Here is a 72,089-nt window from a genome sequence, read left to right on the forward strand (position 1 = left end):
GAAAAGGATGGTACGGCCGTGCCGCTTTTTTGCTCGACTTGGTGGGGGCACTGCCGTGCCCCCAGATAAATCGCCGCGAGTACTAAACACAACTCTGGAAACAGCGTATAAAAAATTGTGATGATTGGATAATTTGTTGGCATATGTGTATCGATTCTAAAAGAGCATACTTTGTAGGTAATAAAATAAATTTGGATGAATAACAAACATTTTGTGTTATTGATCCAGTCTCGATACTTTTTACACAGAGTAGTATATCGATGAATTGAAGGCCGGACGATATCCGTTAGTATTTGAAGCACCCGACTTTGAAATATTAATGTTTCATGCTCATTCAAAGATTGAAGAGTAGGTTATATCCCCTTGAAAAATTTATTAATTAATAAAAAAAATACACATCATAAATATATTTAATATTATCATATTTAATAAATTTTATGTTGGTGTGGTAGCCCGGTCGTCGTCCCGCCCCAGCACACATATATTCCTCGGTGGCCGAGGACAAGCTCAGAGTCGAGGGCAACTGAATGCCCAGGCCCCCGAGGCCCAACCATTCGCCCGCACTCGACCCCGAGTACTTAAATCACTCACGATTTTAAAATATTAGGTCGGTTTTCGATTTTTTATCGGCGGAGCGCGCGTTTGCCTGACAAGAAAGATGGCTGACCTGGAGTTGAATCTTTTTTTTCTGATTGTACTCAGTTTTCACATTTCATTAATTTTAATAGAGAAAAAAATCGTTTGACGCATGCATTCGAAAAAGCAACACAGGTAAAAGCCAGATAATCTTTTTTAAATTTGGAAATATTGGAGTACCGGTTAAATACTTTTAACCGGTACAACGTTTTGAGACAAATCTAATTCGTTATGGAAGGCATGTTTTTTCCATTCCTTTTCAACATCATCTTTTATGTTCGGGAATCTGTGCATCACGCTGGATAAATCTTTCATTTCAAATTTTTTGAGCTATGTAAGCTATGTTAGGTTCAAGGACTACTCCAATGCCGTACAGTGGGTCAGAAATCGTAAGCATTGAGCAATCGTAATTTGTTTTATTAGTTCTATGTAAAACATTAAATAGATTCTTTTGAAGTCAGTGATTTCGGTTTTCGGTTCGGGAATTTATTTTGATAATTCTTCAATTGATGACTGCGCAGCTACCCCTAAATATATTTTCTCAAGGGGCCGAAAAAAATTTGGATTTGCGTATTCTATACATATAGTTATATGCAAGTAGTTGCTGCCTATTGCTTTAATAATTTTTTCTTTTTTTAATTTTTCCTTTTTTAATCACAGTTTTTAGTTGGTGGAGCAATGGTTCATGAGACTGAAACAGGCTGAGACTCGGGTATCGGGTTGTAAATATTAGATTGTAGTCCTAAGGTGCAAAGTAAGCTGAACTATATAGCGTGATAGGTATACATTGTAATGTCGTCCCTAAATCATAGCTCCCCTTTTTGAAAAAAATACGTCAATTTTTTTGGTACGGATTTATAAATGACCTGTAATACTAATAAATTTTATACACACAAGTTACCGTCATGGTCGCACACGTGAGTCAAAATACTTGAAGTCGTTGAAGATTTAAAAAAATAATTTTATTTATAAAAGTACTCTTACAAACACTTTACTTATTTTAAACTTCTTAACTAGACTTAAGCTACTAGTCGAATGACCACGGGCTGTAGACGACGGCTGCTTTTATACTTGTGTTATCTCAAACACTCTATTGTTCGACCTTTCGTTCTTGGAAGTCCACGGCGTGATCACAATGTGACTCGTTGTACCGCTTATCGGTAGCCTGACCATTATTGGATTATTAATGGGCTGATTGTCTTCCATCTCAATGTCATTGCATATTGCACCTTGTCGTATCAGTTGACTGTCCCCTCCAGAATTCGAAGTCCATGGTTTCTTACAAACCTTGGATCTGAGGAATTTAAACATCATTATTATCATCATAAACAATGTCAGCGTTATTAACCATCCATACTGTGCCAAATTGTGTGTTTCTTGAGTTTGTAATTGTTCTATGGCTTTCAACTGGTTTAGTTTCCTGCTAATTTTTGAAGGGTCATAGTTTAGTTCCATTTCTTTCACACTTTCAGTGTTATCAATGTCCAGTTTGATGATTATGATCTTTTCTTCAGATTCTCTTGTAGTTAGTCTTTTAATTCCTGAAATATAAATATCACAAATTTCACCATTTAATAAATATGAACCTTTTATCCATGAGGTTTCACCATGTTTTCCACATTTTATTTTGACTTCTGTGGTTTTATTGAAGTACATATATATTGCTCTTGGTGATATTTCAAGGATCTCTTCCTGTGGACATTTTATGGGAACAACACTGCATGAACTAGCGTTTTTATTTCTTAAAATTTCCTTTTCACAGCTGTCAGTTTGTAGAATGCTCTTCTTGCATATAAGTACGTCGAGTTCCGTGCAGTCACTAACTTCGTACGTTTCTTCGTCGGAGTAAGCCATTGTCACTGTTCGCATTATGGGATAGGTACAGGATGCGATACTTTGGATTACAGGTACAATCTTCCTAGTTTTATAAATTTGGGATTTTACCAGTGGTATTTCTATCATAAAGTATACAATGTTATCTATTATTTTGCTGTTTACATTTATAAATCTTTCTAAATTGTTAATGTTATCGGAAATAATTACATTATTGTTTATTAAATTCATCGTATCTTGTAATAAATGAGACTGAATTATACTATAATGATACATGTGATGTTCGCCAAAGGTTATTACAGTACTTAACCTTTCAGCAATATCTTGTAAAGTTTCTGCATGAAATAATATACTTAATGCTATTCTCATTTGCATTTTACTTTTACTAATATTAACAAATTGGTAATCAATAGTATTTTGTATTTCTGTTATCTTTTTAATTTGTTTATTATAGTCTTCCAAAGAATCGTCTACAATAGATATCTGCTGGTTATAAGCTATTAAAGTCTTAAAGTCTCTAAATCTTTTTGAATGTTATGTAAATCATCTTGATCTAAATTTCCAGTTATAGCTTTAATTATTGATCCTAACCCGTTAATGAATCCTCTCTTACTTCTACTTTGAGTATATAAATGATTACATATTTCTTCTAAATGTGCTATAATAACATTAATTCTATAGTAAATATGTTTAACTTCTATTACATTTGATTGGGGATATACTTTCTTAACAGTTACTCTTAACCATTCTTTATTTTCTAATATTGGCTTAATATCTAACTTATTAATAATTGTCCATCTTCCTTCTATAATTCTGGTATTTTTCATTTCAACCATTACTAAATGCTCATCGGCACTGAGTGGTCGGAACTTGTATCCAATGACAACGACCCTGTAACAATGAGTTCTTCTATGTGATAGGTTCTGCCGTTGTTTAATGTGTACTTGTTATTCTCCTCGCAATGTGTTATTGTAAACGGACCTAAGTATCGGGCTTTAGTTTTATGTCTGTCGGCCATACTGTTTTTCAAGAATACACTGTGTCTCCTATGTTAAACTTATCGGGTGGTCTAATGGTTTTATTTATACGTTCGTTACGTTTTTTCTTTTGGTCTTGTAATAATTGGTGGACATTTTTATTTAAATTATCAGCAAATTCCTTTTGTTGTATGGTATATCTTTGAATGGCTACTTTTAAATTGTCAAAACTTCGGAGTTTAGGCTTTCTACTAAAATGTACTTCGAATGGAGTTTTATTTGTCATACTATGATTAGTATTATTATAAGCATGAGTTATAAAGTTTATCTTTTGGTCGTTATCCAATTCAGATTCGCGTTGTAATTTTAACAGTTCTTGTATTGTGCTATGTAATCTTTCTACATCAGAATTTGAATTATGATGTTGTGGTGACGTGGTGTGATTTTGAATTCGATATGTTTGTAATAGTTCATTAAATGATTCACTACAGAATGATTGCTCTCCGTCATGGATGATTTTGTTCGGAGCTCCTATCATAGCAAATATTTCAGATAAAGTGTCGAAGACTTTACTTTTTACTGTTGCTTTTATTATTGCGTATTTTGAGAATTTATCTATTATCGTAAGGTACCATTGTTTATCAAGAGACATAAAATCAATATGCCATATTTCCATTGGTTCATTTGGTGTTTCTGTTTCCATAGATAACGTAGTATAAGGATGTCTATTGTATTTTTCCTTTTTACATGGTTCACATTTTAGAATATAATTCTTTATTTGTTTTCTCATATTTTCTTAATAATATTTTTCTCGCAATTGTTTATATACACTTTCTATTCCGTGGTGTCTGTTCTCTTGTAAATGACACTCTTTTATTATTTTTAATTGTTCCTCTTTCTCTTCTACTTCAATTAATGATTTAGTATATCTAACAGGTTTGAATTTTGTGTGATCAAAGTATTTTCTATAAACTTCTGATACTTTACAATACAACTCGTCATTAGGTATAATGAAAGCATATTTTTCTTTTGATAAGTATTCTAACATAAATTCATTAATTGTTTCTTCTTCATTTTCAGGTGGGATATAAAAATACCAAATGCCAGCTACTCGCTTAGCTTCTTTATAAGGAGCAGTTTCGAAGATAACTCTTCTTAATCGCTTTGGGGGATATCTATCTATCTATTATAGGAATGCCTTCATCACTATCCTGCTGGTTAGAATGAACTGTGGAATGCATGCTCGAAGAAGCACTTACCATTTCTGCATCCTGGTTTGAATTTGAAGCTAACTCACTCTGTTGACTATTATTTTCACAATTACGAGGGCGGGTCAATAAGTCCGTGACTTTTATAATTTCCCGCCACTTAACTGAAAGAACAACACTGCTCCTGTCAACAAGCATCTGTCAGTAGACATCTGTCAAAATTTGCACAAGTTACGTCACTTGGTTTGTGTTTTACACCCGTTCTTAGCAACAACCGCGTGATTTAAAAACATAATGGAAAAAACTGAATTTCGTGTGCTCACTAAGCATGATTTTTTTACGGAAAAAAACCATCACTGAAACCAAGGCTAAGCTTGATAAAGATTATGGGGACTCTGCACCATCAATATCTATGGTTAAAAGTGGTTTACTGAATTCCGTTGTGGCCGTACAAGTACGGAAGATGCCGGACGTCCATGGCACCCAGTTGAGGTCTCTACACCTGAAATGATTGAAAAAATTCACGACATGGTGTTGGCCGATCGGAGATTGAAAGTGAAAGGGATAGTGGAAGCCACAGGGATATCACGTGGCTCACTGGTTTCAATTTTGAATGATCACTTGGGTATGAAAAAGCTTTCCGCAAGATGGCTGCCGCGTTTGCTCACAAACGCAATCGAATGACAACTTCGCAGAGGAGTGTTTGGCGTGGATGAAACGTGGATCCACCACAACACACCAGAGACCAAAAATCAGTCTAAACGGTGGGTTTCTCGGGGTGAATCGGCGCCAAAGAAGGCCAAGGTGGGTATTTTGATGACCTCGAGAAACCTCATTTTTTGGAAGGGATAAAAAAATTGCAGAAACTTTGCACAAAGTGTATAGAGCTCAAAGGAGACTACGTTGAAAAATAAATAAAAAAAATATCCAAAAACCAATATTTTGTTCAAAAAGTCACGGACTTATTGACCCGCCCTCGTAACTTCTAATGAATCACCGTCCGTGTGGTATATCTCAACACGACTGAGCGCGTCCGCGACATGATTGTCTTTGCCCTTCACATGTTCGATATTGAAGTCATAATCTTGTAATTTGAGTTTCGAACGAGTGAGGCGTTGATTAGGTTCTTTCAATTTCGATAACCAAATAAGTATTAATAATAAGCCTTATGATCAGTTCGCAAAGCGAACTTTCTGCCATAAACATAAGGTCTAAAATGAGTTACTGCCCATAGAATTCCAAGTAGTTCTTTCTCTGTCGTATTATATTTCAGTTCCGCACTTGACAATGTTCTAGAAGGATAAGCAATGGGGTGATTGTTCTGACTAAGTACTGCGCTGGTAGCGATATCTGATGCGTCCGTTGTTATAACAAAGGTCTTATTGAAGTCGGGGAATGCTAGTATCGGAGCTTTCGTCAATTGGTGCTTACATGTCTCTATTGCTTCCAGGTATTGTTTATTGTTAATGTCAATGGTGGCATTCTTTTGGTGGTTTCCGTTAGAGGTTTAACTATCTTGCTCAATCCTGGTACGAATTTTCTGTAATAACCGATTAGTCCTAAGAATCCTCGAATTTCCTTTAATGTTTTTGGTATAGGGAATTTCCTAATGGCATCTATTTTCTTTTGATTTGGTTTTAATCCATTTTTGTTTAAAATGTGTCCTAAGAATTCAATTTCTTCCTCCATGAAAACACATTTATTCTTATTTACTTTTAGGTTTGCGCGTCTGAGTGCTTCGAATACTTGTTGTAATTTATTTATGTGAATCTGTTTATTTTCGCTATAGATTATAATGTCTGTTGGTTTTTGGGTAAATAAGACCAGGATTACTTCGATTTACGGCAATATTTATTTTTCCAAAGTAAAACACAAGTAAGCTTCACAAGAGGTTAGAGAGCAAGTGACATTGACAACTGTCAAAAAACTAACGTCATCTGTCATCAGACAAAATAGTGGTCTGTGCTTTTGTTTACATTCTAACACCTACCCTTAAACAAAACACCTACCCTTAAACAATACTTCAAGTATCTACCTACCTAGTATGTCTAACAAAATCTAAAATACTTTGCAAGTATAAGCATTATAATTATAACATAAAATTATACAAGGTTCATATAGAATTAATTACAAAACAAACAAGTTATACCTACTTAGAAAAACAAAGAGATCAGTTTTTCATGTTTTTCCTTTGACAATGATTTAGTTAGCACATCCGCAAACATATCTACAGTAGGTACATAGTTTAAAACAGTGTTTTTCAACCTTTTTCATGATGCGACCCCCCTGGGAGGAAAAAAATTTTCGCGACCCCCTTGACCCTTCGGTTTTTTTTATCATGTAAGTAAGTATACAGGGTTATTGGTAAGTATACCTGATCCTTTCAGGAGGCGATAGAGGAAGGCATTTCCAGTCGATTGAACCCTATATTGCATTATCCGAAACTTAACAATTTCTAAAACTAATACTTTTATTTTAATTTTCGCTTAAAAAAGCTAGCTATATTTCAATAACTTTTTTGTTTTACATGTAAGTAAAACCTTAATAATCAAATTAAAAGTGCATTATTCGACTTAAATTAGACACAATACTTACCTCAAAATAGTTAGTAATAGTCAAAACGTAAAAACAAATAAGTTAAATTAAAAAAAGAATGTCATTCTGCACTACAGCTTAAAAACATTGTCAACTTACTTATAAGAGGAATTATAAAAATTTATAACAACAGATGAAAATGTTATGTTTTTATTTTTAGGTGTTGTAATATATTTTGAGTAATTGAAATAACACCGCTATAATCTATAGTTATTAAAATCTATTGTGTAATTACGGTATTATTAGTACTTACTTAATAAAATGAAAAAATGTGACTGTTAGTATGAATTAATTTCTGTTTTGTTACCATTCTTGGGGTTTAAATAATTAATTAAACTTTAGGTATTCTTTCAATTTAACGTATTTAAAGGAAAGCCACAGTCTTCTTAAATGACATTATCAAGGGAAAAAAGTCGTATATTCTTTAGAAATCAGTTAAAAATTCAATAATGTCTCAGTTTTGTTACCACAGTCAACAAATCAAGAATTATTTTTAATGCCTGAGGCGTAATTTAAACAACAACACATTAATAACTTTTACATAGGTTGGGGAATAACTAATATTTAATAATTAGAACCAAATAAATTATAAAAGTAAAGAGTTTTAAACAAAATAGTACAAAATCTTCGAACAAAATGCAGGGACAGCTACAAAACGGACGGTAACAAAATTGTTGGGCTTGATTTACATGGCACCAGCACAAAATTTGAACATGATGAATCTTAAACATGGGCCCAATTTTACATGAAATTCACTTCAAACATCTTCATAATAGGTTTAACTCTAAATTGGGTTATATCGCTCGAAAAAACACATTTATAACAAAAAAAAAACAATAAATAAACAGTCATAGCAATCCGACTTCCGTTATTAAAGTCGCCATGTAAACCTGTCGATTTTGTTACTTTTTCGTTCCATCTATATGTTACCGTACCTTCAGTAACAAAACCGAAGTAACAAAACACGCCCACCTAACCTTTGAAAAAATATATTAGCCGTTCAGTTACTAGCAGTGGTAAACCAAATACCACACTTTGTTTAGCATTAACCATGCCTTTTTATATTAATTTATCGAAAGAAATGTGCTAATAAATAATTGATTACGGTAGTAACAAACCTGACGACAAATTTGGTCACAGTTTGACCGGTAATAAAGACAGTCTCACTGAGCAACCCACGGAGGCCTTTTTCAATTTTTTAAGCCGGCAATCTCTAATATATTAGTATTGCCATATTTTAAAACCGAAAAATAAGCATTTAGTAAATTTTCTTTTCGAAAAAGTGCGGTAACAAAACCGACATTTCCGGAGGTATCAAAATCAGGGCTACAATAGTTTTCGATTTAAAAATATAAAACTGCTATTATTCGCACTTTTAATGATGTCAAACGATAATTATTTAGTAGATCTTCCGTAAAAACCACTCCAAGAGTTCAGCTACGTAGTAAAATTTTGAATAAATTGAGCTTAAAGTTGCATTTTATGCTGGGGACAGGGCAAAATCGTGGGTCACGACTTGTTAAAATATTTTTGTAAAATTCAGTTTAAGTAGGATTTAATTACATTTTAGTTTTAAATATAGTCAATAAGTTATATTTTCAGTTAAAATTCATTTTTTACCAATATAAGGAAAGAAATCCCTGCAAATAAATAAAGAAGTTGAGGGACATGCCAAAATGGCCGTTGTTATAAATTTTTATAATTCCTCATAAGCTTTCAAATAAGATATTTCAATATCAAATCAATTTAGGTATCACCAAAATATGGCCAAAACAACCAGAGAAGGCGGAAAAAAAAACTAATTTGAGGTATTGTGTCTAATAAAATTTAAGTCGAACAATGCACATGCATTTCATTATTTTAATCAGTTTATTAAGGTGTTAATTATGCAAAACAACCAAGAAGTAATTGAAAAATGGGTAGTTTTTAAATTTTTGCGGTATTAAGCTTAAAGTTTTGGAGAAAATTTAAATATTTAAATTAAATATCATAGAAATGGTTTAGTTTCAGATAATTAATTATTGGGATCAATCGACTGGAAATGCCTTACTCTATAACCTCCTGAAAGCATCAGGTCTATTTTTGAATAACCCTACAGGGTGTATATGTGAATGTTACAGTATTATTTTTTATGGTGTCCATGATTAATTAAAAAATATTCATTGTCTTTATTAATATTTTTTACTTAAGTTGGTACCCAGTTTTTTCGACTTCTGGCGACCCCCCTACAGAGGCTTCGCGACCCCCCAGGGGGTCGCGACCCACAGGTTGAAAAACACTGGTTTAAAATAACAATTTTTGAACCAACTAAATCTTTAACAAAATGGTGCCTCACATCTATATGCTTAGACCTTGCATGATAAGTTGCACTTGTACATAGTTTCTGTGCAGACTGGTTATCATTATTTAAATTAATGTTATAATATTTACCAGTACATTCATACAAAAATGTACGCAAAAATAAACCTTCCTTGGAGGCGTCAGAAATTGCCATGTATTCAGCTTCTGTACTAGACAGAGCAACGGTTCTTTGTTTTCGACTTTCCCATGATACAACAGATTTTCCTAAAGTGAAAACATACCCTGTGTAGGAACGTCGATCGACCTCATCTGCAGCCCAATCAGCATCTGCGTACCCAGTTATTTTCATGTCACCTTTTTCAAAAATAAGACAATAATTATACGTACCCTTTAAATATCTGAGCACCCTCTTAGCAGCTTTCCAATGATAGCAGATTTCCAGTAACAATTGTTAAATTGACTGAGGTAACTAACAGTATAAGCAATATCAGGTCTCGAACAAACTGCCAAATACATCAAACATCCAATGAGATTCCTATAGTCATAATTACAGTTAGAGTTTTCTTCCTTATGCAATTTCAACCCACTTTCCATAGGAGTAGATACAGGCTTACAATCAGTCATATTAAACCTTTCTAAAATCCTTTTTATGTAGGCTGTCTGATCCAATGTGATCTTCCCATCTTTATTGATAATTCTCATACCTAGAACTTGACTTGCTGGACCTAAATCCTTCATCTCAAACTCATTCATGAGTTGCTTCTTTATATCATCCTTCTTAAGCTGAGAGGCCTTCGATGAAAAAAGGATAATATCATCAACGTACAAAGCTATGATGATTAACTCATGCTCCTGACCATGAATAAATACACAAGGCTCCGATGATAGTTTTCTGAATGCTAACTTGTCCGTTAACACCTTGTTTATTTTTTCATACCAGGATTTAGCTGCCTGTTTAAGCCCATAAACAGCTTTATTTAATTTACAAACCTTATTTTCATTTTCTTTTGAAACAAATTGCTCCGGCTGTTCCATGAACACAGTCTCCGACAGATCACCATTGAGAAATGCCGTTTTTACATCTAAATGCTCTATGCTCATGTCAAACTGAGCAGCCAGTGCTAATAATACTCTAATCGACGAGTACCTCACTACTGGGGAGAAAGTTTCTGTATAATCAATACCGTACTTTTGAGTGTATCCTTTTGCCACAAGTCTGGCTTTATATTTAATTAATTCTCCATTAAGCCCTCTTTTCTTAGTAAACACCCATTTACACTTTACAGTCTTTTTCCCCTCAGGTAAGTCAACAAGGCTCCAGCATTGATTATCCAGAAACGAATTGTACTCATCTATCATTGCTGCCTTCCATTGATCACCTTCACTGCCCTCCAAAGCCTCTTGTACTGTCTCAGGAACATCAGCATCTTTGTTCATTACCCCTGCCAGCTGAGCACATTCGGCAGACTGCATACCTTCAGTTGCCTCGCCTTGTGAGTCTTCAGAATCATAGTCGGAGGAGCCTGGAACATAAGTTTCATCGGACGAATTTCCTGTTCTATAATCCTCAGAAGAGTCTGGTGACTCAGTTAAATCAAATATCGTTAATCGACGACGATTTGTTGGTCTACACTTTTCAGGGGATGTTACTGGTTCAGAGTCTTTGGTAGCATCACAGTCATTAGACTGACTTACAGAAAATATAGTAGTGTTATTTTCTTTATTATCATCATGTGACATACCCTTTTTAGAAAATGAATCTTCTAAGAAGATCACATGCTTTGCCTTTATGCATTTTTGAGGACACAGAGGATCCACTAATCGATATCCTTTAGTATTTTCGCAGTATCCAACAAAAATATACTTTTCACTCTTTGGATCTAACTTCTGACGGTTTGTTACTAAAGCATAGGCCTCACATCCAAATATTCTAAGATGTTTTATATCTACCTTTTTGTTTGACCATTTCTCCTCAGGAACTGCTCCCATAACTGCCTGTGTTGGTGAGCGATTCTTAAGGTAGACCGCCGTGTTGACTGCTTCCGCCCAGTACTTTTTACCCAAGCCAGAATCTTCAAGCATGCAACGAGCCTTCTCCATGATTGTACGGTTAGCCCGTTCAGCAACGCCATTCTGGGGGCTACAGTATGGCACTGTAGTCTGGTGTTTGATCCCACAAGTCGTCAGATAATCCTGGAAAGAATGATTAATGAATTCTCCACCATTATCACTCCTTAAAACCTTAATCTTTTGGCTTGTTTCATTTTCAACTAATGCCTTGAATAACTTAAACTTCTCAAAAACTTCATCTTTCCGTTTCAGAAAATAAATGTAAGGTTTTCTCGAACAGTCATCAATGAAAGTTACGAAGTACCGAGCACCACTATGTGAAGATTCCTCCATTGGTCCACATACATCCGCGTGTACTAGGCCTAAAATTTCCTGTGACCTATTCATACACTTCTTCGGAAACGGTAGCCTCGCTTGCTTACCCCTTATGCATGCAACACAGTTACTAAATACAGTATTAGAATAATTCATACCTGTAACCATTCCATTCTTCATGAGATTCATGCTTCTTGCATTGAGGTGACCGAGTCGCTTATGCCATACCTGTTGTGTCACTGCTGGGGCCGCAGTTGCAGACACATCAACTGCACTCTCACATTCCGCATCCTGGAACTCATGAGGGGTACTTAACCCTGTACTTGAACCTGTACAAGACAAATTCATGGCAATTTCTGACTCCTCCCTACTAAACATGAACTTCTCATTGGTATCAAGTCGATAAATACCATTTGAATATGATGCTGTAGCTAACACTTCACTACCATCATAAATTTTACAACATTTCAAGTCAAAAGTAACAGTGTAACCTTTTCTTGCGAGTTCACTAACTGATAATAGATTTGTAGTTAGATTGGGCACAAAAAATACATTGCTTATTGTCCTTACTATAGAGTTCTTTAAACCAATCTTTATATTACCGCACCCTTTGGTAAAAAGTTTATCACCATTTGCCACATTTATTTCCCGAGGATTGTCCATGACTAATTCACTCATTAATTCACTGTTGTTACACATATGGTTTGTGGCTCCGGAATCAATATACCAAGAATTATCCTGCACTTTCACTGATAGAGCGGTCAATAAAGCTTTGTCCTTGCAATATGACCCACTACTCGCTTGTGACGTTTTCCCCGAAGTATTCTTAGGACAATCCTTCTTAAAATGTCCTGGCTTCTTGCACTTAAAACATTTATACACCTTTCTTGCGACTAAGGCAGTGACCTCAGAATGCTCTGACTTGTCATCACGCCTTTGATTTTCTTGTAATAGCTTTGCCTTCACAGTTTCTGAAGATAATTTTCCACTTGTGTTCTCCAAGGCCATGATCAGAGGGTCGTAATCACATGTGAGACCACTCAACATGATTATTGCTATAAATTCATCGTCCAAGGGTGAATCAATGTCCTTTAATTGCTGTGCAAGTTCTGTGATTCGTGAAATGTAGCTCTCCATACCACCCACCTCCTTCAACTTGACTCCAAACAGAGATCTTAACAGACCCAGCCGTCTGCTCAGACCTTTGTCCTCATAGGCCTTCTGTAAATTAGTCCATGCTTGGTATGGCGTTTCCGCATTCCGAACGTGGTTCAATGCAGATGAACTTACTGAGAGACATATTTTGGCTAAAGCCTTTTTGTTCTTCTTGTCATCTTTGCATCCAGATTCTGATTCTACGCACTCATACATATCTTCATGCAACAATAACATGCGCATCATGAACTTCCAATTATTATAGTCTTCCATGCCTTTGAGCTTATCAATTGGAATCCCAACATTGTTAGCGGAGCCGGCCATGTTTTACCTTTTGAGGTTACCTTATATGCCGGTTATACAAATATCTGAAAATAAATCCTATTCGCACGAAATATTTACTTATTAATGCGCGGAAACTGTCCTGGGCCCATAACCTGTTGGTTTTTGGGTAAATAAGACCAGGATTACTTCGATTTACGGCAATATTTATTTTTCCAAAGTAAAACACAAGTAAGCTTCACAAGAGGTTAGAGAGCAAGTGACATTGACAACTGTCAAAAAACTAACGTCATCTGTCATCAGACAAAATAGTGGTCTGTGCTTTTGTTTACATTCTAACAATGTCATCTAAATATACTAAACATACATTTTTTGCAATTTCTTCCTTTAAGACGTTATTCATCATTCTTTGGAATGTAGCGGTTGCGTTTTTTAATCCAATCGGCATGCGAAGGAATTCGTAATGTCCATCGGGTGTACTAAATGCTGTGGCTTCAATTGATGAATCGTCCATTAAGATCTTTTGATAACCAGATGTTAAATCTAATGTGGAGAAGTAATTATTTCCTTGTAATTTGGAAAAAAGTTCTTCTATATTTGGCAAAGGGAATTTATCGGATTTTGTCATCTCATTAAGTCTGCGATAATCTCCATACGCCACTTTTGAACTCCTGACTGATCTAATTTCTTTTTAATAATGTGAACTGGTGATGCCCATGGAGATTCAGATGGTCTTATAATGTTTTCGTTCAATAGTTTATCAACTTTTTTTATTATTTCTTCTTGTTGTACTTGTGGTAATCTAAATGGCCGCTGATAAATTGGCTCATTATTGATTAAATTAATTTTATGTTTGACATTTGTTGTTGCACTGTTCGTGACGTCTCCGGTAAAGAGGTCATTATACGTATTACAAAGATCTTGTATGTTCAGATTATCGTCATCTGTCATGTGGAATATTAATGTTCCTTATCGGGCATGGAAAGTTTCCTTTCTTTTAAGTCTATTTTTGCGTTGATTTGTTCAATCATCTCTATCCCCATCAGTACGTCATACTTGTCACTAAAGTCATAAATATAAAATTTCATTGTTCCATTGTCTGGGCCAAAGTACTTACATCAATATGGAGTCTCAATTACACCATTGTGTGTGGTAATACCATGCGACGTCCTGACTACAAATTTTTCTGGCTTGTAATATTTTTCAAAGAATTGTTTTTGCGCCTTTTCTGTAATGAATGATCGCTGACTTCCTGTATCTATTAGAATCTTTAATTTTGGATTATTTGTTTCGAAATAAGGAAGATATGATTTTACATGATTGAATTCTATGACTCGTCTATTTGATCGCGACTTTCGTGAAAATTTTGGTATTCTTGTGGAGTAGATGGTATGTCATTATAATATTCTGAATCTTGGTACTCTGGAGCATATTCTAAATATTCCTGTTGATATTCTGGCTCTTCTTGATGATGGAACAGTTATTTATTTATTTTATTTATTTATACCAAACTTTGTGTAACATTGTTATTTTATTGAAGTTTACGTGCCATTAAACCTGAAGGGTTTGTCTTGACACTAAATACAATCGTGGTCGACAAATCAGTAACATGAATATAACAATAGGTATTAATTATACATAGGTATTAACATTACTTATTTAGATACTCATACAATTTCATTTCTAAGGTAACATACATAGGTTAACATTATTTGTGGACAGTGCGGATTAAAAAGATGCTAAAAGTACATACTAGGTGTCATTCAGAACGCGTCATCTACGCGTTTCGTACAGAGGCTAGCTTGTCCATACAAGTATAGGTATTGTCACGAAGTAATAATTAGTTTGACAACATATCACCACAGCACAGGCATCGCTCGCCGCGCCGGGCGGCCGCGAAACCGGTTCGCTCCCTACTCCCCGCAAAAAATATGCGACGCACTATACAGGATGTTTAATGTAGTGGTAATGAGTATGGTGATAAGCATTTAGTTTTATTGCAACTTAATGCCTTTTACCGTAGAAAAGTACCTATAGTTTTGTGGTTGTTAGTAAATAAAATATTTATAAATAAATAAAGTATACTCATATGATATAATCGTAAATACATATATTGTAAATAATTGTTGTAGGTTGGTATTGAGTGGGTATATAATTTAGGTAAGTATATTATGTACCTAAGTATTATTTTGTTTTATTAATTTTGTTACGAAAGTATGTTTTTAATGTATTTTTACAGTTCGTTATATTAAGGTTCTCACGTAGTGTAATTGGGATTGTATTATATATTCTTGGAAAAATATAGTCTGTGGTTCTGCGTCCATAGTTATTTGTTACGCGTTTTAATTTTATGTTGTACGGGTTTAAGATGATCTAGCTTTCCCAGAAGCAGTTGTTCTACTAGTATATCTAAGTATACTTGTTCGTTTATAGGCAATATTTTGCAGTATTCGAACAAATTGTGATATTCGCCACGGTAGCTTTGCTTTACTTTAGTGGGTACAATTACTTTAAGCAGTCTTATTTGCAGTGTGTATATCTTTTCAAGGTGAGTCTTATATGTCCTACCGTAACTAGTGATGCCATATGAGATAATGGATGCCGCTAGAGCTTTGTACATGTTTAGTAGTATTCTGTAGGGAACTTTATGTTTAATTATGTTGAATTTAGCCAATAATGCACGTAACTTGTCACATATTTTCTCAATATGTGGACCCCAGTTTAATCTGTTATCTATTATAAGACCTAGGTAGGTTGCTTGACGTACTTGTTCAATAGGCACGCAGTTAGTACAGTTATTAACTGGTGAGTGTAGGCACTGATGACAGTGTGAAAGTAGGTTAACCGAAGCTGTGTCAGAAGTGTTGTGGCTAGATTTTATATGCATCATTACGGTTTTTTGCGCATTGAGAACTAATCCAGCATCGTGTGACCACTTGCATATTGCCGTAAAGTCTTCCTGCAGCTTTTTCATTGCATTCGATAAGTTGTTGTCAGCCACGATAAGGCAGGTATCGTCTGCGTATTGGTAAAGTGAACAGTGTTGAACGACATTTGTTACGTCATTAACATATACCAAATAATGCAAAGGCCCAAGAACTGATCCTTGTGCAGTACCTATTGTAACGTTGACGTTGTCACTGTAAGAATTTCCTATTTTTACTTTGTAATTTCTTTTATGAAGGTAATCTTTGCACCACTTAAGCATAGGGCCTCTTATTCCAGAATCATTTAATTTTACTATAAGGTCATCATGTCTTAAAGTATCAAATGCCTTGCTGTAGTCGATGAGAACTAGTACTACGTGTTTTTTTTGGTCTAGATACATGTTTACCTCATCTGTAAACTCGGAAAGCAGCAGAGTTGTGCTTTTGTTGCGTCTAAAGCCAAATTGCCTATTTGTAAGTACATTGTTATTTTCAAAGAACTGGTGTATTATTCCAGCTATATACTTTTCAAATATTTTATCAAGTATAGGCAGTATTGTTATGGGTCTATAATTTGAACAACAATCATATTTTCCTTTTTTGTATATAGGCCGAACTACACCAATTTTTAATTCATTGGGGTATATCCCTGATGTGATACTTTTATTAATTAGATTAGTAATCGCAGTTACTAGTTTGCGACCCACATTTTTTATATCAACTGGCCTGATACAATCTTGACCTGGAGCTTTACGTTCACTAATATTATTGACTATTTTTAAGATTTTTTCCTCTGAGGCTTTCTTATAGAACATAGATTTATTTATTGGTTTTTGTATATCGTTTTTGTTCAGAATAGTTATATTACAGTTTGGAACAATATTTTGTACATCACTTCCAAATTGAATGGCAAATTGGTTCGCTATTGATTTTTCATTGTGCTGATCTATATTGAAAGCTTTATTTAAAACTTCGTCTACCGATTTCACAATCCTACCTGACAAGTTGTTAAGGATTTGCCACAATTTCCTCGGATTATTTTTATTTTCATTTATTTTATTTTTATAGTAGGTATTTCTGGAGTTTTCTATAAGTTTGTTTGTTTTATTTCTATGTTTATGATATTCGTATCTTATTATTCTATTAGTGGGGTCTTTTTTTAATTGTATAAACAATGTATCTCTTTTTTCACATTCAGTATTTATTTTTCTATTTATCCATTTTTCTTTATTCCTTTTAGAATTTCCGATTTTTTTATTGTACATTGCCTGTTTATATGCAGTATCAAAGCTATTTTTAATGAAATTATAGATTTGGTTTGGGCATTGAAATCCGTTAGTTATATCCCAGTCGACCTCATTTAATTTATCGAGTAGTACTTTCTGATCAATTAAAGTTATAGTTTTGGGAACACTCTGTATCTGCGATGCTCCGACCGCCGTGAACACAGTCATGCGGTGGTCGGCCAGAACTGTACCAAGCGCTGCGGAGAAGAGGTCCTCTGTGCAGTTACGGATAAATATATGGTCGATACAGGATTTAGAGATTATACCTTTTCTTTCTTCAATCCGTGTATAATCCGATATTCCGCATAGAAGGCCTCTTTCCGATAGCATATCTACGTAGTGTTGTTTTAGAATGCTTTCAGATCGTAAGTCGATATTAATATCACCTAAAAGTATAATGGTTTTAGTAGTGCATTTGCTATCTATTAGTTGTGATAGTTCTTTTAGAAAAAAGTGTTTACTATTATCGGGCGGTCTGTATAGTGCACACAAAGTCGCGCAGTGATTTTTAGAGGTAGTAATTTTTCCTAATAAGGATTCTGAGTGTAGTGTGTTACATTTTAAAATTTCGAATTTATGTTTTTTGTGGACATAAACGATTATACCTCCACCTTTACGATTATTTCGCAGTTTTGTGTGCATTTCATATCCGTCTATATTATATAGGTGACTTAGACATTCTCTGATGTTAGCTTCTGTTAGTACTATTACGTCTAATAGGGATTTATATCCGTCGATACACTGGAGTAGCTTTGAGAAGTTTTTTATAGTAGATCGAATATTAATTTGTACGAATGTTAGTTTGTTAGGTGTTTTAGGGATTTTAGATAGATAATTTTGAATATTAGGGCAGTCGAAAAATTCAGTTATATAATGTTGATTAGCCATTTTAGAGTATTTATTATTTATAGTAATTAGTTAAATGAGATATTATATTACCTTCATTTCAGAAGGTTTTTTATATCATCTTGGAACCGGATAGACAGAATTTTGCTGTTTTCACTTTTACGGGCCAATATTTTGCCTTCATAATTACACCATATAAATTTGTATGCTTCCTTCAGTTCTTTCTTGGCTTGATACAGCAGTGTCTTGTTGTAAGGTGTAAGGGCACGTCTGACGTAGATTCTAGATTTGCTTTCTTCTCCTGTGTAGGTAGGTAGCACATCGGACACCACCAGGTTCGCGGTACGCGCCGTCTGCGTCCAGGATGTTGCATCGCATTCTTCTTTCATTTCTATGTGAAGAATTCCTTCTGTGTTCTCTCCCTTACCTTTTATTCTTTTTACTGATTTTATCGTCGAGCTGTCCACGTTCAGTTTCGTAGCAATATTTTTAGTAATTAGTTGTAGGTTTTCTTCTTGTTTATAGGGTACTCCGGCTACTTCTATCTTGTTACTCAGGTTTTTCTGTTCCGTTTCATTGAATCTTTGCTCTAATGCCATTATCTTTGTCTCTAGGTGTTTATTTTCATTTATAAGGTTTTCATTTTTCTTTTCCAATGATTTCATCCTCACCTTCATGCTCTCAACATCCTCGTCCACTTCATCCATCTTATCGGTGCAGAATTGCACAGCCTGCTGCAGCTCTCCAAGTTGTTTTTTAACCGTTTTTTCGACATCTCTTGCAATATCTTGAAGAAGTTTCTTGATATCGATAGATGCAGCGGTTTTCAAACGTTCTTTTGGGGTGCTATTTTCTTCTTCTCCTTCATCCAACTCTTCTTCTTCTTCCGGTATGATAAATGACTTCTTCCGTGGAGTAGTAAGATGGCATTCCTCACAGTTCCATTCCAGGCTGTCATTGGCACGTAGTGCAGCTATTTGCTTGGCCGATAGACCAGCGCATTGGTTGCTGGCGTGTACGATCAGATCGCACTTATTGCATTCCAGGCCTGGTGATTTCTTCGTGATTGCCTTCTTGCACTTATCACACTTGGGGAGTTTCGTTGGTGGCATTTTGAGGGTAGTTAGGAAATAACGATAGTTCGCGAGTATACAACTGTATCGTACTGTTGTCGACCGACGAATGAGTTCTTCAGCTACCATACCTCGCCCTAAGTTAATCTGACCGGGTTGTAATGGTGGAGCGCTTCTCATAGAAACATCTTTATTTTGATTACTCTCCTGTGGCTTGTTATTTATTTTTGGGTATTGATTTTGTGCATATGGATATCTCGGTTGAAACGGTTGGTATCGCGGTTGGAATGGAATGAATGGTTTTTGTGGGGGAAATCTCTGGTTCATTAGGGACCTTTGTGTAGGTGGGTACACATGACGTTGGTTTAAGTTATTTGGTTTTGAGTTTTGTGGTTGAGGATAACCCATTTGGTTTATTACTCTAGGTGGTGGTAATATGTTGGAGAATTTCTGTTTTATATTATCAAATCTACCTTCTGCTTCGAGCTGTAATATCTTTGCGGCTGTATCCGTGAAGTTACAGTTACTCACATCAATTTGATCATGATAAGGTAAACTGTTTCGTAATGTGTTCTGAGCGGTACTGATGTATGGCTATTTTCATTAATTGACGAGAGAGTGAGATTATGGCGATATTTTTATATTTGTCATGTAATTTACTTTTTATAAAGAATAATTTTTGTTTTAATTCAAAAATTAAATCTTTGTAATTTCCTTTTCTTTTAACGTTTGATAATTCTACTAATAGAGTGTTTAATTCTCTATTGTCTCCACACTCCGTCTTTAAGGTCGATTCTATGTTCGCCCATATAAATTTATGATCTATCATTGATACTATTAACGCGGCTTTTCCGGTTAACTTACTTAGTAACAACATAATGTTATATCAACGATCTTAGTAGATTGTATGTTAGTAATTAAGAAGTGAAGATTTGTAATTGGCTTAAAGTTATCTATATAAGTCACATTTACATTCATTTATTGTGCTGTATATCTTCCAAATAAAATAAAATAAAAAAATAAAATAAATAAATAACATTTTGAGGAGAATCTCCTCCTGCATGGTCTAACCATTGTTGTGCACTATTTAAATAGTTATATATTGTGACAGGTTCACCGTCATATGTCGGTACAAAGCCGATTAATTTAGTAGGATTGTTATGAAAAGGAATGAGAAGTGAAGGGAGGAAAACTGACCTTGCAGGAACGGCTGTCCGGCTGGGCAAATGTGTTTTGACCTCTTCGGTTTCCCAATCGTTCTCCAACAGGTTGATGTGCTGAGGATCCTTGGCGCGGCGTAGGGCTACGATACGGTGTAGTACGCGGCGAATATGGTGCTTCTAAGAACGCGGGAGATGGAGATGATGAAAGTGGAGATGGATTGGGCACACTGTACGGAGAGGAGCTACGAATGCCGCAACTATAGCCTTTGACTGGAGGCCACCAAATGGCAAGCGCTCCCAGGGACGCCCTGTCCAAACATGGCGCCGAAGCGTCGAAAACGAGCTGCGAGCCGCTGGACTAAGCTGGAGTGAGGCCAAAAGTACAGCCGAAGATAGGCGGAAGTGGCGGACGTTAGTGGAGACCCTCTGCACCTCTGGGGTGCCATAGGACTGCAACAAGAACGCGGGAGTGACGGGACAAGTGCGTGTGTCGACCGACTCGTTACGTGGCCATAGTAGAAGTGGACGAGGGGGGTTGACCGTTGAGGTTTGGCAGATGACACCAGCTAGTTGTTCATCTACCGGCAGTTTCCTTTTAGGATAGGGAAGGTGGGAGGGAGTTACAATCATCTGTGTACCTGTCTGTCAGCTGTTTGCAAGTGTTCCTTGACCCTTGATGCCCATGGCCCCAACATAAACCGCCCCCCAAATATTAATAATATAATAATAATATTTCCCTCTCTATGGGTGTTTTTGGGAATTTAATATATTTTTCCAAAAGTGCACGCTGATTTAATGCCTCTGTCACCTCTTGTATGGAATAGGAGACCATTGCCTGCGAGAGGCCTAGGTGGTAGTAGGCCCCAACATTTTTTTGGTACATCCCATTCCCATAAAAGGCGACAGCGGCAAGTATCTAAAAAAACAAAGATTATTAAGATAAATATGTTAAACAGGGTTGGCCGATATTAAAACCTTCTTCAAACGCTTTTTAAGTTCTATGAATACGGGGGTAAAACTTGCCAAACATATACGCACCTTTAAATCAGCTGCCACTGCTGAGAGTCTTGTACGTTGAGCCATAAGAGGTACGATTTCATCGCATAACCTGCTGAATTGTACACGGGTGAGCCTAAAATTTTTTCGGAACTCCTCGTCCGGTAGTTTCAGTGGCTCACTCCGTGCCCTTAAAATTCGCCTATTTATTGCTAACTCTCTTTTTAGCCTTTCGTTTTCCTCCAACGCAATTAATAATATATGCGCCATCACAAATACAATCCAAACAAATAATAAAAATGTTTGTTATAAGTAGGTACTTTGAAAGAAGTCGGTAAAGAGTAACTTCCTTCAAAGGCAGAAATCGAAGGAATTAATTCTTTCAAATCCATGGACAGAATTGTTACGTGATACGAATTACTGTCAAAAACCGAAAATCGTTCATTCTTTTCAATGCTGGCTTTCCGTATTCTGGCTATGCATTGGACATCATGTTATACCCCATTTACACTCTCGCACGAGTGGCGAGGCGAGCGACAAGGCGAGGGGCGAGGCGCGAGTGTGAACAGACGCTCGTGGCTCGCCTCCTCGCTCGCCTCGCCACTCGCGGCGCTCGCGTCCGGAGCGGTTTTTGGGGCACGAGTCAAAGGAGCTCGCGTCGAGCTCGCGTCGCACGCGAGCGGGTGTTTACACTCTCGCGTCCGCTTCATTCTGGCTTCTACATCGTGCCGCGCAGGTTGTGTTCGTCGTCGTATAATTATAACGTAGTGTTTTTTCCTCAGTTGTATAATGGATTGGTCGCAAGACGAAACATTTAATTTCATATAAGTAAATATTTCAATAAAATAATAATAATAAAAAAACACTAAAACGTAAGAAATAAAAGCAGTACTTACTTAGTACTGTCACATAGAATAGGTCTAAACCATGTCTAAACCTTAAATTATTTCTTACGTTTTAGTGGTTTTTTGAAGTCGTTTTTTTATCATTATTTTATTTTATTACTTATTTATACTTAGTTTATTTGCAATAATTGACAATCAAAATTAAGAAGCACATGATACCTATAAGTCCTACTAGTCAGTAGTAAACACGAAGTAGTTGCTATATACCTACCGTTGAGGAGTTCCCTTGACTACCTTCCGTTTCCATCATCAGATCAGCTCAAGGTCACCATCATATTTTTTTTTAATGTTAAAAATATAGGTAAGTACCTATGTACTTTCTAAATTTCATTAACTACAATCGGTTAATAGGTACCCAAAATGGAAATTCATAGCCTGTTTTTAACCCTTTACCCGCCCTTGGAGGTGGAATCAAAATTTGAAAAAAATGGGACCACATGGGATCTCAACCCAATACATAAAAAAAAGAATTTTCAAAATCGGTCCATAAACGGCGAAGTAATCGGCGATCATACATAAATTCTTTATTGTTGCGGATAAAACTTCGACGTCCTCCATCGTTGCTAGCTCAAAGACAACTGAACTCTGCACGAGAGTGTAAACACCCACTCGCGTCACACGCGAGTGGGTGTTTACATTCGCACCTCCGCACGAGTGACGAGGCGAGCGAGGAGGCGAGGGCCGAGGCGAGAGTGTAAATGGGGTATTACATGATACCAAATTGACAGTTGAAAGGTAGAATTGCCTTCAAGGCAAGGGCAGTGAAGTTACGTGATAGCCATGCCGGTTTACGAAGGACCAGGAAATGTTATGAAAAGGAATGAGAAGTGAAGGGAGGAAAACTGACCTTGCAGGAACGGCTGTCCGGCTGGGCAAATGTGTTTTGACCTCTTCGGTTTCCCAATCGTTCTCCAACAGGTTGATGTGCTGAGGATCCTTGGCGCGGCGTAGGGCTACGATTCGGTGTAGTACGCGGCGAATATGGTGCTTCTAAGAACGCGGGAGTGACGGGACAAGTACGTGTGTCGACCGACTCGTTACGTGGCGATAGTAGAAGTGGACGAGGGGGGTTGACCGTTGAGGTTTGGCAGATGACACCAACTACTTGTTCATCTACCGGCAGTTTCCTTTTAGGATAGGGAAGGTGGGAGGGAGTTACAATCATCTGTGTACCTGTCTGTCAGTTGTTTGCAAGTGTACCCTCAGAGTTCCTTGACCCTTGATGCCCATGGCCCCAACAAGGATCCATTTGATATATCAAGGTTCCTTGATTTCCACTCGGTACATTAGTTGTAGGAGCAGTTTGCATACCCTCAGTATTATACAAGGAAGGGTCGGTCATCCCGCTAGGCTTAAATACTTAAGTTGCAGGTTAGGATAGGAATCTTGAAGGTTTGGGAAATAATGCGACAGTGTTTTCACTTAAAGCACGTTGAACCAAACGAAGACTCGTAGCATTTCCTTTCTTCTTTCTTCGACTTATTTGTTTGTTGGGATGCCCAGATTTGAAGACTTGAGAGTCACGCAGCAGTAGCCTGCAGCTCGCCTGGATTTATGGATAAAATTATGTCATAAATCTAATAACTCACACTAAAACATTTTACTAAGAATATACATTAAAAAATTAAACTTAAATTAAAAATAAAGTAACTAATTTTATTTTCCCTTTTATTTGATACATTTTCTAACTTAATTAGTCCCATGGAAGTAATAATACAACAGGAATGCGCACTGCACCAAAAAAACGAGCCGACAGAGATAGTCAGCACGGAGCCCTCCATCTCTTTCTATTTTTGGTGACCATAATTTTAGGTAATTCATGAGACATCACTTCTAATCTATCATGTCGCGAATAGGTGTCGATGGTCTCAAAGTCACGAATAATTCGATTGCAATGTAGTTACGAATGTATTTTGGTGATATGACAATTGAGTAAACCAATTGGGTGAAGGTAAAATTTGTATAGATGTGTTGTTGCAGCGCAAACTGCAATGTAATATTGATATGTAAAGTTTAAGTAAATAAAATTAAGTTGGGTGTAGTGTTGACAAGAAAGTGTCAAAACAGGTTAACATTAAACGCAACTATGTACCTAAAACGTGTTTACTCTGTGGGTGTTCCGTTTACATAGTCTAGTTGATGAAAATCATAAGATTTCAAAAATATCTCAACCTAAGTGCTTCCGCCGGTTTTAAGCTTGATAAATTATCTTATAATACTCATATCTATCACCAAAAAAATCAACAGCTCATAACTCTTTCAGCACATAACTCAGCCTTATAAGATAACAGCCACAATAATACCTAATGATACTTAGGTATAAAATAAAACAAAAAGTTGAATGAAAAACAGGTCCTAATTAATGGAAAGTGATTCAAAAGTACGAATGAATGGTCACCCTAACCATAACGTCTCTCAAAACAGTATAAACGTCATCCGTCATCTTGACAACTTCAGTCTTGTAAAGTATTCAGAAAAACTACCAATATTTTTTATCAAATTATTATTCATACAAATACCAAATATTTCATTAAAATTACATGTTTATAATGATTTATTATAAATTTGTTTTTGAAAATGATATGATATACAGTAGTATATGAATTAATTTAATATTTTTTTTGCATAGCTCTTTTCGTACAAAATCTACTAAAGTTTACACAACTAAATCCTGGCAATTGTTAGAAAGAGAGGAAGGGCTCTGTGGTAACCCTCTCTATCGGCTCGCGGCCTGTTTCACTTCCAATATAAATCTTAAGGTGAATTCGTTAGGTCTATTTTTGTTTGCATCATTTTGGATAGTGCGCATTCCTGTTGTATTATTACTTCCATGATTAGTCCTTAGTAATGACATAACAGGAATATTTCAACTTTCTGAAACAATTTACTAATTGGGTAATTTCCACCCAGGTACCTTTGGAGGCTTTTTTCTGCAAATAATACCCCATTAAGCAATAGTTTATTTTTATTTTTATGTAATTTTGGAACAGTGCGTAGTTTTTAAAATTAATAAGGGACCATGAGAATATCTTTTTCAATTTTTTATTTCAAGTTGAAAATTCAGAGCAGTCTAGCTCGATCGTAAAATTCGAACTTTCGATAATAAAATAACTAACTTACATTTAGGGAATACAATCCCGGCCTTTATTTGGAATCCCGGGATTTCGGGACTGGATGAAGACAATCCCGGGATCCCGGGATAGTCCCGGGATCAGGGTCACAAACAAAAACACGTCTATCGAATCAAAGTTTTTAGGTTTATTGGAGACACAGTTTTTATAATTTAACTTTCTCAGACCATACTAAGTTGAAAAAAAAATATACTTCTAAAAAAAAGATAAACAATTACTTAAAATTATTCATTTTGTTAATCATCTTACACAAAACAAAATGTATTATAATTACTTACTTACTTATAGTCCTGTTACTCCCCTGTGGAGCTTAGGGCTACAGACATTCTTCGCCACGCTTCCCTATCTTGAGCCGCCTCCTTCACTTGGGCCCACGATAGACCTGCCCTCTTCATTTCCGCCTCCACGGACCTTCTCCAGCTCTGTACGGGTCTACCTGGTCTCCGTCTTCCACTAGGCTGCCACTCGAAAGCAACTTGAGCATGGTTACAGTCGTGTCTTCTCATTGTATGGCCGATCCATCTCCAGCGCCTCATTGCGATTTCTTTCCTCAGTGTGGTTTGGTTGCATTTTTTCCATAGGTCCACATTAGAAATCGTGTCCGGCCAGTATATGCGGAGAATCGAACGGAGGCACCTGTTGACGGTAACTTGGAGCTTGTGATGTAGCAGCTTTGTAGTCCTCCAAGTTTCACAGCCATAGAGAAGGACCGACTTTACATTGCTTTCGAATATAGACAGCTTTAGACGAAGGGGCATTATGTGCGACTTCCAGACTGTATTATATATTATAATTATCTTAAAATAAATATAGAAACTTCTATGTTTGCAATTCAAACTGCTTTATATCTAGTATACACAAAACAATGTATTTATTTATTTTAATTTAAATGTCACTTATTCTAAAAAAAACAAAAATAGGAACTTCTTTTAACTTAACCATTAATAACAAAAATAAACAGTCATATTTCTCAACCTCTCTATTAACTTTCATTTGTTGCGAAAGTATGATCTTAGGAACAATAAGGCGTCCAAAGTTTCGTCGCCAAGCCTTGTTAAACTTGCCAAACTTTTATTGTTAAAGAACAACTTATGAGGATGACACAAAAATAAAAAATACTTTAAAAAAGTTATCCAAAAAATTTTATTATTTTAACATACATAATTAATCCACTGAGGTCGATTTTCGTAGAAAATTAGGAAAAAAAATCATAACTCCTAAACTACTAAAAATTGCTGAACATACATGGGGGTGATTTGGCTACCCCTTGACCTAAGAAATCAAACATTTTCCTTTGGACGTCACTCTTTGGGCCACCCTGTATATAGTGCTAAGTCATCGGCGTACTGGAGCTCAATTCCGGAGGTTCAGGGATAAATCTCAGAACCGAGATATATCTCAGTTTGAAATCTACCCTAACATGTCAGCTTCAAATCTCGGAACTAGGCTCAAACCGTATTCTCGCGGTACAAGGAGATACATTCACGACCTAGATAGAACTTCATACCCGAAAAGACGTTCGGTTTCCATCGATTCAATTTTATATAATCGATAAATATATTATTTATTCTTTTCGTTAAAATAACGGCAGTTTTCAATAAAAAAATATCCAAAACCAATAACGCTAATGAAAAGCAGTCAAAACAAACAAGGATTTTAATGTAATCGATAGTTTTATGCTTTTATACTTTACATTTACATCATGATAGTTTAGAAAAAAGAAACGCAATTGACACGACTTACTTAGTATTTTTTACTCTGTGGTCAAGACCGGTAGAGAGTATAGTATTCTGTGAACAAGACTGTCAAATAGACTTGCGAAAAATGCATCACTGAAAAGAAAAGAAAGATACATTTCTTTTCACACAAAGATTCACATCCCTCTTTGTTATCTTCTTATCTTTGTGCATCAATTCGTGAAACAAGGTATAATACATATAACTTAAAATAATTGTAATTTGTTAGCCAAATAAATACTAATAAATAGGTATGTTTCTCATTAAGAATTTTTTGAAAATAAAATACAAAGTAGGTTTAGGTAAGTAAATAAATTTATTCGTGATTGCAGCTAACAAATAGCAGCTGTGACAATTTTTTTGATGTCAGCCGCGACCTTTTGTCCGTCAGCGTTATCCCGGCTTTTGAGAATATCCGTTCGCATGGAACGGACGTTGCTACAAGGTTTAGCCTTTTCAGGCAGTACTGGTACAGCAGAGGGTATATGAGCCGCCTTTCATGCCACCAAGTAAACGGGTTCTTGGTGCGATGAAGAAGCGGCTCTTGCATGTACTTGTCTACTTCTACAATCCCTGCCGCTGTAGAATTTTCCGGAGTTTGGCTTGCTACCTCATTATCTAAATCCTCCCACAAAGAGGAGGTCGAAGGCTGAACCGCTTGCTCTGGTTGGACATGGACTGGGATTGTCGCAGTCTGCTGGCGTAAAATACCTGCAATGAAAACGAAAACTAAATTTTTTATTCAGTACCTACCTATTTAAAAACATTGAGATACTATACATAGAGGTGGTCATAACGGCTATATCCTAATAATGAATTATACGTTACATTACAATTTTATAATCGTTATCTTAAGCTGCTGTTGTTATAACAGTATAATGAACGTTTAAGATATATCGAAGGACTAATCATTATAAATATATTTTCAAACTATCACTATAACGTAAAATAAGAAAATATCATACAACAGTTTAAATATAGGATATGAAGTAAAATTATAATTTACTCATAAAATGTACATATATTATAAGTGTATGTGTAGTTTTACATAATTATGTTCTGTTGCAAAAATATCGATGTTTTAGTTGCGTTTATTTTGTATTGTTGGTATTAAAATTATAATGATATTTATATGACAATATTCACAATCAATGGACCACCCTTCGTACTTAATTAATAGGTAAATGTTTTATGTTTACCTACACAGGCTTAGGACTGTCTGAATGATATTTTGGCAAAAAAAAGATTTTCATGTATGTATGTCCTTACTTATTTAATTTTATTTCATTCAGGCGTACTTAGAAGTTCATTGATCATATATACAATCTGTTTGTTTATGTACACTTTGGTTATTTACATTTTACAATATTTCTGTACATTTGCGGTCTGTAATCAAATCAGTACCTGCTCGAAATTGTTATTATTTACATTGGTTCAAGAACATAATCTGTGTCACTTTTGAGGATGTGAGTCGTGTTCTTCTGTCAGAAATGACATATCCAGCCTTCGAAAATGCACGCTCGCATGGCACAGACGTAACAACTATATTACATTTATTTATAAATAGTTTGTACAATGCCGGGTAAATCGTTTTATGTTGTCGCCACCACTGCAGAGGACATGATGATCTTTTTATCACAGCTTCTTTTTCATACATTTCTATTTCTTCAACGGCTTTTTCAGCGGCTGATTTTGGTGTACGAATATTATGAATTTTGCTGTCAAACTCCATCCAGATTGATAATGAATCTAGATTCGTTTCTTCTTCGGGTTGAATAGGTAGTACTTCGTCATCCTCGAGTAATTCAGTAACCTTTTCAATTAGTTCGCATTTTAATGTAGCGAGGGCATCTTTATCCCTAAATGCGTGGTCCTTGAATCTTGGATCCAAATATGTACACAGTCCGATGGGTTGATTCGTTTCTATGTCACCAAATCGAGACTTTAAGCTTTTTTGTAGACACAAAACTAGTGATTTTATTGGTGGGTAGAAATCTTCCAGCATCAGCCTATCGAAGACAGCGTGTATCCCTTGCATCATCACAAATGCTTTACTAGCAGTGAGGTAGTTTTCTGCGCTCATAATCATTGTGGCTTCGTAAAACGGTTTCAGCACTTTTATAATTTGTGCAATGTACGTCCACTCTTCAGCTGGTATTATCGGTAAATCCACAGGTAAATTTGGTGTAGTCGCCCGTATTGCTTCCTGCAACTGTATAAATCGCTCGAGCATTATATATGTCGAGTTCCAGCGTGTAGGTACCGACAAAAGCAAAGTTCGTGCACTGCCGTGAGGGATATTCTGCACCGTGGTCTGGTATTTAATTAGTTTCTCCTTAGCAAGGGTACTGCGCTTAAAATGTGACACTGTTTTTTGGACCTTACTGACAGTTGATGCTATAGAAGGAAGGCCCAAACCATCTTGCACTATCAAATTTAATTTATGCACGTAGCAGCCGTAATATTCCCAGCCTAAAATATTTGCAGCAGACTGCATGTTTGACGCATTGTCAGTTACTAGAAAATTCACCTTGTCTTTTATGGCCCAGTCCTCCGTGATTTTAAGTAACTCCTGGGCAATTTTTGACCCCGTATGTGAGCCTTCCAGAGCGCTACACTGTATCAATACGGACCTGTACTCTAAAGTATCCGTCTTTATGAAATGCCCCGTTACTGCTATATACGCGGTCATATTTCTTGACGTCCAGCAGTCCACAGTCAAGGAAATCGTTTGGCAATGCTCGTTTACCAGCGCTTTTATATCCTGCAGTTGGCTAGCATACTCCGCCGGTAATAATTTATTTGCAAGTACCTTTCTCGACGGTATTTCATATCCGGGGTTTAATGCGTGTACAAAAGCTTTAAAACCTTCATTTTCTACCACATTGAAGGGCTGAAAGTCTTTCGTTACCATTTTTAGTAAATACTTGTCAATCGTATCTTTTTCTGACGATTTCAACTTTTTTGGAATATACGACGACATAGTTTGTTGCGATGTATGTGGTCGCACCCTTGACCCTTGGTTAGTTTCATTCCGCATGCAAGATGATGAAGTAGAGGGAACCGTTACGGGGTTAGACATGCTGTTAGTGTTAATTTCGCCGCAAGTAATGTTAGTGTTAGTATCAGCATTACCTTGAACAATATTCTGGGTAGATTGGGTAGATTGACCCGTACCCGTCGTACCCGTACCCGTACCCGTACTCGTACCCGTAACTCCAACAGCAACATCAGCTCTAGATCCAGATCTAGACAAGAAGGCAGCTTCTTCCACACAAAATTGTCCGTACACACCAATATGCTTTTGTTTTAAATGCAACTTTAAGTTCGTAATCGTACTTTTGTATGAAAGAATGTTTTTACAGTATTTACACTCCGCTTTTTTCGTGTCTCTATCACTCACTTCAAAATGGTCCCAAATTAGGGAAATTTTTGCCCTGTTTCTTGGAACAGGCGGCATTTTAAAACTAATTCTTATTACGTAGGTATATACAAAGGTCCTTATTAACTAAATATTAACACTTTAAACTAAATAATATAAACACTAAGCACACTGATTTATTCACATTTAACTCTAAAGCCGAGCAATTATACTTATTTACTTATACAATAATTCACGCGCGACGATATTGCAAAACGAACGACAACCTGCATGAACACAATCAATATAGGTTATGTTATGATTACAATATAACACTTTAAGACAACAGTCAACGACAACAATGCATGCAGGTCACGTTCCGGTCATTGAAAATATATTTATAATGAAAAAAAGCACGAATCAAAATAGACTCTAACACAATTACACAGAGATCATAATTCATTATACTCATTTCAATATTGGATTTGTTGGCTAATCCAGAGACATCTTTTGACGCTTTTAGTAACTAATTAGACTTGTGAGAGTTGAGACACTATAATTTGATCGTGTTTGCCAGTCGCTAGATAGATTCAGTCATTTAGTAGTACGTGAGACCGCCGTAAGATGGCATTGTCACGTTTTTTTTTTTTACGGAAAATAATTATATTTATAACAGTCTTTCTTTTATTTTAATAATGATTATGAAATTATAAAAATATAATGTAATATATTTGTTGTTGTGTGTTATAACTGCCACCTCTAACTATACAGTACTTCAGTACTACACAGGTTTAATTAAAATAATATATGTTCTTACCACTCCTGCCAACCTTTAACTTCAGAGAAGCTAAAGCCTTAGCGCAGTTTCGTTCGTCACGGAAACCTTTTGTCTTGAATCGGGGATCCAAAATTATGGCTTCCGCGTAGCACTCGCTAAGCTCTATTGTTGCGAACCTCCGTTCCAAGTCCCTCTCCAACTCTTTAATGAGGGACTGGACTTCTGGTAGATCAGACTGACGGCTCCGTAAGCTGCTCAACATGATTCTTACTAGTGGAATTACTTTCGTCAGTGTGACATTCTTTTCTGCGCTTAGTTCGGTGGTCACGTCGTAAAACAGCTTTAAAATTGGTATGGCCGATTCGACTACACACCAATCATATTCGGTTAGCGCTAAATCGCTGCGTGTTAGCGCTACCGTGGTGATAACTGCGTCTTTTACTATGAGCATTCTTTGAAGCATGTCTTAGGTGGAATTCCACCGGGTCACCACGTCTTGCTTCAGTTTCAGCTGTGGGAGATTTTGCTGTTTTTGTGTCTCTACCAATTTATGCTGGGCCTGAGAGCTACGTTTAAAATACTCCACTATTTGTTTGCATTTCACCACCGTGCCTGAGATGTTCTGAAGCGCTCCTGGGTGAAATAGAATTAACATACTTAAGTATTTATATATGTATATGCAGAACAAAAATAAAAATACCTACAATACTTAAAAGAAATGATGTAAGTACTTAAGTAGGTAAGTATGGTTACAGAGTGGAATGAGGATCAGTCACGATTTTTGTTAACTATGTAGATCGATGGCAGTAAAATGACCATGACTTATGGTGAAAGAAATATCCAAATCGGACAAGAAATGACGAAGATACAGCGATTTAACTGTAGCAGTTCAAAAAACGCTTGCCAGTACCAGCCGCGACCGCGTGACGTCATAGGAGACTGAATCCGTGCGAGATTTTCGACCTTACGTACTGTGAATGCGAACGCGCGCGGAATCGCGGATTCAGTCATAAATCCGGATAAAATTATAAATAACTTTTTTAGCAAACTCGGCATTATAAAACTTTTACAAACCTTGCACACATAAATTAATAGTGTGGGCAAAACATGGAATATGTCTGCAATCCGTCAGCCTAATGGCAGCTGAAATATTTGCAGCGTTATCGCTAGCAATAGCTGTGGTCTTATAATTTAGACTCCATTCTGCCATGATGGTTTTAAGAAACTCAGCCAGGTTTGTGCTGGTGTGGCGATCATTATATTCTATGCATCCAATCATACTGGATGTTAACACAGTGTTTTGATCACTGGTCAATATATAATGTGCAGTTATTGCGATATAACTGACATTATTAATTGAAGTCCATCCATCCGTTGATAGACAAACGGCCTTAGCTGCTTCCAATTTCATTTTCGTTGCTTCCAAACACCTAAAATAGAGATAATAATGTAATACAATAATGTAATACAAATATTAGGTACTTAAATATTAAATTTACAACAACGCAATGTCGCCGGTGGCGGTGGCGGCGGTGGCGGCAGCGGCGGCGCGGTGGCGGCGGCCGCGCCTGACCCAATACCTCGGTGCACTGTGCTTACATAGGATACTTAGATAGTCTAGGTACTTACCTCGTGTATAATTTTGAGAGCATCCCTTCCGACAATGTTTTGCGTGTCGGTAGGCTGTAGCCAGAGAGAGGGCGCCACCGTCGCTCAATACAGACCAGTTACAGAGATTGAATTTTTAAAACTTAATTAAAAATAGAAATACAAAAAAATGGTGATTAAAAAGGTCACCAACATTTTCATGTAGTCATAATACATCGACCAAAGTGTTATCAAAGTGATTTAACTACTAATAATAAAAAACAAAAGATCACAACAATTCAAAGCAAAACTGTTTACAATGAAGAAAAATAGTGCTTAATAAAGTTATCAGGGCAAACAGGCTCATAACTAAGTGTCTGTGTCAGTGATATTAAGTGATTTTAGTGAAATAATTGTTATTTACTAACAATCTATTTACTTGTGTAATATCCACCTGTCCAAAGTTCACCAACGGCTAATTTGCACCAAATACATGCAAAACTAGAATAAGATCAATTATTTCAACAACAAATCTTAAGCAACTGTAGTCTAGTCGGATAAGACTCTGGACTCTGTAGCACTATCTCGCCGAGAGCGGGTTCGATTCCACCGCAGTGCATATAATCTTTTGTAATTTATTTCCTCATACTGTGATTTATGGTAAAAAGATACTAAAGATAAAATATAAAACATGAGTTTCTTAGATACCATCACGTTTCGTAGACGGCCGCGAACACAATCAGAAACACAAATGACGGAAGATGAAGCTAATAGCACAAAAAACGCACTAGATGGCACTTCAAACAGTATGCCATCCTTCTCTGAGGACGAAGACGAGGTGGTTAAAGATCTTAAGTCTCAGATCGAACATCTTCAAATTGAATTAAAAGCCGCACACGACGAAATCGGTAATCTTAGTCTAGAAAATGCGGAACTTAAAAATAGCATCAAGGTAATACAAAAAGAAAACGATATGTACAAAAAAGTCACAAATAGTTTGAAAAATGACTTAGCCACTCCTAAAAAAAAGAAAGAAAACATTTCGGCTATGTTGACAAAGACTCCTAGAATTATAACTGAAAAATACGTAGACAATAAAATTGATACGACTAAGGAATCTACAAAACAAAAAACACAAGTAAAACCAAATCATAATAATGACACAAGCAAGCTACACAGACTTACGACACCAAAGGCAAGAGATAGTAACAGAAACTCTTCCACGATGACAAACCAACCTAGGACACAAAACAAGTTACTCATTGTCAGTAGCAATAAAACCAATAACATTTTAGAGATAACTAGAACTACATTTCATAGCGACTACAACTCATGTCATGATTTGACACCAAATGTTGGAATAAAGCAACTTCTTTGGGGAATTGAAGCAAAACTGAAGAACTTCACGAAAGATGATTTCTGTGTGATTTTAATCGGAGAGAGTGACTTTAAAACGACGAATAACTACTTCGATTTAGTTTTTTATTTATTTATTTATTTATTTATTTAATAACTTAAAACCTATCATTACAGCTACTCCAATGCGATAGGCAAGCAAACAGTTTTTAGTTAAAGTTGTGTACATACGAGAAATTCTGCAGCCATTACATCACACAAACATTTTAATATGCCTTCCTACATTTAAATGCCATGACCACACCTCAATGTTCAACTGGCGAGTAGAAACGTTTAATAACTTAATTTATCTGGATGCTCTGACACATGAGCACATATTTGTACTTGACTCAAATGCTAACTTAACTTATGACTATAACATGTTTTCAAGGGGTCAAGGTCAATTAAATGACAAAGGAATGCAAACCGTATTTTATGACATATATAAATCAATCAATTTTGTTATTAAAAAATACAGAGAATGCCCATGTAATCATATTACTAACAAACAAAGTGTCACAAATTCATGTAATACTAATAATTCATCTGACTTTTTTCGTGTATTTAAATCAATATGTGTTATGCATCAAAATATTAATGGACTTATAACTAAATCAGACTTGCTAGTTGTGAATTTGGAAGAACTATCTATTAATAATACAAATGTAGACGTCTTGTGTATTACAGAACATAATATGATGGCCTCTGATGTCAGTCAATTGTCCATACCAAACTATACACTGGCTACACATTTCTGTAGAGATGATCGAAACGGGGGATCCTGCATCTTGGTAAAAAACAGCTTAAAGTCTAAACCTATCTTGGAAATTTTGAAACTGAACAGCCCAAATCGTTTTGAGTGTTGTGCTTTGGAGCTAATTGATCATAAAATTATTATAATTTGCATTTACAGAATACCAAAATACACTAAGGAGGCCTTCAATCTATTCTTTGAAAAACTGGAGGTAATCCTATCTAAATACTGTTTAGGAAAAAAATATATAATCTGTGGAGACTTCAACATTGACATCCTAAAAAATAATGAACAAAGACATTTGAAAATTTACTCCTAAGCTATAACTTCAAACTTAAAATTCGTCAACCCACACGACTTAGTAGTGGTACCTGCATTGACAACATTACATATAATATAAAGGGTGGCACAGCTGAAGTCATAGATTTCGCGCTGTCTGATCATACTGCACAGTTAGGTACATGCCCAGTTAAAAAAAGTTGCAGTCTACCATTCTGGTATACATATAGGCGAGACTACTCTCTTGAAAATCTACAGAAATTCAAGGAATGTTTAGACAATCTTAGTTTTAATGATGTATATGAAGAAAAAGATGCTGATAAAGCATTTGACATTTATTTTAATACTTTTAAACTCTTTTATGACTTGTGTTTCCCACTTAGAAGAATAAAAATGTACACTTCAAAAAAAAATTAAATGGGTTTCGAAAGGTATTAGAGCTTGTAGTAAGCGGAAGCGAGAACTTTTGTGGGCGTATAGACGTGCTCCCAACTCTAATAACAAAAAAAAGCTTAAATTGTATTCAAAAAGACTCAAATTAATAATTGCACTCACTCAGAAACACCAGAACGATCATACAATCAAAAACTCTACCAATAAATAAAAAACCACATGGAAAATTATAAATAAGTCGAAAGAAAATTTTCCTCCGGAACCAATATACCAATTAAAAGTCAACGGCAAAATATTTAAAAAACCATCTGACATCGCTGAAAATTTTAATAATTATTTTGTTAATGTAGTTACATCTCATTCGAATCCGGAAAAAGATGAAGATAATAATTTTAATAGTGACCGACAATATGAATTTAATAATTTATTGACAACTAAAAGCTATAATTCACTGTTCATGAAACCGACTACCGCACATGACATATATCTAATAATAAAATCATTGAAAAACACAAACAGCACTGGATACGATGATATATCAACCAAAGTTGTCAAATATGTTGCAGCAACAACTGCCCCGGTGCTGAGTTATCTGGTCAATCTTAGTATAGAAACGGGAGTCTACCCCAAGAAACTTAAAAAGACTATCGTAACACCAATTTTTAAGAAAGATGATAGAGAAATCATGGATTTCTATCGTCCTATAGCACTGATTCCAATTTACTCAAAGATATATGAAAAATGCATCTATGATAATCTTTATTCATTCTTAGAAAATTTCGATATCTTGGCGAAAGAACAACATGGATTCAGAAAAAAATCCACGATTAATGTTGCTATATATAATTTTATAAAAAAAATAATAACAAACATTGACACAAAACAATCTGTATCAGCACTATATATGGATCTATCAAAAGCATTTGACTTTGTGAATCATAAGGTACTTCTGAATAAATTGGAAAAATATGGCATTAGAGGTAAGATTTTGTCACTCATCAATTCCTACCTTACTGATAGAGCTCAACTAACCCAGATCAAAAAAATATGTAGTAAAACAAAAACAGAAAAAGTTTTTTTATCTAGCGAAAAGGCAGTTAAAAATGGTGTTCCACAGGGAAGCGTGTTAGGTCCTCTGCTGTTTCTTATTTATATTAATGATCTTCCTAATATAACAAAACATTCAATGATACTATTTGCCGATGACAGTACGATTGTTTTTACTAAAATTAATGAGAATGATTATAACCTTGACATTAACTGTACACCAGAGGAAAAGTGTGTTAAGTCCATTTTTTTTTTAAATGACTTAAATGCATTTCCTTGACCAGAATATTTTCGTTCACCAAATGGTAAAACATGTTATGTCCTATGTAATACCACAAAAAATATCTTGAATATTATAATGTACTAAGTCCCTGTCTAGGCCGGGGCATATCCAATTAAGTCATACTTAAAACATTATGCCACAATGTATTCTATTTTTTCAGACGATTTTTGTATTAAGTCCCACTTAATACAGTTTTCTTCTAAGTATTTTTTTGAAATGGCAACATCACAATGAGAAATTGCGCGCTTTTCTATCAATCAGTGTCAAATGTCAATGTCAAGTCCATGTCATTTCGGCGGTCCGATCATAAATTCGCGCGTCGATTATTAGTTCGTTTAAGAAGATTTAATGTGCAATTTGTTAAATAACATGTGAAAATGAATACATTTATGCGTGGAAAGAAGTTGGTTGATGTAAGTATGGCCAGACGTAAAGAAATACGAAATAAAACAGTGTACTGTGAAGATTAGTGATGGGTTGATATATGTAGGTACCTAATAGTTGATTTTCATCTTATTTCAGCTTGCTTTATCTAACAATGTTTCAAGCAATGGCCGAAGAGGAGCCTTGGAAAACGTCTTACCTACCGGTGACCCGTTGAGCTTGTCAGATATTGTCATAAATATGGAGGTTAAGCAGGTGAGATTCTGTTCTGTTTATGTTAGTAATTGCATGGTAATGTTTATCGTATCAGATGAGTATCATATAATTTATACAATTGATCTTTTCAGGTTGATCCAGCGAATAACTATTTGCAGACATCACCAAATTCTAGCCCCAGTATTTTGGCTGAACAAAATGTAACTTTGACTGATCAGTATTTTGCATCTACTGATACTGTAGAAGTGACACGAAGTGAACCAAACTGCTGTGATGATTCTAGTGATGGTTCTCGTAGTTATTATTCGGACTCTGACAAAGATCCAATCTTTGTAGTGCCCGAGTCAGAAGAAGATTCAAGTGAAGAAGAAAACTACAATTTATCTGACTCGGGAAATAATAATACAACACCTGTTACACCGAAAAAGTCTCGGAAACGAAAGAGAAATGAAGCTGAATGGAAGTGTAATCAGCGCAAGATTAAACGATGTGCAGGAAAAACTTATATTTCCAAAAATAATAAAGAAGTACCAGCCAAAACCTTAAAATCTCCATGTTCGCTAAAATGCAAAAAAAAATGTTCTCTAAAAATATCTGTAGAGAAGAGGAAAGAAATTTTGGAAAATTTCTATAGAGAAGACTTTGACAATAATATGAAAAGGCTTTTTGTTGCCAATAGAGTGCGGAAGGTTGATTTACAAAGAAGACGTCCCCGTACTGGGGCAAGAAGAAACAGACGTAACTTCACTTTGCAATACACATTTCATGTTGAAGACAAGGAGATTCCTGTGTGTAAAACTTTTTTTTTAAATACGCTATGTATTTCACAAAGTTTTGTAGATGTTGCTCTGATGAAAAAGGTAGAGGGAGGTGGTGTGAGCAGTGACCAAAGAGGTAAACATACTCCTAGCAATAAGCTTGATGACTGTGTACGAAACACTATAAGAAAACATATAGAATCATTCCCTTCTACTGAAAGTCACTATAGCAGAGAACGCACTAACCGTAAATATCTTGGAAATGATTTAAACATTAAAAAGATGTACTCATTATATTTAGAATACTGCAAGCAACTAAAAATTCCTAAAGAAAATGTTGCAAAAGACTGGCTGTATTATGATATATTTAACAAGGAATATAATCTTTCATTTAAGGGTCAGCAATAGGCAATCGAGGGTTGGCATTGTCATAGAATTATGTAGTAAATGATGCTCTACAGCCTTGAAAAAAATCACACAGGTAGCCGAAGAGTCTAGCTAGGTGCTGAATCATTCGAATTTAAGTAAATGCTTATGGATAACTGTAAATTAATTTCGAAAAACCAGTAAATCACACTCCCGTATTGTAACAACTGTGTCGTAATTATCAAGAATTTTCATATGATTCTTATCAAATTATAAAGATAAATGCTTGGACTAGGCGCTAAATACCTTGTTTTTTAATAAACACACACCTATTTTGTGTAAATTAATCCCAAACTTGAGCAATTTTTTTCCCTCAAATCTTCATACAAATATCTATGGCGGCTTTCTGTGTTATAAAATCATAAACACAAGCGACGTTTGATTCAGTCGGCCGGTGGCCTCCAAAGAAGGGTCACGTCGGTTTAGGCGGCACTGACAGCTCGCGATCTAATTGTGTACAGACACAAAATCACTGCACATTGGTTGTCATTGCACTTTTTCAACTTTTATGACACCAACATAATTTGATTTGAAATTGAGGAAGCATAATTCTTATACTATATTCAATAAATTAAATGATAATGTTCTTTATTAGTTAAGTCCATGGTACTTCTTGATTTAATTATAATTATTAATGCCTAACTAAAACTCACTAATATAAAATTAAACTAAAAAGACGATGCTGGCCAGATCGCTGCCACTGTCGGGTAGGGTACCCAAGACGCTGGCCGCGTTACCCCGCTATATAGCGATGCTTAGCCTTTGTGATAGGTAAGTGCCAGCCCTAGGGTCCCTTGAGACTTCTATTAGTCTGCTGCTGATGTCTTTAAAAAGCTGACGTGCCTCCGGTCCCCACGGCCCTGGGATGAGGAGCAGGAATATAGTGAATGGATCTAAGTGATGACAATACGTAGGAAGATTAGGTTAGGATTCAAAAACACAGTCTCATGGTGCTGGTTGAGGCATGGTCTCGTGAGGATCTGATGAGGGCACGGAGTAACACGGAGGTGACTGATTTTTATTTCAAAGATTTAATAGCTAAAAGCATCGAGTTTGGGCGCGGTGGTAGCTCAGTCGGGTAAGCGCCCGCTTCTCACGCAAGAAATGCGGGTTCGAATCATGGCGCTGACATGTACCAATGAGTTCTTTTAACTTAAGTACAATGTATACCATCGCTCTAACGGTGAAGGAAAACATCGTGAGGAAACCTGCATATCTAGATTTAGCACATCTAGATATGTGAACCCACCAACCCGCAGTGGACCAGCGTGGTGGGAAATGGTTCAAGCTTAGGAAGGCAGTTTAGACCTTGGGGATATGCACAAAGGTTCCACTCGAGAGAGCCAGGTGCAGGTACTTACACCCCCACAGAGAATAGAATAGAATCGAGTTTGGGCTATTAAGTATGTTTTTCAAAGAGAGAGAGAAAGATATTTTAGGTTTCCTCTGGATTAGTTAGATTTACTGGGTTTACTAAATTCATTCGTAACGTAAAATTGACAATGACGGAATATCTTCTATAGACAGTAGCCACTAATAAAAACAACGATATATGGCGTGATTTGCAAAAGTACCTATCTAGTCAACCTGCCACGGGGTGACTTCGGTGGGTAACTCAGAATAATACTAATTATATATGTTATTGCATCAATAATAAAAAAATCAAGAAAATATTCAAAGTTTCCATCCTCGCTTTACACGCACACAAATCACAAACTCATGCCTTGTTCTAGGAGCAGGGTCTACCCTGGTGTATTTCCATGACCACTTTTCATTAGCGTCCCACCGGTTTCGATGCTCAGCGGAATAGCACCATTAACCATTATTATTCTGAGATATCATCACTTCTTATTCTGAGTTACCCAACATAAAATCACGCCATCTATTGAAATCATTTTTTAAATTAGGATTTGTCTATGGTGTGGTCCCCAAATTTAAGGGTAAAAGCCATTAATTATATTTTAACCTTTTTTTATACCTATTATATTAAAAGACCTATTCAACGATACCCTACCTACACCATCAAAATAACCGGAAAAAATATCAGCCCCAATTTACTTGTATGGGAGAGGGAGTACCCCAATTTTTTTTGGGTACTCCTCATATCTATGCGAAATATCAGCTTGATAACTTTACCCGTTTCTGAGAAAAAGGGCAGTGACAGACAGTCAGTCAGACAGACGGACAACAAAGAGATCTTATAACGGTTGCTTTTTTCTTTTGAGGTACGAAACTCTAAAAATATGAAAAAATATTATTCTGCCACCAAAAAATATACTTACAAACATACATACATACAATCAAAAAACATTACTCTCCTCCTTCGGCAGTCGGGTTAAAACAAGTGAGACTGATTCTGAACTTTTGTTCTACGAGTTTTAAAAATTAACCAAAAAAAACCTTTATCATAGAAACTTTGTTGACACGTGACTTTTTACCATGGAAAACGAATTTTTTTTTTCGCGTTTTTGCAAAACTCGTAGAACTAAAGTTGTTCAGAATGACCCCTTGAGTCATCCCCTTTCGGCTTAGTATACCCTTAGTATAACTTAATTATTATCTACACTTTAATACCTGTAGTTACCTTTCTACAAGTAAATACCACATTTATTTAGAAATCTAATCGGGTTCCGAGTATGGAGAAAAGTGGCACCCCTATTAATTTCTACTCTTTCCTGGTGCTTACCAGTGTAATTAAAAATTAAACTTCACTACTTGAAAATAATTGTCAATAAAGTTGGCGAGTAAAAGTTTATCGACCCACTGTGCAAACTTACATGTGTGCGTGTCACTGCGTGTGCTGTGTGAAGAGCATTGAAAACCCAAAATTGGCGCGGCACGTCACCCTGTACGGGCCCTTAAGCAACCAGCGAATGATACGTGTGACACATGTGATGAATTTAAGATATCAATTCAACAGAGTGTCTCCTCTGAAAGGGACCTTATTCAAATTGATTATGATAGACACTTGATAGAAAGCCAGCGAAGGTATGATCTAAAATCAGCTGATAAACTATTGTCAAGACAAGATAAGACTAAAAAGGTTGTAATGATAGATTTACAAAAATGCCTACCCACACCATATCTAACCAACTCCCAGATATTTTACTTAAGAAAATTATGGACTCTGAACCTAACCATTTTTGATGCTTCAACTAAAGAGACATATTGTATAATGTGGGATGAGACTACTGGTGCCAGAGGTGGTTGTGAAATTGCATCCTGTTTATATAAGTGGGCTAGAGAAAACTTACTAACTAATGATAAGATAGAAGAACTTACAATATGGTCAGACAACTGTGGAGGCCAAAATAGAAACTACATAATGATTTCATTCTATTTTTGGTTACTCAAACAATGATGTTGATTCTGAAGGCAGAAATTCTAATTTTAACGCTGTCAAACTAAAAAAATTGCTAGCATAAAATTACATTTACGGAAACAATCATAGAGTCGAATTTTAAACAAAGAAATTAAGGTTTTGACATCGCTAAATTTAAAATTTCTGCCTTCAGAATCGATATCAATGCCCCACTTTAAAAATTATAAACCACAAGTTTCTTCTGAAGGGACACACACATAATTATGGAGGTGGACGTCCAACACTCGGTCATAGAGAGAGCTAAGAAAAAGATAAACAACACTAATAAAGGTATAATGATACCATGGGATTGGCAACAATTTATTAGAAATTGTTCATCACCTAATAATCCCATTGAAGTTTACAATATGGAATTGGAAGACTTTTTAAATTTTAAAACACTTTTCTCGGGTAATGCAGCTCCCCTTGTTATCAGAAAGAAAAATTGCACTAATGATAACATTCTTATCTCTGAAATGGTACACATTCAAGTAAGAGCTACAGATATAGGTACCCTATTTTATAAAATTTTTAGATTTCAGTGAAGCTGATTTTAATAGAGCTGAATTCACAAGACACACCAGACGCGGCATTAACTGGCCAGAAGAGATACCGGTATGCAACAGCACTATCAGGAGAATTTACACTGCTAAGTTTAAGGACTTACAAGTGGCTTTAAAGTGGGTACCAAGTTGTTTCCATTCTTTTTATAAAAACATACCGCATGGATCTGAAATTGAAGAGTATCCTGAAGAAAATGTGGATTAGCTTGTAAGTTTTCTTTTTAAATAAAAATGTGCTAAAAATATATTTCTAATTTTATTTTAGAACAGTAATATTTCGGTGAATGCAATTTTTACTATAGGTTAAGTCCATTGCTTTTAGTAGGTTTGTATTAAAAATTAGGGTAAAGGTGTGTTAAGTCCTCCCCTGCCTCATGTAGCTATTTTATCGAAATTAGCTTAATATATTTAATTTCACCCTTTAATACCATTATCAAAACAGTTTCAAACAATTTAATAAGTTTGAAGAATTTTTAATAAAATAAAATAATTCATATTTTTTTTCTTTATTCCACTCTCCTGTAAGAACAATGCTGAGTGACTTAATATACTTTCTTCCTGGGGTACAGATTATAATACTCTTGACAACGTTGTTGGCTGGTTGACCGCTAATAATCTTAAATTAAATGTTAGTAAAACTAAATTAATGGACTTTTATAATAATGACATAACTAATTTGAACATAAATATTTTAGGACATACAATTAATGAAACGGACGAAACAAAATTTTTAGGCTTAATTATTGACAAAAAACTTACATGGAAAAGCCACGTAGATACTGTATGCAAAAAGCTGAGTCAGTACTCTTATGCTCTCTATCAATTATCAAAAACTGTAAGCCAATCCACAGCTCTCATCTCTTACCATGGTTATGTGACCTCAACATTAAGGTATGGGATCATATTCTGGGGAAACTCTACAGACAGAGAAAACGTTTTTAAAGCTCAAAAAAGATGCCTACGCTCCATTTGTAAATTGCGCAAAACGGACAGTTGCAAGGAGTATTACAAAAAATTAAAAATTTTGACATTTCCTTGCCTTTATATATACGAAGTATCGGTTTTTATAAGAAACAATTATAAGGACTTTGACAAAATCAATAACAGGCGTCACAATAACCTATTAAAAGCTATGCCTCGTAAAACAGCCGTGTTTAGCAGGAGTATACTTGGTATGGGACCAAAGATCTTCAATAAATTACCAAAGGCTCTACGTGACATTGAAAACCTATTTCATTTCAAAAGAGAACTAAATAAATTTTTACTTGAAAGGAACTATTATAATCTAAACGAGTTTTTCACAGACAATATCTAATGATAAATTTATGTATGCTGGCAGGTCTGATAATTAGGTACTTTTACTATTATTATTATTTTTTTAATTAATTTAATTGTTTTTGATAATTGGTGTTTTATATAATATTTTGGCATAATTGAAACTATTGAAACCTAACTTAATTAAAAATATAAAACTGTAATTAAAATATTAATTCTTAATTTATAATTAATTTGTGTAAAATTTATAAAATTATGACTATGACGCCTCCTCTCTATTTGTACGCCTCATGGCAAAGCATGGCATGTCCTAACCTATACATAAGATGAATGTAACTAACCTGTGTTTATGCAAATAAATATATCTTGAATCTTGAATCTTGAACAACATCGATAAGATTTTTTTAAATTCTTTATCCTCCACCATACGGAAGGGATAATAACCCTTGGCGATCATAAGCATCAGCTGCTCGTCCAGTTTCTCCGATCTGCGCGGAGGCATCGGCTTTGTGCTTTCAGCAAAGTCCCTTATTGAGGGCTGTGTAGGATTGGGATGTGCAAATAATGTTGGAGGTGGAGCCGCCGCTGATGATGCTGGCATCGATGATCCAACACTTTCCTCCTCAGGGATACGACCTCCCACTATCTCACTGGGCTGCTGTCGTTCAGGCACTAGAGCCACAGTTGGGTGTTTTGTCTTCATGTGCCGTCCGAGGTTCCCAACATTGCCAGTGGGAATTGAAAGTGTATTTGCACAGAACGCACATTTTGCCTTTTTTGGTTCTATCAAGGTGAAGTGGTTCCAAAGAGCACTCCATTTTCTTTGGGATGACATGACCTAGCTTAGTACCTACTAATTGCCTAACTAACTAACTACCTTATAACTACTATTTATATGAGTACTAATTACCTAACTTAATTAAGTACCAAAAAGTATTTATAAAAACAAATACAATAAACTACAAATAAAATATTTAAAATTATCACTAAACTGAGAAAATGACTGAATATCTAAGTAATACGTAATTAAACTAAGAAGGTAATCACTGCTAACCACTCGAAATCGAAAGTACGAAGAAAGTAAAAAGATAAGTAACTACCTAGTTAAACAAACAAATTGCATTCAAGGTCAAAATTCATGGCACGCGCCAAAATTCGTAAACATCCAATTTCAACCTAATTACACTTGACTCATTTTAAATGCTTAGCCATAGTGCACTTTAATTTCTAAATGCTAAATATCAATTCAGATTATTTTTGTAATAAAGACGTGCTCCCGCGCGTTTCGTTTCTGTTATTTGGGATCCGTAGGCAGTGGAGTGGTAGAAGTAAAAATTAAGACGGGGCTCCCCATGCCTATTGCCTAGTAGAACCCAGTAGTAGCATAATGAATTTGTGCCCCTTTTTTATGATCACTTACTAGATAATAGTAAAAAGTATGTTTTAAGATAAATAATAGGAAGATACCTAATTTCAAAAAATGGCATAAGTACCTATATATATTTTTTAGTTTTATAAACTCTATAAAACACATATTTTGTCCCGGCGAAAAATACTCAATTTTCAATATAGTAGGAAGTATAAAATAATTTTAGTAGGAAGAATCATTTTATCATATCGCATAAATTATCTATCTATACTTACGACAGAACCATTATACCGACTCTCACTTGGCCGCTTGGATCTCTTCATCTCTGTCTTGTAAAGTCCTATCGTCTCTTTCGCTCACGACGATTCACGACGACGAAGACTCGACGAGTATTGAGTGAGTGAGATAAGTATACATGATAGAGCAAGAGCGAGTCAATAGGTATTTGCCACGAAGTTCGTCGCGGTATCTCGGTGAAACTCGGATTTCCATTCCCATTTCCTATGTGAGTAAGTGAGCAAGTGATAACAAGATGTATATTTGTTTCAAGTGATTGAAAAGAAAGGTGAGCAATATAGGATGATCGTATTCCATTTTATCTTTCCCTCGCGAGCTACACAAGTCTACTGTCAAAGCAAATAAACGTTGAAAGTTGAATTTCGTTTCGGTTCGGTTTATTCATTTCATCATTTTCATCCGAATAATTTAACTTATTCTTGTTGTGTGCGGTTTCAAAGTCAACATGGACCAGCCGCTGGAAAAAGTGAAACGGCAGTATCCGTCGGTGGCACAAAAATTGCGGCTCTCACAATTGCTGGAAGCAGACGAAGAATTGCGGAACGGAAAATTTACAGCTACTTTCTCAAAAAAGACAGCATCTGAAAGATGGGAGAAGATAGCGTTGGAGCTAAACTCGCTCACTGGAGCAAAAAAGTCGGGCAAAGAATGGCGCACAGTAAGTACAACAGAACTTAGTTTACCAGATTTTATCTTTATGTGCAGGTTTATTTTTCTTCACAATGTTTCTCTTCACTATCCTGTACTCTTTGAAACCATTGCATTTTGTTTTTTCAGACTTGGGGAGATATGAAAACATACACAAAAAAAAAGTATGCGGGACAAAGAAGGTCCATGCAAAGGACTGGTGGAGGGCCCCCTGATATACAGCCGGAGGCGGTAGACCAAATAATATTGTCTACAACAACATTGAGTCAGCATTGTCTGGACATTCAGACAGCCAAGAGTCAAGTGCTAGACTCATAAGTAAGTTTACTCAAATTAAATGGATAAAGATAAAGTATGATATTTTTTAATATAAATAATGCATTTTGGTATTTTGATTTCCAGACTTTCACCATGAACCAACAAATGATAGTGAAAATGTCCAAATTATAGTGATTGAACCACCTGCCACCGACCCACCTGCAATAGAACCCGTACCAGGAACATCTTCAGAAACTACCGAACCACCTGCCACCGACCCACCTGCAATGGAACCCGTACCAGGAACATCTTCAGAAAATACTCAAAGTAAGTATTGCTTAAGAACCGTTATATTTTTTTTTATTTGTAGTGTGAATTGGGCTCTGTAAATTATGTCCTATGTAAAATATAGCTTACATATACAGTGTAACCTTGATAATCCGTACCCAGGCTTATCCGTACTCAGCTGTAATCCAAACTGGGTTTCACTGATGAAAACGACTTGTTCTCACACGAAAAGATGATTTTGGGTAATTTGATGGACAAAACCTTTGTTTGATGAATAAACAGAACCCGCCAGACTAAAATTATCCACTTTGTTAAGTAACTTAAGTCTTAGTACGTAAACCTCAATACATAAAAATATTCTAACAAAGTATATGTTTTTGGTGATATTATGTAATAACTATCCTATTATTTTGCAGGAACTGGGAGACCAAGGCCTAAAAGAACAGTGGCTCAAAGAAGATTAGAAAATAGTTTGCAAGTGGCAGGAACAATGAATGAAACTCTAGAAAGAAAAATTCAAATGAAGAAACAATTTAATGAAGCCTATTTAATAGAAATGCGGCGTCGCACTGATGCGATTATAGAGTTATCTAACAGTATTAAACAATTAAGCAATAACAATAATCATGTGTAACTGATTCTTTAGTTTATGATGATAAGGTTGATTATATTCAAGAGTGTTAATTATATGATGACGACCGAATGGCGTAGTGGTTAGTGACCTGACTACTGAGCCGATGGTCCCGGGTTCGATTCCCGGCTGGGGCAGATATTTGTTTAAACACAGATATTTGTTCTCGGGTCTTGGATGTGCCCGTAAAATGGCAATAGGCCCGCCCCCTATTACATTGGGACTAACATAACACTCTGGCGAAAAGTGGGTGCAGCAATGCACCTCTGCCTACCCCGCAAGGGAGTACATTAGTACAAGGCGTGAGTGCGTGTGTTAATTATATTCAAGATGATTCTGTGATAATATAGTGTGATGATGATGTTGATGTTCCTGTGTTAATTATATTTAAGTTGATTCTGTGATATTTTAGTTAGGTCAAAGATGATATTTATTTTGTTGAGTTACATACGGGGCATTCCACGGGTAGTGGGAAAATGAGATATTTTTTTATTAATCTAATCAAGATTATTTTATTGTTAATTCAATATTAGATATACATATTTACATGTTCTGTTATTTTTTTTTTCTGAAAAAAGCAGGAAAGTATTTTTTTACATACGTTTCATACGTTGTCTTTTTGTTCTGAACATGTGGTACGATTTTTTGGGTCATGTTCATGTCCCACCAGTCACAATTTATTTGGTCTATATTTCTTGCAGAAACAAAGCTTGCTCATAGTTTATAGTTCACGTCTTAATATATTTAATAATTTAATAGCACATTCAAATACATTTTGCTATGTTAAGTATTTGGACTAAAATCTCGTTTGACGGAGCAGAGGTCGGGGCTGAGGTATTTTTGGCTGTCCCACCAGTCACACTCCTTAAACCGTTAATATATCACCAATAAATGTACATGGGTTATTAATTTGGTAATCATTACATTACTTGGTTCATTATCTACTATACAGTATATATTTAATCATATTATTTGATTAAAATAAAAAGTTACAGGTCTAAACAATAGCAATTCTGGAGTAAACAGTCCCACCAGTCACTATGGAATGCCCCATACTGAGTTTAATACTTTTTTCCTTTATTTGTACATTGTTAGGTACCTAACTACTAGTTATTTGTAATTCTTGAGTTATGATGATGACGTTGAAGTTCCTGTGTCAATTATATTTAAGTTGATTCTGTGATAATTTAGTTAGGTTCAAAGATGATAATTATTTTGTTGCATTACATACTGAGTTTAATACTTTTTTTCTTTATTGTACATTGTTAGATATTAGTTATTTGTAATTCTTGAGTTATGATGATGACGTTGAAGTTCCTGTGCCAATTATATTTAAGATGATGATTCTGTGATAATTTGTGTTTTATTAAACTCCTATAAAAACATTAGGGGAGGCCTATGTTCAGCAGTGGATGTCCTATGGCTGAGATGATGATTATTAAACTCCTACGCATCTAGAAGACAGGCTTGAGAGTATGATGCTAATGACTTTTAAGTTCTTTAAATTTAGTAAGTTCTTATATAACATTTCAGATGATTTTGCGATAATTATGTGATTTAGAGGTAAAATAAAAATAAGTATTCATGACTTGTTTTATCAATATAATTTCTTAAAGCAATGGACATCATTTACATACATAAGCAAATAACGGCCGCCTCTGACTACCTCTTCAGGGATTACAATCGTGAGCATAATAGGTAGGTACTATTATGATTGATTATTTGAAATTAGGTTAGTTAGGCATTAAATTATACATAAGTATTCATGATTCTAACAAACAATGAAAACAATAACAACTAAAAAACAGTACAGAATCATTAAAAGTAATTATTTATGATTCTGTTCTGATTTTCCCTTCCTCTTAAAAGCAGCAAATTTCTTTGCCTTTGCTCTCTTTCTGCTCCTGCTGGTGGTGGCGGCATCGGCAGCCCGTCTATGATCCCAAGCTCATCATTGTTGAGATTTGCTAAAAGCGCCTGGTTAATATCATTTCGGGCTATGCACATATTATGCAGCACGGCACAGGCATTAATAATTTTGGTTGCCTTATTTGGCACGTAGTGCAAAACACGGTCTTTTAGCAGACACCTAAATCTTGCTTTAAGGACACCATTACACCGTTCTATGGTGCACCTTGCCGTGGTAAATGCCTCGTTGTAGCGGGACTCAGCAGTGTCCTCTTCAGGGTTGGCTATTGGTGTCATCATCCACGGTCTAAGCGCATATCCACTATCACCTGGAAATAATATTTATATGGTAGAAATTCCTTATTTTATATATACATATTACACTAAGTCATCATACAGTGCTGTCTGTGGTGATGCAGATGCAGGAACATGGATGCTGAATTCACTCAGGAAGTTTAGGGATATCTAATGCTACAATGGATTTGTATCACAACTTACCTATCAAATGATAGTTGGTATGGTTTTAATTATGCAGGTGTTCCATGAATGTTTTGGCATTTGAAGTGTTCCAAATATAGGAGTCATGGGTTGCCCCCGGAAACAGGGCATTAATATTTAAAATTTTTAGGTTGTGGTCGCAAATCTGAAAAAAACATAATTCCTTCATTAAATAGTTGAGTTTCTATATATACACAAGTAACATAATTAATGTAATGTTCATACAATCTAACTGTAAAAGTTTTCATTCTGTTTCCAATCCAACCTATCATGTATTCAAATACAAAGGTTTAAAATTTGCAACTCTCATATTATACATACCAGCTGTGTGTTTATGGAGTGATACAACTTTCTGTTGACATAACTCCTCTCATCATATTGTGTGGCTGCGGGTGGCACAATAGCAACATGTGTGCAATCTATTGCACCAATGACACCAGGAACACCAAACTCTCTATAAAATCTAAAATAAAATTAAGAAAATTGTTAAAAACTTGTAAGTTGAGAGAGTACCTAATTTAATGGAGGAATATAATTGATGGCAACTTACCCTGTCACAGTTTCATTTATTTGTTGTATTGACTCTGGCATATGGATCCATCTATTGAAAATATATGGATGGTTTAATGCATCTACCACCTCTCCAATGCACCTGGATACCGTTGGCTGTGACAGGTTTATAGAGTTACTTTTGGCTATGGGAGTTTGGTAACAACCAGTTGCAAAAAAGTTCAGGGAACACAGCACCTGAAAAAATAAAATAAGTACTTAGGTGAGTAACTATACTTAATATTACTTATGATAAGTTATTAATTAACAACCAGATACAAAAGCTAAGAAGTCAACAAGCATTTAATGTATCCTATAGCGCGTAGTTACGTAGTTGAAAGTAGTCAAATTAGTAAGTACTTATGTACATACCTTAGTTTTGATGTCGATGGAATGTGTGGCTACAAGCGGATCCAAAGCGTTTATGAGGTCAGTCGCTAATGCCTTCGAAAGTCGATATGACTTTTTAAAGTCCGCATCTCCAACGTCCATAGGATCTACTCGCCATGCAGCTCGCCGGCGAGGGGCCGCCACAGCAGCTTCAGCTGCCTCGACAAGCTCCGGGATAAAATTCGCCAAGAATTCATCCATCGTGTGAGAAATATCGAGTCCGTAGTCCGTTTATGCCAAAGATCGTCACAGTTGGAATCAAATCTTAAGTCCGTTATACGTAGCCAAGTCAAATTATTCAATAAAATCATAAAATATCACTGCAGACACCCCAAACAATTCACGCAAAGTGACGTAAAAAACATCAATAGGTTGTCAATTTGTCAGTCTCACAAGGGAGAATGACATCTCGGCTGCTCATGACCACCTGAGACATTTGTGGAAATTTCGGTGCTTTTGCGGGTGAGATTTTGATGTTTCGAGATCACTATAGCTCGACAACTTCGTGCGCGACCCTCCTTGCGGGGTGACAGACGCGGAGGGGACGAGGTACCCAAGACGACAGCGGGTAGCGGGTGAGGTAGCGGGGAAGGACAACGCGTGCACTGCACGTCATTATTATGGCAGTCTCGGCCGAGCAGTCGAGGCGGCCACATGTGTTGTAAAATCTGTCATAATCTGAGTTCGACGCACATGATACCACTGATCCTGAGACCATTAGTCTTAGTAATGAGTGTTGAGGCCAGAACCGCCACAATCCTTGGAATATTTACCTTTTGAATTTTAATAATCATATTATTATTATCTATGATTTGTCAATAAAATAACGTCAAAAACCACAAATCGTAATTTTCGCAAATCGATTAAATCGCATTATAAAACTATGTCGGAGTTCAAGAAGATTTTGAGTTTACCTTGCTTTATAATAAGGTTTACTAAATTCATTCGATTAATCGAAACGTCAAATTGTCACTTGAAATATTGGCAGTTTGGCTGGAATCTGTGGACGGTGCATATTAAAAAATAAAAAGCTAAGGTGGGTAGTCGGTTGAGTAGGGACGGACTGTTAATCTGATTTAAATTATTGAACGGGTCGATTGTGAACCTTCCGCAGCGCAGGGATCACCACGTTTCGCTATCAAAGTTAATCCAACTGTATCAAGTGCATCCTCGTGTATTTTGTAAGATTGATCGATAATTTCGAATAAATCGAGTGTGTACTACCTATCTGTGCCTTTATTTCTGGGGTGTGATGATAAATAGCGATACCAACCTGGCTGATCGAATCATGGACCAACCACTGCTAGCTCGTGCCCACTCCCCGACAACTATATAATCTTCGGGGGTTTTCTCTAGAACCGTGTGCCGAATCTTGGTTTGGCCGAGGTTTGGTAAAATACAAAATCTGCTTACTCCCGAGTAACTGGTAGTGTACTCGTGAGTAAAAAGTTACTCGAGCTTGGTCGAATCCACCCTAAATAATGAAACTAGTTTTTAGAACCTTTTTATTGATCAACATAATTTACTCTTACATTACGTCACAAATAGTGACACGTTATCGCGAGATTTATCCGGGCACACTTTTCTCCGTGTGTACTCGTCTTCTAAAATGTCGTGCTACCTCGCCCCCGCCTCTTCTTTCACCCCGCAAGGAGGGTCGCGCACGAAGTTGTCAAGCTATAGAATAGCATTTTTCAATTTTCTACCGAGATAAACGTCATCTAGGCATCCGAGATGAATCTCGGAACCTCCGGAATTGAGCTCCTGGAGGATACGGCAGTCATCATTGAGGGATGTGTCTGATGTGATTTGATGTCTAAATGCTGTATAGGAAGGGACTTAATACAGAACCCTGAGGTAATCCTTTCCAAACAGTTCTTGGCTCGAAATGTTCCCCTGGGACTCGTAACGTGACTTGGCGGGACATAAGTGGCATATACATTGAATCATCTTATCCGAAATATTCAGCTGATGTAATCTATACCTGAGTATCGAAAGATGAACACTGTCATATGCGGATGATATGTCTAGAAAGACCGCAACAACAGACTCTTTTCTGCTAAACGCTATACGGATATCGGATATGAGGATACTAATACTGTCCATTGTACTATATCCTTTACGAAAACCATACTGGGAGTCTGCAAGTAAACCTTTGTTTTCTACAATCCATTCAAGTCTGTTTTTGATGAGATGTTCCAATAGTTTAGCCAGAACTGATGAAAGAGCAATTGGTCGATAATAATCAGGGTTATCCGGGGGTTTACCGTTTTTAAGTATTGGCATAATGATTTGGGACTTCCATGTGGGAGGTATAAAACCAATGTCGAAGCAGATATTAATAAGATTCAAAAAATATTTTTGGCAATTATCTCCTGCTTGCGTTATAAAGGAATAGGGAAAGCCATCTATTCCTGGGGCCGAGTCATGAACGTGTTGGAGGACTGAAGAAAGCTCAATAAGGGAAAATGGAGTATTAAGTGGGTGGATATGTGTATTTGAACTAGGATTAGTAGTAGTTGAGGGACACTCTTTTTCATTTGGGACATGCGACATTTGCTATGCGATATTTTAGCAAAGGTGATTTATCTATTTGTGGTAAGCATTTTTGCAAATAGGTGGTTTTAATGGGAAAGTGATCACTACCATGTGTTAAGTTTAAACGTTTCCATTGTAACATTGAAGCAATATCAGGGGAGCACACAGTGAGGTCAACGCAGCTTTTAGTCTCACCTGGGCGAGGTAGTCGTGTTGGTGAGCCATCATTTAGAACACACATGTTATACTCGTCAAAGAGGTCAGCTAAAGCAGTCCCAAAAGTGTCACAATGAGGGGAGCCCCACGAAAAATGGTGGCCGTTAAAGTCTCCCAATATGATTAGAGGATGGGGAATGCTTACGAGCAGGTTGCGGATATAGGGGATGATTGAAATTTTTGGGTCAGATATGTATATAGAAATAAAATTTATATTTTTCTCAGGCCAATGATATTTACTTCATCGCCAAAGGTGGGAATGGGGATTAAGGTAATTAAGGTAGATGGGGAACAGTTATTAACTAAAACTGCTGTGCCACCGTGACCATCTAATCTGTCATCCCTATAGGTACTAAAACCATTTATGTCTGTAAACGTATGTATGTAAACAGGGCCGTCGCGAGACTTTGCGGGGCCGGGGGCAAAAGGGGGCGCGGGGCCTGTACATATAATCTCTGCGCGGGTCTGAAGTATATAAAAAGTGCGTTTTCCTGCATTTGTTGGGAAAGGATTTGTTCGTTGATAGAATGAAAGACGTGGCTGTATAGGAAATCAATTTATTGCAAAATAGTTCACAAGAATGGAGCTCTGCGCGCTTTGGCATACGCAAAATTTGAAATTAGCTCATCCATTCTCAAAGAATGAGCTACCTCCCGTTCAATAGAAATCATAGCCAGATCATTAAGCCGGGCCTGGCTCATCGTAGAGCGCAGGTAATTTTTGATAATTTTTAGCTTAGAGAAGCTCCGCTCCCCTGACGCAACAGTCATCGGGATTGTGAGCATTATTCTTAATGCTATTGTTAGATTAGGATATGATTCTCGAATGGGGCCCAAGTACCTCAGTGCACCTAGTGCAGTGGTGACGCTAGATGGCACTACATACTTAAATGATTTCATCTCTGCAACGAAATCTGTTTCATCAATGTCCTCTGAATCTCCATCTTTCAAATAGATTGCTAAATTTTTGCAAAACTATTCCAGTTTCTCATCTTCCTGATCAGATAGCTTGGACGGGTTAAAAAGAAACCCAAATTTACTCGCGTAGAATTCTATCTCTTCGAATCTCGATGACATACTAGTTAAGGCAACGTCAAGAATAGGTATAAAATATCCTATCCTAAATTTCTCCTCTGCTTCATCCTGCAACTCTTGATGACTAACTTCCTCCGACCGATTAGGTTCTCTGGTACGCTTTTGCCCAAGTTGAGGTTTAGGCCTCCTGATTCGAGGCACTTTGAACTCTGACTCGCAGCCTAAAGATTCTACAAGTTCCCTCGCGGTTGTGAGCGCCTTTTTAAAACCGTTTTCTCGATAATCTTGAATGAAAGACTTAAGGCCCTGCAGATGCTGCAATGTCGTATCTAGAGTTGAATCGACCGCTTGTAACGTCTTGCTAACGAGATTGACAGCTTGCAATAAGTCATACCAAAGAACAAGCCCTAACACAAATTCGAGCGATTTTAGGGAGTGCTCTACAAGAGACAAAGCCTCAGACCTAACAGCAGGATCACTAGTAGTCTCAGCTATTTATTCCAAAGCACTACAAACGTTGCCCAGTTGAAATCTTACGGTCTTGACACTCTCGACATGACTTTCCCACCGAGTATCTGACAAGGGTTTCAATGTTAGATTGGTACAATAAACCTTGAAAATGTCCCACCTTTTCGTCGAAGCAGAAACTAAAGTGTACAGACGCTGAATAACTCCAAAAAAAGTCATTGCCTCTTTGTGGCATGAAGCCATCTCACAAAGTACCAAGTTCAAACTATGAGCACAACACGACACGTGCATTGCTCGTTTGTTTATTTTTTTAACCCTGGTCTGAACGCCCTTCTCTTTGCCCTTCATGTTGGATCCATTATCGTAATCCTGAGCTCTAGCGTCCATAATTTCTAAATTATTTTTCTCCAAAGCATTTATCAGCTCATCCGTCAAACCCTCACCCGACGAGTCATCTACCTTTAAAAATTCAACAAACCGCTCAACAATATTTGGAATACCGGTCATATCGACGTAGCGGAGTACCAACGTCATTTGTTCCTGGTGGCTAATATCAGGCGTGCAATCCAGGATGATGCCAAAATATTTCGCAGCTCGCACTTCTTCCAAAATTTTCTCCTTTGTTGCCGTTCCTGTAAAAAAAAAATTATTAAATTTTGTCGAGACTTTTTGTGGGTCGGGATTGGGGGCAAGCCTCCGTCTTCTTCTTCTTTAATCCCGTTACTCCTCCGAGGAGTCTGGGGCTGACACCAGGCGCTTCCATGCTTCTCTGTCGTGGGCCAGCAAGTTGAGCTCCGGCCACGACTTCCCTTTCTCTAGGGCCTCGCTGTATATGGACCGCTTCCAAGTATGTGCTGGTCGACCGGGTCGCCAAGCCTCCGTGCTCCCTTTGAAATATGTTTACGTACCGATCAACGAAATCATCTCGTTTTGTATTTCTGGCCCCATGTAGTGAACGTGAGTTTTCTTGTCTCTGACGCGACGGAGGTGTTCTCTCATCGGAGGGTCAAACGTAGCCAGCATTTCCATGAGTTTCAGGAAATTCCCGTTGTCTCGTTCGTACAGAGTGGATGAAGAGCCACGAAAGGCCGAATTCGTTTCCGCCAGGTACTGGACTCCAGCGAGTATTCTTGTGAGCACATCCCTGCCAGTGTTTTCTCTCTCGATCAATTATTCCTTCGTTTACCTTGTCCACAGTTGACTTCTTAGCCAAACGCTGTTCAAGCTCCGTCCACTCGGCAAAGTGTTTGAAATGCTCGGGGGAACATTGGTGTTTCCGAAGCCTTTCTGAGCAGTGCTTCCAATCTCTAAAGCCCTCTTCCTTGCTTAACGAACTGGTTCGAGTGTTGTGCCTAGACGGATCACTAAAAATTCGACAGCAAAAACAGTAAGCCGAGTCTTTCTGTTTGGAGTAAATAAGCCAAGATCTCTCGGACTTTTCACCATTAACCAACGTATAGCGACAAAAATCTTCATAATGTAAACCTACGTCTTGGAGAGAGCTAGGATTCACTAATGGCAAAAAGGAGAGGGGCATGAGAGTTTATGAGGAATGAAATTTAATTTTTCTTTGGGGATACGCTTCTAGCGTTCCACTGAAGGAAGGTCAGAGGAGACATTGGAAAGGGAGTTGGTGAGCTGAGTGAGTTGAGCCGCGACAAGGTCAGGTAAAGAGAGATTGTTTTTGGAAATTAATGATGATATGAGAGAAAGTAGAAGTTCTATGATAGAAACAGAAGTGTTGTCTTTAGACGAAGGGGGGCTAGTATTTTGTAAGGCGGTTCCATTGGAAGAAGATGGAATGGAAAAGCTTTTTAGGATAGCTTGATGGGCCTGTTTATCATAACCAGGAGAAGGGGGCATGTGATTTCTTAGGGAACGTAACCGTTTTCCTATAGGAAAAGGTGGACGGGGAGTTATTCGATTGAGAGTTTGGATTTTGGGAAGCCTGTAGTTTGTGGGGGACTGATGCAGATACATCAGCATAGGACCTGGAGACAGCGCGGAACTGTTTTGATGCTTCCTCAAAGGAAATGCATAGTTCAGCCATGACAGCCTTTATATTTTTTTGGCGGATGTATTCTGGGCAGCTACGGTTTGAAACAAAATTGTGGCCAGAGCAGTAAAAGCAACAGGCCTCTGTCTCTTGTATTGTGCAACTGTCACTTGAATGGTTACCTCCGCATTTAAAACACCGAGGTTTCGATCTACACTTCGTCTTAGTGTGTCCATATCGGCAGCAGTTGTAGCATAGAACTACTGGGAGTTGGTACAGTTCTACTGGAAGCTTGGAGTAGCAGCAGTACACCCTTTGTGGAAGGACTTGGCCGTCAAATGTTATGACTACGCTTTGTGTAGGGCGCTACTCAGAGTGACCCTCCGAGGATCGGTACCTATAATTCAACCTTCTGACTTAAAGGATTTCTCCACAGTCAGTTGGAAGAGTTAAGTTATTCTTAACTTCTTCCTCTGACCATTCAGACGGGACCTCCTTAACGAGACCCATGCGTGTAATGTTATAGATGGGATACCATGTTGGGATACTTGTTACGTTGCCTTTGATGATTAAATTCGGGTTTATAATAAACGCGTTCGCGGCGTCAGCCGAACGGAATTCCACTGCAACTCGGTTACGGCCTACTTTTTTAATTCCGTCTTGGAGGATTTTTTTTATTTTGAGTTTCATGAGAAGCTGGCCAAATTTGATCGGATGCATGTATGATCCTGCTTGAGGATCAGCCTCAATTCGCGATACGTGGACGAAAAGGGGACCGGTCTGTACGGGAGTAGTGGGCTCGACCAATACTGGTTTTGACCGTTTTGGAGCTAACTGTGTCATCTTCGCTTGCGTTGATTTGGCGCGGAGGTTTACGGTTGTTGATTTCCAAATCTTCATCCTTCCCATAGGGGTTAGATAAAGGAGAAAAAGGGAGACAGGGTTCTGGTGATGACTCAAGAGGGTCGGGGGATAAGTCAGGTGGAGCGGGAGGAGGCCACCTACAATTGGTACCACCAGATGCTTCTCGGGACCCTTAAACAAAAGCCCATTTTCAAGCCAATATTCTTCATATGGTCTCTCTTTCAAAATCTCCATTACCGCCTTTAAAGCAACATCTCTCAGTTGGGCTTGCTTCAATTTCTCTTGAAAATCAGATGTTATCATTGCTACATAGTGGTTTCTGCTCAGCGCATCTGCATGTCGCATTTGGGATCCCTTTCTGTGCTCCACCGTGAAGTTGTACTCCTGAAGGAGCATTATCCACCTGGCCACTCTTGTGGATGTAGACATATCTCTCTTCATGAGCGTCATCTGAAAAGCTTTACAATCAGTTACTATTTTGAATTTAATCCCAAATAAGTATTTTCGAAACTTCTTTATTGCCTCTATGATGGCTAGTGCCTCAAGTTCATAACTTGAATATCTACTTTCAGCGTCGGTGGTCTTTCGGCTCATGTAATACACAGGATGCAAACAACCATCTTCATTGCTCCTCTGCATCAATATAGCAGCATATGCCACACTATATGCGTCTGTATGCAGCTCTGTTTCTAACTTAGAGTCATAAATCTGCAGCACTGGGGTGCTAGTAAGCTTCTTCTTCAATTGTTCAAATGACTCTTTCTGTTCTTGGTTAAAGTTAAAGTTACAGTCCTTCTTCATTAAATCAGTTAGAGGTTTTGCAATCAAAGAATAATTTTGGATAAACTTACGGAAGTAAGATGTTAGTTAGACCAACAAAACTCTGCAGCTGTTTAATCGTCTTTGGTTCAGGAAATCTTCGTACAGCCTCTGTCTTGTCTGGCGATGGTTTCACCTGGCCATTCTCAATAATGTGGCCTAAATACTCCACTCTTTTGACAACCAACTGTGACTTCTTCCAGTTCATCTCCAGTCCATACTGTGATGCTACTTGCATTACTTCTTGCAGCCGTTCTACGGCCTGTCTTTCAGTTTGAGCTGGAATTAATAAATAGTCGATGAATATTAATACAATCTTTTTGGCAATCAGCTCACGATAGATTATCGTTATAAATCTTGTGAAAACTTTGGGACAAACGGCTAAACCAAGTGGTGCTTTCAAGAACTCAAACTGGCCATTGTGTGTAACAAAGGCAGTAAACTTTACTGAATCCTCATGTACAGCAGCCTTACTCCCAGCGATTAATATTCGCTATCCAAAAAAGCCAATTCAAACTCAGTTGAAAAATTGAACCCGATTCATTTGGTACCTCGGTTTTGACTGAGCCGCGGACCAGAGGCAACGTAGAAAATATATCAAGAAACGACTAGTGATTATTTTTGAAACGGTAGCCGAAGTAAGCCGATATCAGGCCGATGTTGCGTTCCGTATTTCAATAGAGGTGAAAGAAAGAGATGTCGCTCTATAAAATTGTATAAGATCTTGTGTTTTTTCTCGCTCTGACAAGGAAAAAATAGGTGTGCGTTCGAAGTACTAGCGAAGCTTGAAATAAGAAATCCGGTAATTATTAGTCCATATTATGTTTTTTATTTTTCAACGTTAGTAAAAGATTAATATTAATAGAATAGAATAGAATAGAATAGAATATATCTTTATTGAACACCACAAATTAAAATATAAAAAAGAGAACTTATAAACTAGGAACAATGAACAATAGGCGACCTTATCGCTTAGAGCGATCTCTTACAGGTAACCTTAAACATAAAGAAATAAAACTAAAGAAAATTTGAGGGCGGTGTACCTACTACCTAACTACTTATAATATAGCTAAATAAACCATACATACTATAGCTACATAAATACTAACATAAGTTACATATTCTAACTAATATACGTACATACCATTATTAATATACATACAAACATACATACATCCTATATATATACAATAAATACCTATATTCATACAACATCTCGAAAGTAGGTAAGTAAGTAAGTAACTATTGAGACAGATAATGTTTTTTAACAGAACTTTTAAAAACCTGCAGTGATTTAGAGCTACGGATAGTTAGAGGCAGAGAGTTCCACAGCTTAATTGCTTGAACCGTAAAAGAGTCGGTATAAAATTTGGTCGAATGGGCAGGATATTCCAGTAGAAGTTGCTGAGATGAACGCATAGGCCTTCCCTGCGCATTCAAACGAAATTCAAACCGTTCCTTTAAGTAGTTTGGTGCACATGGGTTGAAAAGTATTGAGTACAAGAGAGAAAGAATATGTGCATTCCGTCGGAGGCGAATCGGGAGCCACTTGAGTTTAGTGCGGTGATCTCAAATGAGATTGGCCGCCGTGGTCGAAATTCGGCTAGGAGGACATTACATTATTCTGAAATATGGTCAAATTTTCGTAAGCCGAAAATTATTCGTATACAGAAGTTTTGAAGGCGCTCAAGTTTGTTTAATTGCTCCTCAGTGAGATCCGGATAGCTGGCGTCAGCGTAGTCGAGTAGAGGAAGAAGAAGGGTTTCAACAAGCGAAACCTTAGTAGATGTTGGTAGAAAATTGCGCAGACGCCTTAATGAAGAAGCAGACGCAAATATCTTTCGGCTCAATGCAGCCATTTGCGGAGCCCAAGTTAGGTTGCTGTCGATGTAGATACCAAGGTTCTTTACAACATTGCTGAATGGAATAATGTTGCCATCAAAGGATATCGGAGGTATCTGGGGCCAGTCAACTTTCGACTTCAATCTGGGGCTGCCTAGTACTGCAACCTGTGTTTTGGTTGGATTAACCCTAGAGTAGTCGCGCCATTTTTTGTGACGCGAGTGCTCGCGTGGCGGCATTTTGCCGCCCATATTAAAATGTATTTTTTGGACACTTAATAATTACGAAAACTTATAAATGCATATAATTTGAATAAAATGAATCATATGGTATTAGAAAAAGTAATATTTATAGTTTTTATATTATAATTGTTCAAAATATGAGCTATCGTTCATGCTTTGGGAAAAATTTTGATCTTTTAGGTATAAATTTGTCTTAAGCCACACAAAATCAACAAATCTCAAAATTATTAAAAAAATTAGACGTTATCGTCATCTACAGCATTTATTTTAGCAACACAGTACTGAAACATGAACACAAAGTGTTCGTTGCACATTAACTTTCTTCATGTATTGCACCCTTTTTTTACCTGCTATTTTTCTTATATGGACATAGTTATAGGCATGTACCCTCTCTTTTTTAGGGTGTTTTTTGTTGGTCCGGTGGTACAAAACGGGAGATTTGTACCACCGGACCAATAAAAAACACTTATGTACTGTCCATATGTAAGATTCTATTGTTATACGTGGTGTAGTTATAGGCAGAGCTATTTTATCCAGGTAAATTCTTCGTAAAATTAACTTGTTAGTAAATTGACAAAGTTATATCGTAAATCGAATGTAAACTGAAATAGACACATACCTAAATAAATTTACATTATTATTACCAAAAAAGACTGAAAAACTAACAATATTTCATAACAATTGTAAAAAAAATAACTTTAATTTCACTGACGCGAGTGCTCGCGCAGTGAGCATTTTGCCGCCGCGTGCGACACACTCTCTTCAATTCTCTCTTCCTGCTGTAACCTGTGCACTGAATTTCTCCAAATTTACGTAACATGTAGGAGAAGACCGAGAGGGCAGCTACATGGACGCTGGACCTTGAGGAGTGTATAGTTCACAAAATAATAAACATTATTTGCTGAGGGCGGCAAAATGCTCATAGCGCGAGCACTCTAGGGTTAATTTTCAATCCGTAGGATTTGCACCACACTGATATGCTATTCAAATCGGAGTTGACACTTGAAATCGCATCAGGAAGATCTATCGGTGTTGACTGCATATATATTTGGAGATCGTCTGCATACAAGTGGTAGAAAGAAGAAAATTTATGAGAAATGCTGTTTATGAAGACAGCGAAAAGTAAAGGAGATAAAACGCCACCTTGTGGAACGCCGGCAGAAGAGTTACACCACGTAGAAAAGGAATCCTCTACACGAATCCGCTGTCGGCGCCCATACAAATAACTATGAAACCAGCCAACAGCTCCTGGAGATATGTTGAGTGAACTCAAAATTCCTAGCAGTATTTCAAAGTCGACTGTGTTAAAGGCGTTACTGAAATCAAGCAGTGCCAATACAGTAAGCTCACCTTTTTCCATGCCCCAACGGATGTCATCAGTAATTTTTATCAAGGCCGTAACCGTACTGTGGCCAGGACGAAAACCAGATTGATAGGGATTAAGGAGATTATTTCGGGAGAGGAAGGAACTTAGTTGATTATGAACTAAACGTTCGAGAACTTTGGAGAGGAATGGTAAAATAGAAATAGGACGATAGTCTGAAAAGGAAGAAGGTTGGGATTTTTTGGGAAGAGGAGTTATTTGAGCATCTTTCCACGCTGCGGGAAAAACTTGTGCTGTGATAGAGGAGTTCAAGATGTGGGTGATGATAGGGATGATGACATCAATGATAGGGAGGACCATCTTTCGACTAACACAGTCGCTACCAACTGCGTTGGAGGTAATAGAAATAATAGTTTTCTCAACATCACATTCACTGAATTGGCTAAAATGAAAAGAAGGAAAGTCAGGAGTTGGTAAAGAGGATAGATGATTAAGTGTCTTAGTTTTAACAGCATCACTGAGGGCTGAAGAAGAGGAAAAATGTTGGTTAAGAGAGTCTATGTTCAAATTACTAGGTAGAGAATTTGGCTGTGGTTTTCCAACTCCTAAAGACTTCAGAATTCTCCAGACCCTAGCTGGATCTCCTTTCTCAATTGATTCGTGAATATGGCGTCTTTGAGCATTTCTACACGCCTTGTTGCAGCGATTCCTTGCAGTGTGATACTTCTCCTTATTGGTATCCGTGGGTCGGCACTTATACCTGTACTTGGCAACATTTTTGCTATGCATAAGAACCCTGATATCATCCGTCAACCATGGAGCTGGTAAGTGCTTCATCTTCACTTCACGAACTGGAGCATGTTTGTCGTAAAGTTCAACAAGAAGTTCGTTGAACTTAGCAACCTGCTCGTCTACAGAGTTCGTTGTAAGGATCGATGACCAGTCTACTTTCAATGCATCTGCACGCAACTTATCTACGTCCATACGACTAAAATTTCGCTGAAGAAGAATTCTCGGCTTCGCTTTTGGGGGTCGAATTTTATAGGATAAATATATGAGATCGTGATACGAGAAGGCATCGGCAGTACATTGGCCGTGTTTAGCAACGTGAACAGAGGAAGATACTAATATGAGATCGAGAAGAGATGGGTTACAATTTGGAAAATGATGTGTAGGATTAAGAGGAAGGATATTAATATTGCTAGATTTGGTTATAGATTCCAATAAAGAAGACCGACAATCCTGTTTTAACATACAAGTGTTGAAGTCCCCCATGAGCACTGTGTGAGGGTAGTTGGGTGTAAAATCTTCAAGGAGTTTCTCAAAAGAGCTAAAATAATTGACCTTTGACGAATGACAGTAGAAGACACCAAGAAGGATTTTTGTGTGTGATAGAGTTTCCTCAAGAAATAGATGTTCTCCTGCATTCTGTGGGGTTGGCTGGGTGGACATACTTATTACGGAGTATGGAATATTTGTGCGAAGGTATATGGCCACCCCACCGCCACCACCAGTAGTGCGGTCATTACGTATAAGCTGAAAACCTGGTAAACAGTATAATGACGAAGAGTGACAAGGTTTGAGCCAAGATTCGGATATAAGAATGGCATGAAGGCCGCGGAGACGTTTAACATCAAAAGTTGCCAGCATATCTGAAAAATGAGACGGAATGCTTTGTGCGTTGATATGAACTACGTTAAAGTTTTTCTGAACACTCGAGAAATTTGACACTAAAGTATCTGACAAGCACGGAATACTTTTAAAGCTGCAGTTACTACTATTTAGTTCGTCTGAAGAAGCACATGAAACATAACTGCCGTCACTGTCGTCACAATTATCAAGCATTGTTGTATGTTATAAAAATAAATATAATAATATAGTAATAATAATATAAATAAATAAGATAATTATCTATTTATAACTTTTAAACCTAATCTAGTTTGCTACCTGCATAAAAGGTACCCGCCAGCTATAAGAAAACAAATTAAAATTGGAACACAGCCAAACAAAACCTTTAAATTATTGTTCTGAGAAATAAATAATAATTTTGGATCTGTGAACCGAACTACAAACAAGAAGACACTGGCAGAATTTGACACATAACATGACACATACGAAAAAAGTTACTCTATGGCACAAATATTGAAAACAAAAATTTACGAATGACTGCAACAAGAAAATATTAAGAACGCATTTTCGTCAACGCCCGCAATACTGAGAAATCTGTAGTTTTCGGGTGCAGTTTACGATTGAATCCGTTGAATTATGTCCACTAGTTTAGGTACCTACAGATAGCCTAAGCCTTTGACTACTGGAAACTGCTTTTTTAATTGGAAAAATCACTGTTTTTTATACAGTAAAAGCAAATTTCCTTACCCTCCTCCCGTGAAAACAATGAAAACAGGGTGTGTTTAGGTGCGCAAATCTCAGATATTATAAGATTTTAGTGTTTATAAAAAAATATGTTCTTATAATTGATATACTCTATTTTACGAAACGGGTTTCTATGGGTCCGAAATCCTATACAAAACTAAGAAAATAAATAAACTGTTCTCTTTAAAAAAAACACGATTTTCGTGGTCTTCGTAATTCTTTAGCGGCAAGTAATAGGGTTTATTTTTCAACTGTCTTATCCCGTACTGTGACAATGAATTTTCAAAAAACAAATCAGTCTGCGCCACGGCGCCTTTGTGGGTGGACCTGTATCGGTTTTTCTCCGCCGCTCAAAGTGAAAACATCGCTGTATGAATACATATTTACACACACACATACACAAACACGAATACTTATTTCCTTGCTCTTGAGACTTGAATCTTCATTGATTACGAAAAATATAAGTACCTACCTATTTCTGTACTTTTTTTACCCGACTCGATATTGTTGTGTATTTTTATTTTACTGACCAGATGATGTATTTCGGAGACTGCTACTGGAACTCATAGGCGGGTAGACGTAGATATGTCGTGTTTGGGCTCGTAGTGTTTCTTGTGATGAGTACTTCCCACCGGACTGACTGAACTGACCTGACGATGGACTTCGGAGACTGCTACTGGAACTCATAGGCGGGTAGACGTAGATATGTCGTGTTTGGGCTCGTAGTGTTTCTTGTGATGAGTACTTCCCACCGGACTGACTGAACTGACCTGATGATGGACTCCGGAGACTGCTACTGGAACTCATAGGCGGGTAGACGTAGATATGTCGTGTTTGGGCTCGTAGTGTTTCTTGTGATGAGTACTTCCCACCAGACTGACTGAACTGACCTGATGATGGACTTCGGAGACTGCTACTGGAACTCATAGGCGGGTAGACGTAGATATGTCGTGTTTGGGCTCGTAGTGTTTCTTGTGATGAGTACTTCCCACCGGACTGACCGAACTGACCTGATGATGGACTTCGGAGACTGCTACTGGAACTCATAGGCGGGTAGACGTAGATATGTCGTGTTTGGGCTCGTAGTGTTTCTTGTGATGAGTACTTCCCACCGGACTGACTGAACTGACCTGATGATGGACTCCGGAGACTGCTACTGGAACTCATAGGCGGGTAGACGTAGATATGTCGTGTTTGGGCTCGTAGTGTTTCTTGTGATGAGTACTTCCCACCGGACTGACTGAACTGACCTGATGATGGACTTCGGAGACTGCTACTGGAACTCATAGGCGGGTAGACGTAGATATGTCGTGTTTGGGCTCGTAGTGTTTCTTGTGATGAGTACTTCCCACCAGACTGACTGAACTGACCTGATGATGGACTTCGGAGACTGCTACTGGAACTCATAGGCGGGTAGACGTAGATATGTCGTGTTTGGGCTCGTAGTGTTTCTTGTGATGAGTACTTCCCACCAGACTGACTGAACTGACCTGATGATGGACTTCGGAGACTGCTACTGGAACTCATAGGCGGGTAGACGTAGATATGTCGTGTTTGGGCTCGTAGTGTTTCTTGTGATGAGTACTTCCCACCGGACTGACTGAACTGACCTGATGATGGACTTCGGAGACTGCTACTGGAACTCATAGGTGGGTAGACGTAGATATGTCGTGTTTGGGCTCGTAGTGTTTCTTGTGATGAGTACTTCCCACCGGACTGACTGAACTGACCTGATGATGGACTTCAGAGACTGCTACTGGAACTCATAGGCGGGTAAGACCGCACCTGAAACTAGCACCCTGAGACTAAATGAACGAGCCCAATCTCGATGTTCCTAGCTATTGCCATCATTGAGACCCAGTCGCCATGTTCCTGCTCCTCATCAGACCCTCACCAGACCGCACCTGAAACCAGCACCCTGAGACTAAATGAATGAGCCCAATCTCGATGTTCTTAGCTATTGCCATCATTGAGATCCAGTCGCCATGTTCCTGCTCCTCATCAGACCCTCACCAGACCGCACCTGAAACCAGCACCCTGAGACTTAATGAATGAGCCCAATCTCGATGTTCCTACCTATTGCCGTCATTGAGATCCAGTCGCCATGTTCCTGCTCCTCATCAGACCCTCACCAGACCGCACCTGAAACCAGCACCCTGAGACTAAATGAATGAGCCCAATCTCGATGTTCCTACCTATTGCCGTCATTGAGATCCAGTCGCCATGTTCCTGCTCCTCATCATACCCTCACCAGACCGCACCTGAAACTAGCACCCTGAGACTAAATGAACGAGCCCAATCTCGATGTTCCTAGCTATTGCCATCATTGAGATCCAGTCGCCATGTTCCTGCTCCTCATCAGACCCTCACCAGACCGCACCTGAAACCAGCACCCTGAGACTAAATGAATGAGCCCAATCTCGATGTTCCTACCTATTGCCGTCATTGAGATCCAGTCGCCAAGTTCCTGCTCCTCATCAGACCCTCGAGAGACAAGAACCTTTTGATTATAGATTGTAGTTTACGAAAATATAACCAAATACTAAAATGATCAAGTTATTTTAGTATACTCATTTCACGATTTGCATAATGCCACTGTGTGTGTGAGAGCCGTGCGTATGTAGTAGTACGACTCAATACCTAAAATCGAAGAGAAGATTTTTGAAAATGCGTCCTTAAGAAAAATAATGGGTATCATTCAAACAAACACTAAATGGATCCCATTACGATGGCTTTTTGGTCACTCTTCGTTCCCGAGATGCCGTAGCCTTTGCGGTGACCTGTTTGGAGGCTGTTGAAGGATTGGTGTTCTCCTGGGCCTTAGACGTCAATGGACACACGGCGTTCAGCTCAGAAATGGTCACAACACGATGACGCTTGCCCTCCGGGTCGAGAACGAAGATGCTCCCGTCCCTGGTCCAGCACCGCGACACGCCGACCCGCTCCCGCGCCGCCAGGAAAGTGTCGTGCCGGGGCTTCGTCAGAAACTCCGACATCGTCACCCCCGTGCCTTTCAGCTTGGTCTTGGCAAACCAGAGGCTGTTTCTGGACGGCACATCCCTCAGCTTCAGGAGGATTGGTCTAGGCTTGTCCGAACTGAGACGCCCCATCCTGTGACATTGCCTTACATCATCCTCAGACAGCAACTCAGGGTCACCCAGATGCTCACCGACAACTCTAAGAACCACAGCTGTGGTGTTCTCCTTCGCTGCTTCTTTGACGCCATGGAGGAGGAGCATCTTTCGTCGAGTGCGGGTCTCCTGCTCATCTGAAGCTCGTGCCAACATGTCTACTTGTTGCTGCAGACTGCCCAGTGCTGACATCATGAATGTACGAAATGATATAAATTGTGCAGCCAGTCCAGTAATAGTGGGAGTTTGTGGACTCTTCTGTAGAACCTCGTCATGAAAGGCCGACATCTGGACATTGAAAAGGTCCTTCAACTCCTCCATAGACTTCTTGATTGAGTCCATAATGTCAACAATTTCAGTGTCACTGTAATAGTTGTCCAGGAGAGGAAATTATTATGCCAGCAGGTACTTTATTATTATAGCTTGCAAACTATCATAAATTATTTTGTTTTTATTGTTTGTTTATATTTATTTTAATTATATAAATATCACAGTAAATTTATAGATGTGTATTATTTCACACCTACCCGCAAAAAAAAAAAAGTATTAAATACTTAAATATAGTGCCACAATCTTATCTGTTCCGGTGACGGATCGCTGTGATCGAATCCAGTGATGCCATCGATTAAATTTTGCCGTGGTTTAAACGACAATGCATTTCTGCTATTGTTATAATTAGGTACATTCATAAGTATAGATAAATCAAAATATAGGGTCAATAGTAAATGAAAGAGGATAATAATATATCAAACGACATTCGTTGTATAAAAAATTTGTCCACGGCGAACAGAAAAAAAAGACATTTAAATCTAGATTTTACAATGATATAGGTAATATCTGTGGGTCGTGGGAATAACGAGATAGATAGACTTTAAAAAAACTATTAAGTACTTAATTATTATTTATTTATTTAGGTACTTTATTTTCTAAAGTAACAAGAAGCAAGAGCATAAAATTAAAAGAAATTCAGACAATGTACAAAGGCTAATTGCTAAAAATCCATTTCTTCCAGCCAACCCTTGATACTCGTAGGGGAAGAAGAAGATGTCATTAATCATCATTATTTCGTCTAAAATCGCTGCCGGTGCGAGAAATTCTTCTTGGTATACTGCCTAAGGTATAGGTACGCAGCTTCACTCACACCTGTAATCAAAGAAAAATAAAGATTATATACTTTACGGGTCTCTCGGGAAAATATTAATAAAATTACATGTCAGTATATGGGTAAAATTATTCGTCATATTTGGCAACACTAACCTGTAGCCGCTGCAACTCGTTCTTCCAATTTTTCAAACGGAATTAAAGGCGCCTGAATACGTTATTCTTCCTGCATAAAAGCCAATATATCTAGTATTACTTTTCTTGCATCACTTTTCAGCGCTTTTGGCATTATTTCACCCAGAAAATCACAAAACAAATTAAATAACATAGCGTCAGCCTCTTCGCAGAAATTGACAACTCAAATAACGCACAGAGTATGAAATGAAGTTTGACAATGACGTCTCGTTAGTACACATTTTGACCACCGGAACAGATAAGATTGTGGCACTATACTTATTAAACACTAGTGAAAAGTAATAATTCATGACATAATTTACTTATTAATCTGTGAAACAGTCGGAAACGTCAAATCCAAAAGGCGTTTTTCCCGTAAATAAATTTGAAAGTTTTCGCAATAGGATATTATTCGAGGAAATAAAAGTTACGAAACTATAATGAACATGTCGTTAGTACCGTGATTTGATTCGATATCGTTAGAGTGTGATAATTGCGAGCCAAGATGATGATCTGAGTACTGTATCTGAGTACTTCTGCAGTGCCTCATCTGCGTTGAACGGACGTCCGTAAAGTACTATGTGGCGCAGACACTGTATGCTATAAGTAAGTCTTTGCAGCAGAAGCAGTAATGGTTTGCTGAAAACATTTAACCTAGGACTGACACTTATAAAATATAGGATAAGCATATGAATATTAGCGGTGTAGAGAGGGGCAACCACATTTCATCAGTATTGGGTTCTATTAGTTAGTGCATATCACCAACAGTTTTTGGACACATAGAGAATATAGCTATATTGTTGTACTAAGCTCTGCCCCATTGTGAGTAGGTAAATTACTCATTTATGTTAAGTGACTCCTTCCTTTTTTAGTACTGGAACGACTACAAATGCAAGCTAAAAGCTAGAGTTGCTGCTGTGCGTAGCTCTCACAGTCGGACAGGTGGCGGCCCTTCAACAGCCAAGGAGTTGACCGAAATTGAGAAGTTTTTGGGACTCCTTGGTGACGATTTTGGCATGGGAATAGCTGGGGCACGAGTGGATCCATTCGAGGCTGTAAGTTAAAACCTACAATTTATTTATTTATTTCAAATAAGGATCCCCAGCAGCTAACACAACAGACATACTTAACAGAAAATTTTACATAATATTCATAACCACTATTACACCATAACTAATTAGGCATAGGTATAATATAATACATAATTATTATGCTTATTTAATTACCGGTTTTTAAATATTTGCAGCCACAGCCCAGCACCAGCCAAAATTATGGGTCGGCCAGCATACTGGAGAGTTACTGCACAGGCAGTGTAGTAGTCACTCCACCCTTCCATCTCCACTGCCCCTCGCCGTACCGCACACCGCACCACTCGCCTGGCCGCTCGCCACGACGCTCGCCACGAAGCTCCCCGCGACGCTTGCCACGAGGCTCTCCGCGACGCTCGCCACGAGGCTCCCCGCGACGCTCGCCACGACGCTCGCCACGAGGCTCCCCGCGCCGCTCGCCGCGTGATGCGTCGCGCCGCTCGCCGCGTGATGCGTCGCGCCGCTCGCCGCGTGATGCGTCGTGCCGCACGCCGCGCCAGTCGCCGCGTAATGCGTCGCGGCGCCCGCCGCTTCCGCTACTGGTCTACGCCCCCTCTGTACAATGTCGGTGCAGACTCTGAGACGCCGGACATATTGCCGTTTAGTGCGCCGTGCCCGTCGTCGACTGCAATGCCGCCGGCGCCGCGCCCGTCGTCGACTGCAATGCCGCCGGCGCCGCGCCCGTCGTCGACTGCAATGCTGCCGGCGCCGCGCCCGTCGTCATATCTGCACGTCATATCGTACAGCGGTCGCAAGAATAGGAACTTTTTTCAAAAAGGCGGTTTATTGCAATTTTGACATATAATCTACTCTGTGTGATGAGCTCATGATGAGCTCGTGGTGCGAATTTCTGGCTTAGTAACGCTATATTTTCACTGAACGGTTTGCGTGACGTAGTGACGTCACAATACAATGAGCCGCAAGAATGTGCGGTGGGAGTACGAAATTAGCGATCTTGTTGAAATCGATTCAGCCGCTCATCGCTGGGAGTAAGGCTGCAGGTAAATGAAAATAACCATTGCGCAACCAATCCTCACTCGACGGCAATAACATTATGTTCCCTTCATTCATTAACATTGTCACATTTTGTAAAAAGTCTTGTCCTATTATTAACTTATACGGCATAGAGTCTTTAGAAACGACATGGAATGAAACTTTGTGATATTGGTGTCCATCAATAATCACTGGAACCGTCAACTTTCCCATAGAATGCACTTTCATTTGTCCAAGGCCCGACAACGCAAGTATTTCATCATCACATTTGGGACATCCGATTGTGTTGTAGAACGTTTCCGACATTAAATTCACTTCGCTGCTCGTGTCGATCAGTGCGCTTGCCATATTTTCCATAATCTTCACGTCTTTTTCGGGTTTTAACAACCATATTTCCTTCGTCGTGTTTGAAACATCTTTGTTTACGTTCAACATAACCTCATTGCTGTCAGTTGTCAAACGTCTGTCAATGTCAACGATTGACATATCGATCGGCACGCCATGGGAGGTTTTCAACCATAGACAACGTCCATAGACAAAACCCGACAATAGATGGCGCTAGTAAATCTTCATACTGAACAGGACTGCATATTTTTTTATAGCCGGCATGGATTCGAGTCCTTTCAGCCAATACAAAAATCCATGTTTATTCCACAGAATAATACTATGATTAAATAGTTTGCCTACAAGTTGCCTATTAGCGTCAATCATGGAAGTAATAATACAACAGGAATGCGCACTCACCAAATAGATGC

General features: G+C 37.5%; 5 protein-coding genes and 1 long non-coding RNA gene across 6 annotated transcripts; 2 read left to right on the forward strand and 4 right to left on the reverse strand.

Moving 5' to 3' along the window:
* The first annotated feature begins 31,565 nt into the window (after positions 1-31,565).
* On the forward strand, positions 31,566-36,569 carry LOC125489540. The gene is made up of 3 exons (XM_048625570.1): positions 31,566-34,639; positions 34,737-35,266; positions 36,549-36,569. The coding sequence occupies exons 1-3, from the start codon at positions 33,853-33,855 to the stop codon at positions 36,567-36,569; spliced, it is 1,338 nt and encodes a 445-aa protein (XP_048481527.1). The 5' UTR covers positions 31,566-33,852.
* A 7,881-nt stretch (positions 36,570-44,450) lies between these two features.
* LOC125489445 lies at positions 44,451-47,664 on the forward strand. The gene is made up of 3 exons (XR_007267003.1): positions 44,451-46,927; positions 47,012-47,194; positions 47,572-47,664. It is a non-coding gene; the product is annotated as an uncharacterized LOC125489445 (long non-coding RNA).
* Positions 47,665-49,367: 1,703 nt separating this feature from the next.
* Positions 49,368-51,615, reverse strand: LOC105383706 (putative nuclease HARBI1). Its single transcript, XM_048625340.1, has 5 exons — positions 51,114-51,615; positions 50,743-50,939; positions 50,514-50,655; positions 50,193-50,337; positions 49,368-50,023 (listed from the first exon to the last, which is right to left on the reverse strand). Exons 1-4 carry the CDS (start codon positions 51,330-51,332, stop codon positions 50,218-50,220), a joined length of 678 nt encoding a protein of 225 aa, XP_048481297.1. The 5' UTR covers positions 51,333-51,615; the 3' UTR covers positions 49,368-50,023; positions 50,193-50,217.
* A 3,347-nt stretch (positions 51,616-54,962) lies between these two features.
* Positions 54,963-56,549, reverse strand: LOC119694274 (zinc finger MYM-type protein 1-like). The gene is made up of 2 exons (XM_048625343.1): positions 56,296-56,549; positions 54,963-56,019 (listed from the first exon to the last, which is right to left on the reverse strand). Exons 1-2 carry the CDS (start codon positions 56,414-56,416, stop codon positions 55,415-55,417), a joined length of 726 nt encoding a protein of 241 aa, XP_048481300.1. The 5' UTR covers positions 56,417-56,549; the 3' UTR covers positions 54,963-55,414.
* A 708-nt stretch (positions 56,550-57,257) lies between these two features.
* Positions 57,258-59,922, reverse strand: LOC125489446. The gene is made up of 2 exons (XM_048625342.1): positions 59,183-59,922; positions 57,258-58,776 (listed from the first exon to the last, which is right to left on the reverse strand). The coding sequence occupies exons 1-2, from the start codon at positions 59,302-59,304 to the stop codon at positions 57,801-57,803; spliced, it is 1,098 nt and encodes a 365-aa protein (XP_048481299.1). The 5' UTR covers positions 59,305-59,922; the 3' UTR covers positions 57,258-57,800.
* Positions 59,923-67,528: 7,606 nt separating this feature from the next.
* On the reverse strand, positions 67,529-68,474 carry LOC125489470. Its single transcript, XM_048625415.1, has one exon. The coding sequence runs from the start codon at positions 68,318-68,320 to the stop codon at positions 67,571-67,573; it is 750 nt and encodes a 249-aa protein (XP_048481372.1). The 5' UTR covers positions 68,321-68,474; the 3' UTR covers positions 67,529-67,570.
* Between the last annotated feature and the right edge of the window lie 3,615 nt (positions 68,475-72,089).

Source organism: Plutella xylostella, chromosome 14 (assembly GCF_932276165.1).
Source record: "Plutella xylostella chromosome 14, ilPluXylo3.1, whole genome shotgun sequence".
NCBI classification, from domain to species: domain Eukaryota; kingdom Metazoa; phylum Arthropoda; class Insecta; order Lepidoptera; family Plutellidae; genus Plutella; species Plutella xylostella.

Bases quoted from the DNA above. Each gene is read 5' to 3' on its own strand.
- LOC125489446 (XM_048625342.1), bottom strand. From the start codon at position 59,304: ATGCAAGTAGCATCACAGTATGGACTGGAGATGAACTGGAAGAAGTCA. The intron at 58,777-59,182 runs GACAGAGGCTGT...GGCACTAGCCAT, and splicing joins GTGAAACCATCGCCAGACAA to CATAGAGGCAATAAAGAAGT.
- LOC125489470 (XM_048625415.1), bottom strand. From the start codon at position 68,320: ATGGACTCAATCAAGAAGTCTATGGAGGAGTTGAAGGACCTTTTCAAT.
- LOC105383706 (XM_048625340.1), bottom strand. From the start codon at position 51,332: ATGGATGAATTCTTGGCGAATTTTATCCCGGAGCTTGTCGAGGCAGCT. The intron at 50,940-51,113 runs GTATGTACATAA...TTATTTTTTCAG, and splicing joins CCATCGACATCAAAACTAAG to GTGCTGTGTTCCCTGAACTT. The intron at 50,338-50,513 runs GTATGTATAATA...TGTTTTTTTCAG, and splicing joins ACTCCATAAACACACAGCTG to ATTTGCGACCACAACCTAAA.
- LOC125489540 (XM_048625570.1), top strand. From the start codon at position 33,853: ATGAGTTTCTTAGATACCATCACGTTTCGTAGACGGCCGCGAACACAA. The intron at 34,640-34,736 runs TTTTTTATTTAT...TTTTAGTTAAAG, and splicing joins GAATAACTACTTCGATTTAG to TTGTGTACATACGAGAAATT. The intron at 35,267-36,548 runs GTCAGTCAATTG...AATATGTTGCAG, and splicing joins ATAATATGATGGCCTCTGAT to CAACAACTGCCCCGGTGCTG.
- LOC119694274 (XM_048625343.1), bottom strand. From the start codon at position 56,416: ATGGAAATGCTGGCTACGTTTGACCCTCCGATGAGAGAACACCTCCGT. The intron at 56,020-56,295 runs GTACGTAAACAT...TTTTTTTTACAG, and splicing joins CGAGATGATTTCGTTGATCG to GAACGGCAACAAAGGAGAAA.